The sequence below is a fragment of the Coturnix japonica genome, chromosome 24 (assembly GCF_054131305.1).
Source record: "Coturnix japonica strain WE chromosome 24, WE-NBRP24, whole genome shotgun sequence".
In the NCBI taxonomy this organism is placed as follows: domain Eukaryota; kingdom Metazoa; phylum Chordata; class Aves; order Galliformes; family Phasianidae; genus Coturnix; species Coturnix japonica.
In genome coordinates this window covers 1932318-2001882 of record NC_140686.1, presented here as the reverse complement: position 1 = coordinate 2001882, position 69565 = coordinate 1932318, and the positions used below count along the sequence as shown (strand labels likewise).

Sequence of the window (69565 nt, the reverse complement as noted above, 5' to 3'; positions counted from 1 at the left end):
TTCTCTGGGCTGTGGCACAATCTGGACAGACCGCCATGCATTACATGAAAGCGTTGTGCATGGCCATCGCTGTCATGGGTACACCTCATGAGTTAAAGACTGACAATGACCCAGGATATAGAAGTGCATGTTTTGGACACTAGTGCACAGTTTGGGGCATTAAGCATATCTTCAGCATTCCTGGCAGCAGCACCGGCCAGGTTATTGTGGAGTGTGCACATCAGACCTTGAAGGGGCGTCTTTGTGCACTTAAAGAGGGGGGAGGGCTGGAGGGGCCTGAGCTGTGCCCACACGCTCTCCTCCTGCGTGAGAGAATCGGATGGGAGACCATCAGCTGACCGAATGGACACCAATAGGTCAGGTCCTGAACAGACCTGACACAGGGCCATGGCTCCCAGACCCTACTCCTCGTCATGGGCAGGGGATACGCCTGTGTCGGGACCCCAGGTGGGCCCTGCTGGCTGCCGGAGCGTTGGGTTAAGCCGGCACCAAATGATGAGCCATCCTGTGCACCGTGAGGATCCGAACATCTCAGCACCGGTTTTGGTCAATGTCTCCTTGGTTAATGTCTCCAGTGCAGCCAGTGATTTGACGTCAGCACTGGGCAGCGGCTGCTGGTAACGGCACAGGAGACTGCGTTGCTCCCAATGTGCCTGAAGGTCCGAACTGGGAATCCAGCCTTCATGCCGGACTGATAGTTCGTGAGCGGGGGAGACCTTGTTCCTGGATAGTCCCCCAGTGGTGGACATTCAGAATGATTCGTCACAGCCAATATGTTTATGTCTTCTTATTTGGTTATGGAGTGTGACATTATAATGCACACTGGACAGAACTGGATTGCCACGAAGATTCTGTACAATAGTGTTACATTGAACTTGGAGAAGTTGTAACTCCATTGTGTACTGTGCTGTTATCTTGAACTTGAATGCACTGTTCTCTACAAGTTGACTAAGTGTTGCCATACAGCATTTCACAATTGTTAGGCAGATTGCTGTTGTGTGCTTTCAGGTTTGTAGTCACTGCAGCTGCATCTCTTTGGTATGTTATTATGACAGTTTCATTGTTTTTCGCATATGTTTAATGATTGATTCATTTGCGGAATAGCCTTAAATGTGCAAATCACCTTTGGGGTAACAGGGAGTATGCAGGGGAACCTTTACAGGGGCTGGAGATGATAAAGAGGGGGGAGATGTTGGGTATTGGGCAGGTGGTGCCTGCATGCACCAGCAGTGGAGTCATGGAGGTCATGGGTATCTGATAGGGGTGGTCACCTGTACCACTATATAGGGTTTGTGGCGCGGCATTAAACTGGTACTTTCAGCGTTACACACTGTGTGTTCTGGTTAGCATTTGGGCTGCTGTGCTAACATATGTGTCTGGGGTTATGTTGTTTTAAAATGGAAGGGGTCGTAAGGAGCAGAGGGATGTGAGGTATTTCTAGTCCGCTTCATGCTCCCGATTCCAGAACCCTTCCAATTGTGAGGAGAACAGAAGTGCTGAGCTGTGTGCGTGTTCCACGGTGCAGAGTCCAGTGACAGTTGGTGCCCGGCTTCTGTGCTGAGCAGCATTGAGGTCTTTAGGATCGTAGGAATCTGCCAGAGAGGAATCTGTTGTGAAGGTACTAAAGGTAAAAAGGCAGCATTTCTTTCAGTATTATAGGAGGGAAGGAAACTTTATCCTTAACTGCTGTTTTTGTTCCCTTTGTCATGCAGTCAATCCAGCAACTAACTTGAGAACCCGACTTCTCCTCTCTTTAGTTTAGATTTGGGGAAATTCCCTGGGAAAAAAAAAAAAAAAAAAAAAAAAATTTCCTCGAAAATTCACTAGTGTCTGTGTGAGTAAAAGGTTCCAACCTTTATTGACTATCGGAAATGCTTAGCTCAGAAATGTGCAGCACTTTAATGAAAGAGTTCTGAATCACTTGAATTTGATCTTCTGTCTGGCCTGGTTGCAGGTTTTACTGCATTTGGTACCTTCAAAATAAAAGCAACAAAACAAATCTAAAATACCAAAATATTTGATTTTTACATCAGAAAAGAAAAAAAAAAATGAACCAACCCAAACCCTTGTTGTGGCTGAGCAGAACGTGTTGCAGCTCCATGCAGTGCTGAGTTACAGTATACAGGCACATGTGTGTGGATTTGTGTATTGATACGCACTGTCATGCTTTTGCTGTACAGGTAATAAAGACGGAGGATGGTTTTTGTGGAGTCTTCAAAGGTGAAGAATCCTTGAAGACCAGAAATTCCAACTTACAGAATTTGACATAGGCAAAGTGAGGAGGAAAATTCTTCCTAACCTGTTATAATTAATTAATTCACGGATTCAGTGTTGGTTCGGCCTACAGGAGAAGTGAACTGCAAAGCTTTGAAGATCACTGTATTTGCTGAGGTTGTCCAGGTGGTTGAGCTTGAAGACCTGCAGTGGTCAGACAAATGTGTTGGGGTTACTCACTGCTGTCACTCGTGGTGTTGAAGGAGGGGCTCCATTGGAGGGCTTGCAGCCGTGCAGCCCAGGGACTCCGTGCTGAGTCAGGGTGATGTTACTAGAGTTTGACCAGTGTTGAGGAGGGCAATGTTTTGAAACAACTGCTCCAGAAAGACTGATTGAATGAACAGAAGAAAGCTGGGAAGATGGGTGGGCATTCCTCATTCTTTTCTGCTTGTCGGTGTTTTGCTTAGGGTTCCTTTTCAAAAGAAGATTTCACTGATCAAGACAGTAGAAGACTTTCAGTCCAAGGAAGCACGAGCCAGCTCTTTGAGAAGCACAGGAAGAGCTGCACAGAGATCCCCGAGACCAGAACTGTTTCTGTACGCTCGTCCAGCATTTCGATTAAAGGAAATGATTGCTATTTCTACTTCTATTCCACTTGTAAAAAGGTCTGCTTGGGTTTTTTCCTTCATTTTTTCTTTCTTTCAGTTCTGAAGTTAAGAGGAATGGGTAGAATAAGTAGAAGTATTACTGGTCTTCAGCAAACTTCATAACTAATTGCATTGTACAATAGAGCAACTCGCTAAAAATGAGCTCAAAGCATGGCCAGTTCTCAGGCTGTACTATTTCATTTTCCTCTCTTGGTTTCCATTGGGTTACAGGGAGACAACTGTCCCTTCAGGCACTGTGAAGCCGCTTTGGGCAATGAAACCATCTGCACGCTGTGGAAGGAGGGCCGCTGCTTCAGGAATGTCTGCAGGTTCAGGCACATGGAGATCAGTGTGAGTGTTGGCTCCTCAGAGTTTATCACCAAACCCACTTCTCATTTCTTTAGGTGGGCTGAATGTGCTTTTGCAGATTAGGTTCATTTGCTTTGAAATGATGATGGTTCCTACGGTTAAGAATAGGGGAGGAAGCAGAGGGAAGAGAGCTCAATGGCATTGGTATATCATAGCAGAATATTCTTGTAGTTGATACCAACAGTGTTCTATCAACAGATACTAAAGAACCACATCAATCAGACAAGCATTCTGCAAGGTGTGTTAGTTTAACCCCTTCTAAACTGGTGTCCTCACCCACAGAATGCTAGGAAAGCTCAGTGAGCCTGGTGCTCCCAGCCTGCGCACTCTTCAGAGTGGTGTTTGAGTGCTGCTTTGTGGCAGTCTGCTCACTGGCACCATCTGGAGCTCAGTCTCCCTTTGCAGATCTTAGGTCCACGTTACCATCAGCTCTTCTTCCTTTCTGTCTTCAGAAAAAACGCAGCATGATTTCCTGCTACTGGGAGAACCAGCCAGGAGGCTGCCAGAAATCCAACTGTGCCTTCCATCACACCAAGGGACGTTACCTCAATGGGGTTTTCTTTCCACCAAGCCAAAGTGAGTTTGTCTTTTTTAGGTACGAAAGATTAACTCTATTACTCACAGGTGGGTATAGTGTCATAAAGAACGCCAGGTAACGTTCACTTGTGAGCTGATAGATAGGTTCAGAGCTGAACTTTGTGTGCTTCTGATACCTCAGTTTTATCTTGCATGCTCAGCTTCTCTCTGCTCCTGTGGCCTTTGCCTTGCAGGTTGTTCTCCTGCATTTAAGCTTTTACTGGGTGTCAGGGAGATGAATGTTGTGTAGGGGGGGATTTCTTTGTTCACAGAGAAGCCATTTGGATGGGCAAGTGGAGACTCAGCATTTATCTGTGTGGGTTTTCAGCCTTGCCTGCCATCTTTGTGCAGTGGATAATCTGATTGAATTCCTACCGCATAACTGAAGAGACTGATTTTTTCTTTGCTTGTACAGACCAGCTTTCTAAGGAGGGAGAAGAAACAAAAACACCTGTCCAGCAACCAGCTGAAGAAAACCATCTTGGATTGCAGATAATTTCCACTACAAAATCTGATGCTGATACAAAACAAGGTATTCCAGGATTAATCAGAAGCACTTGCCAATTAACTCCAAAGCAATTCATTGTACAAACACAACAGAACATAGGGTTGCTGAATGGAATCAGCTATTTCCATGATCTTGTTCCTACCTCGTAACTTCATGTGCCTTTCAGATTAGGAAGGTAAACTCCTTTGTTTACATCATTAGAGCAAGACGAGGCCACAGCATGGAGTTTAAGTGCCTGTATGTGCATCTTTCCAACCAGTGGTGAAAGCCACATTTGCTGAGAGAGGAATGTAATGTCATGTGGATGGGTTAAAGTAAAGGATAAAGCCTACTTTTAATATCCAGAAGGATGAAAGGAGGGCAGCAGACAGACATCAGGTCCATGGTGCTCTTAGCTGTGGGGAGAGCTGACAGGGTTTGTTCTGCATGCTTCTGAGCAGGAGGCAGTTTGCAGAGCTGTGGTCCTCAGCGTGTGCCTCTGTCCTTCAGTCTCATTTACTGCTCTGTGTTCCCAGATGACAGTTTGAATGCTGGAATAAAAACACTCGGATCAGAAGGACCTTCAGGAGCTCCTGCTCATCGGCTCAAATCTCAGATTGTTTGTGTGCCTAAGAAGGAGAATGTGCGGACACTGGTCAGAACTGTGACGCTGCCTGCAAAGCAGGGTAATGATGAGTACCTTTGCTTCCATTTGGTGGCTGCTAAGTGGAATGGATAAATTACAATTGGGACTTACCCTGAGTGCATTACAGTTGCAATATTATTTTGTGTCAGGGCTGTCAAAGTGGTGTCTTTTGGTTGTATTTGTTTTGGGTGGGAAATGGGCTCACAAGACAGTAATTCTGTTGGTTTCTGTCAAATAAGCACTTTGTTTTTCTTTGTTTTAGGGGAGGTGCCTGTGATTCAACTGAATACTGCTAATAAACCTGGAAAACGGAAATCCTCTGTAGGTAAGGGCTGCTTGTGAGCTGCTGTTTGGCTGCCTCCACGTAAATGGGAGGGCACTGCTGAAGCAGGAGGGAGGAAAGTGTGTCGTGGGTCTGTGATGACTCCAAGTGGCACACAAGTGTAGCAGCTGAAAGGTGAATTTGAGAACATACACTTGGAGAAACCAAAGTTTGTGGTTGACTTGTAAAAATCTTTCTCCAAAGGAATTATCTTAGGAATGTTGTTGTTTTCTCTCTGTAGCTGATGTCAGTGGCCTTCCGCTGAAGCGTAGCCTCGTAGAAAGGCTGGGGAAGAAGATCGAGGTTGACAGAGCACCAAGGAGAGGTAAATGGTCATTGGTGTTTGCTGCACAGATTCTCTAGGCTTTCTGCTTATTCTTTCTCAGGAGCGTTGTTGTTGGGAACACGTATATTCTGTAATATTATGACAAATCTGGAAACTTGAGCTCTCGTTGGAATTTCCTGTAATCCTTATGCTTCTCCTTTCTTGATGATGACAGAGAAGGGTGCCAAGCCAGCAGGGGAGATCTGGAAGAAGAGACGACTGGGAGAAGAGAAGCAAAAAGTAGAAGAGGTTCTTACTGAGAAGAGATCTAAGGATAAGCGCAAGAAGAAGAGAATTTTCCCTCCACCTGAGCCTGGTAACGTGAAACTGGAAGAGCCACCGCGTAAAATCAAGCAATTGGAAGAAATGCATATTAAAAGCTTGGAAGAAATCAAGCAGGAGAAAGCCCTGCGGATGCAGCAGATCGCAAAGCCAGCAGGTAACGAGGTGTTTCACTGTCTGCTCTGCTGAAGTGCTTCCCCTGTCAAGCAAATGGAGTTTGCTTAGAATTGCCTGGGCTGTTTCTTACCAAATGCAAAGGCAGGAAGTGCCAGATGTCCATCCATGTGTTTTTCCATTGAATCCGTGGTGTCTGCCTGCTTCATTCTGGAAAATTCATTCGCTGTGAGGTTTTGTAATTCAGTTTCTCCTGTACTTTCTTTCTGCCATGTTTTTGGTGTGGCATGTTCTGTGTGTTGACGCCAAGGTTATCTTCATCTTTGGCGTGTTGCTTGTTTTAATATGTAAATGTGTTTGTAAAGCATGGATTGAGTTTTTAACATGGGGGCCAACCTCTGTCAGAAAGGTCAGGGGGGTGAGTTCATTCATTCATTGGGGAGGTGAGAGAGGCTTTGTGAAGAGACAGCATGTGAAGGAGGGAAGAGCTTGGATACTGTATGGACTGCAAGATGTCGCCTCTCTCGTGTTCTTTGTTATTGAATGTGAGGAAATAAGCACATGGAGGAAACACTGGCACTCAGGTTTCTTTCTATGCTTGCTGTTGACCAAGTGATTTTCTTTTTCCTTGTTTTAAAGAACCTGGAAGAGAAGAGGAAAAGACTGTGGAATGGAGCAGGGCTGCTCCCAAAGCTGTCTCTGCACCCGCAGAGGTGAGTCCCTTCTGAAGATGGACCCAGTGACACAATTTCTTCACATGTTCTCATGTCTCACTGCTCACCATGTGCCACCATCATGAGTGCATTCCTACCTTCCTGCCTTTGGTGAAGAGCTGCAGCCATGTTTCACAATCCTGATACTTTCAATGGCTTTCCCAGACAGCTTTGCACTCCTCAAACTCAGAATTGATCTGATTGTATCTGGCAGTGAGGCAGTAACCCTGCTGGCACCAGGTACAACTTGTGAGGTTAAGGTGGGAGCACTGGATACAAAAAAGTCACGATGGCTTCGTGTTCAATGAAATCAGACTGTGGGTGGATGTTGTGTAGGGGAACAGGAATGACTTTCTGTTGCTCAAATAGAATGTGGTATGTAACAGCTCTAGCATAGTTGAACTGCATAGTAGTTATTATAGTATGTTTAAAAAAACAAAAAACAAAAAAAGCAAAAAAAAAACCCTTTAATTTAATAAAAACCTTTTCTTTTTGGTTGGATACCCCAGGGTGATACTTTACTAAAGGAGGCTTCACAATAATGAGTCTTAAAGCACAGCTGAACTGGTAAAAGATTGGCAGACTGCATTCCATTGTCCTGAGTTTTCCTGCTGGTCAGAGTTGAGGCCCTGTGCATCCATTCCCTGATCCTGGTTGGCTCCTTTCAGCAGCAAGAGGACAAAGCAGTTCTGTGACAGCCCAGAAGGACGTCCATCTGTGTGCTGCAGTGCCTGGCAATTGATCTCCTGATTCAGTGACGCTCTGAAGGCTTCAACCTCAAGCTCCTTCCTTCCTCCTCCCTTGGCCATGCTCAACGTTGGGTGCAGCTGGAAGCTTCTTCGGTGCTCCCATTTCTCGGGCAGTCCCCATGTCTAGCCTGGATGTCATGGTTTTGTAATTTTGTAATTTTGCTATCAGTATTCCACATCATAACATCATGTAAAGTATGGATACTTCTGTTGAATGTGCAGTCCACAGAAGAAGACTACATATCCCAGAGAACAACAGGAGTAACAATAAGTCACGGGACCAGGACTCTATATAATCTCGTTCCCAGGCTGGAGTGCCGGCCTTCTTCTCTCGAACTTCTCGGAGAGTGGGAAGCATTCCAGCCGTGTCGCCTAGAGTTCACAGTAGGCCTCTCGGTTTTCGGAGACTCTCTCTCTCTGTTTCGTTCGATTTGTTAGCCTTAATTATATTATATTGTGTTATCTTGTATTTCGATATCATATTTAGTAAAATAAGTTTTTCCTCCTTAGATTGTTGCTGTTTTATCCCACTCCCCTTTTCCCCCTCCTTTCCGGGCCCCGGGGGGGGGGCGTGGGGTGGTTTCCCCTGTCACGGGCATAGGTAAATCTAAGTAACCCGTGACAGATTTTTTGGTGGAGAATGCGGGCATAGAGCTTTTTAGCTTTTAGAACAACTCTCTCTTTGCTCTTAAAGAGCTTTGTTACGGAGTGTTGGGAGTGTTATCTTTCCGTAGCTGCTCACGGAGAACGTGACCTTGAAATACCAGACAAATTGTCAACATTAAGGGCTGCTGCACATTCTCAGCATTGCTATCTAACTTTTGTGTAGAAAACAAAGGGATTTCTTTCTCCCTTAGAGCAAAGCTAGCTAGCTCTGACTTTTACAGAGCCTGCCAGCTATGAATCCACTCTTCATCCCAGTTGCTCTGTTTAAGGGATTGAAAGCAATTATGATCTTCTTAAAGTATTGGTCAACTATTAACACCATAATTTGGTGTTGTGGAATTGTGCAGATATATAGCCTAATAAGGTGGATACTGATGGAGACACCTGCCTGGTACTTTTACGAGATGTGGTATGGTCAGAATTTTGGCATCTACACCCCAGATGGAATTGTGAATCTTACAAACACTTGCATCCCAGATGGAACAGGCAATTTTACAGATACTTGCATCCCAGATGGAACAGGCAATTTTACAAACACCACCATGTTTAATTCATTGTACAGGCTAAAAAAACCCTTTTTATTTAGGTTGTACTCTCAGATTTCCACACGCTTTTCAATAACTGAGATAGGGTTCATATTTGCATTCATGTTATCACTATCAATGCATGCATATATGTTCCTATGCATTCGTTCTATGCGGAAGTCTCCTCCAGAACCAGAGAATGATGACTGGCAGGGAATATGGAAAGGTTTAGGAAAAGTCTTAGAAGCATGGGGACCCGCAGTGTCATGGGATTTCACTCTTGAACACCTAAGGGACCCTAAGAAATTAAGTGAGCATTTGGGTCAGAGATCTAAGGAGGTAAACCTTATGTGGGGTTTGGCTTATGCATACCGTGCTTTGTATCATACTATTCTGGAGAGAGAGAGTTTCCGATCTGAGATTCAAGCCCAAGTTAATTCTGATCAGTCACAGGAGGCATCAGTAGCAATATCAGTTGCCCCTGTGGAAGGCAAGAAATGGAAACGGGTGTCCATGCGTCTAGAACGAAAAGAAGGAGAAGCACAGGGGGGGGCAGCAGAAGACCCAGGTGCCGGGCATGGAGCAGTACCGAAAAAAGCAAAGGCAAAAACCAAGAGGCATGATGAAGAGACTGATGATGAGGAGGAAATCACCTATTGTCGACCTCTGAAGCTGACTGAAATCCAAGGCTCAAGAAAGGAGTTCACACGGCGTCAAGATGAAGGTATCCTTGCTTGGTTGCTTCGCTGCTGGGACAACGGGGCCAACAGCTTGTCTCTAGATGGTAATGAAGCTCGCCAACTAGGAAGCATTGCCCAAGAAGCAGGTATCGACAGAGGGATTAGCAGATGTTCGGATGGAGCTGCCACTCTCTGGTTACGGCTGTTAGAAGCCGTGAGAGAAAGGTACCCCTATAAGGATGCTTTGAAGCCTAAATTTGATAGTTGGAATACCGTCCAAAAAGGTATTCAGCGCCTGAGGGAATTGGCCATGGCGAAAATGTTGTACAGCCCTGATCCAAGCGAACTTGACCCTGAGAGAGTGAGGGCCGATCCTGACATGTGGCAGAAAATCACAAGTACAGCACCAGAGAGAATTGCACAGTCATTGGTATCAGGATCTAAAGGATTCGTGGACAGATGGCCCCGAGTTGTTGAGCTGATTATAATGCTTCAAACCACCGATCAGCAGCTCCCCCAACTGCATGCCGCAGTTTCTGCCATCTCACGGCTAGAAAACCGAGTAGATGAAATGTGCAAGAAATTGTTTCCATCAACTAATTGTAATGATCCCGTAATAGTATCAGAAACAACTGATGAAGGTCAATCCTCGTACGGGCCACCAGGTCTAATGAAGGATCTGATCAAACTAGTCCAGTCCTACTCCCCACCTGCATCATCAAAAGTCTCAGCTGTTAAACGCACACGCTTCCCAGCTCGAGCAAAGAACAACAGTACGATTGCACCGCGTGTTTCCATGTGGCGCTACCTACGTGACCGTGGAGAAGACATGAGGAAGTGGCATGATCAGCCTACTTCTGCACTACGAGCACGGGTGAAAGAACTGCTAGACATACCAACCACCAGTGGAGTTGCTCCAGTCATCACAGGTAACCAATAGAGGGGCCCTGCCCTCAGTCAGGGGAGGGAAAGGGATAATAGAGTTTATTGGACTGTGTGGATTCGATGGCCTGGCACATCAGAACCACAGGAATATAAGGCGCTGGTGGATACCGGTGCACAGTGCACCCTAATGCCCTCCAGTCATGAAGGGACAGAATCAATCCATATTTCTGGAGTGACTGGGGGCTCTCAAGAATTGACTGTGCTGGAGGCTGAAATAAGCCTCACTGGCAAAGACTGGCAAAAACATCCTATTGTGACTGGCCCAGGGGCTCCATGTATACTGGGTATTGATTACCTCAGAAGGGGGCATTTCAAGGATCCTAAGGGGTATCGATGGGCCTTTGGGATAGCTGCTGTAGACATGGACAACATTAAGCAGCTGTCTGTTTTGCCTGGCCTGTCAGAGGACCCGTCTGTTGTGGGGCTGCTACGAGTAAAAGAGCAGCAGGTACCGATTGCTACAAAGACAGTGCACAGACGGCAGTATCGCACCAACAGGGATTCCTTGCTCCCCATTCATGATTTGATTCGCCAGTTGGAGAATCAGGGAGTGATCAGTAAAACTCACTCACCTTTTAACAGTCCCATATGGCCAGTGCGTAAAGCCAGTGGAGAATGGAGGCTGACAGTAGACTACCGTGGCCTGAATGAGGTCACACCCCCATTGAGCGCTGCTGTGCCGGACATGTTGGAACTCCAGTACGAGCTGGAGTCAAAAGCAGCCAAATGGTATGCCACCATTGACATTGCCAATGCCTTCTTCTCTATTTCTTTGGCTGCAGAATGTAAGCCACAGTTTGCCTTCACCTGGAGGGGCATTCAGTATACTTGGAACCGTTTGCCCCAGGGGTGGAAACACAGCCCAACCATTTGCCATGGGTTGGTCCAAACTGTACTGGAACAGGGTGGTGCTCCTGAACACCTGCAGTACATTGATGACATTGTTGTGTGGGGCGATACAGCAGAAGAAGTTTTCACAAAAGGAGAGCAGATAATCCGGATTCTTCTACAAGCTGGCTTTGCTATTAAGCGAAGCAAAGTAAAAGGACCTGCCCAGGAAATTCAGTTCTTAGGTATAAAGTGGCAGGATGGACGTCGTCACATCCCAGCAGATGTGATCGACAAAATCACTGCCATGTCTCCACCAACTAGCAAGAAAGAGACACAATCTTTCCTGGGTGCAGTGGGCTTTTGGAGGATGCACATTCCAAACTACAGCCTCATTGTAAGCCCCCTTTATCAGGTAACGCGGAAGAAGAATGATTTTGCATGGGGCCCAGAGCAGCAGCAGGCTTTTGAACAGATTAAACAAGAGATAGCCCGTGCTGTAGCCCTGGGGCCAGTACGGACTGGACAGGATGTAAAGAACATCCTCTATACTGCTGCTGGAGAGAAAGGCCCCACTTGGAGTTTGTGGCAAAGAGCCTCAGGAGAGACCCGAGGCCGACCCCTGGGATTCTGGAGTCGATCATATAAGGGGTCTGAAGAGTGCTACACTCCAACTGAGAAGGAGATCTTAGCCGCGTACGAGGGGGTTCGGGCTGCTTCCGAAGTAGTCGGGACTGAAACACAGCTCCTTTTGGAACCTCGACTGCCAGTGCTGAACTGGATGTTCAAAGGACAGGTTCCCTCCACCCATCATGCTACTGATGTCACCTGGAGCAAGTGGATTACGCTGATTACACAGCGAGCGCGAATGGGAAACCTCAATCGTCCAGGAATCCTAGAGGTAATCATGGACTGGCCTGAAGATAAAAAGTTTGGAACATCACCAGCAGAAGAGGTATCACGTGCTAAAGAGGCCCCACCATACAACGAATTACCAGAAAATGAAAAGAAATATGCCCTATTCACTGACGGATCATGTCGCATTGTAGGGAAGCATCGCAAATGGAAAGCTGCTGTGTGGAGCCCCACACGACAGGTTGCAGAGGCCACTGAAGGTAAGGGAGAATCAAGTCAGTTTGCAGAGGTAAAAGCTGTCCAGCTGGCCTTAGATGTTGCTGAACGGGAGAGGTGGCCAATGCTGTATCTTTATACTGACTCATGGATGGTGGCAAATGCCTTATGGGGGTGGTTACAGCGGTGGGAACAAAATAACTGGCAACGGAGGGGAAAATCTGTTTGGGCCGCTGAACTATGGAAGGACATTGCTGCCCGAACAAAGAATATGGTTGTAAAGGTGCGTCATGTGGATGCACATGTGCCCAAAATTCGGGCTACTGAAGAACAACAAAACAACCATCAGGTAGATAAAGCTGCTAGAATTGAGGTGGCTCAAATCGACTTGGATTGGCAGAATAAGGGCGAATTATTTCTAGCTCGATGGGCTCATGAGACCTCAGGCCATCAAGGAAGAGACGCAACATATAAGTGGGCCAGAGACCGAGGGGTGGACTTAACCATGGACGCTATTGCGCAGATTATTCATGATTGTGAAACATGTGCCATAATTAAACAAGCCAGAAGGATGAAACCTCTCTGGGAGGAAGGGCGATGGCAAAAGTATAAATATGGGGAGGCGTGGCAGGTTGATTATATCACCTTGCCACGATCTCGCAGTGGTAAGTGTTATGTACTCACTATGGTAGAGGCAACCACTGGGTGGCTTGAAACATACGCAGTACCCCATGCAACTGCTCGAAACACCATATTAGGTCTTGAGAAACAAGTCCTGTGGCGACATGGCACCCCAGAAAGAATTGAATCTGATAATGGGACACATTTCAAAAATTCTCTTATAAATACTTGGGCCAAAGATCATGGCATTGAGTGGATTTATCATATTCCCTACCATGCACCAGCTTCTGGTAAAATTGAACGATATAATGGGTTGTTGAAAACTATGTTGAAAGCAATGGGTGGTGGAACATTTAAGCACTGGGAGAAGAATCTGGCAGAAGCCACTTGGTTGGTCAATACTAGAGGATCTGTCAATCGTGATGGTCCTAGTCAATCTAGCCCCCTACATACTGTAGAAGGAGATAAGGTCCCTGTTATACATGTAAAGAACATGTTGGGAAAAGCTGTTTGGGTCCTTCCAGCTTCTGGAAAGGGCAAACCTATCCGTGGAACTGTCTTTGCCCAGGGACCTGGGTGCACTTGGTGGGTAATGCAGAAGGATGGGGATGTTCAATGTGTGCCACAAGGGAATTTGATGCTGGGGGAGTGCAGTCAATAATTTTATGTATCTATATATATATATATATGTTTGCATGTGTAGTGTATTTTAGTTATTATAGTTGTACATTTAGTTATGTTACATGCAATTCTACTATTTAGCTATCACAATTTTACATACGTGTATATATATGTATATATATGTATATATTAACCATGATGTAATAATGTAGAATAAGGGGTGGAATGTCATGGTTTTGTAATTTTGTAATTTTGCTATCAGTATTCCACATCATAACATCATGTAAAGTATGGATACTTCTGTTGAATGTGCAGTCCACAGAAGAAGACTACATATCCCAGAGAACAACAGGAGTAACAATAAGTCACGGGACCAGGACTCTATATAATCTCGTTCCCAGGCTGGAGTGCCGGCCTTCTTCTCTCGAACTTCTCGGAGAGTGGGAAGCATTCCAGCCGTGTCGCCTAGAGTTCACAGTAGGCCTCTCGGTTTTCAGAGACTCTCTCTCTCTGTTTCGTTCGATTTGTTAGCCTTAATTATATTATATTGTGTTATCTTGTATTTCGATATCATATTTAGTAAAATAAGTTTTTCCTCCTTAGATTGTTGCTGTTTTATCCCACTCCCCTTTTCCCCCTCCTTTCCGGGCCCCGGGGGGGGGGGCGTGGGGTGGTTTCCCCTGTCACGGGCATAGGTAAATCTAAGTAACCCGTGACACTGGAGTTCTGCCAGCTCTTGAGTTTTTTTGGTGTATGCTTTTGTTTATGACTTGAATCCTTTAAGGCAACTTAATGACAATGTGGGGGTGGGAGGGAGCAGAATTATTCTGGTGTTTTGGACCAAATGTGCCACCAAGGCGGGGGGTGCTCCCTGCCTTCCAGTTATCAGCAGTGATGCAGCAGCAGTGTGAGAAGCGGGAGCTGCACGCCACTGCTGCGTTATTCCCTCCTTTCCCTTTTTCTGGATTTCCAGTGCTGTTTGCTGGCAGAGCTTGATGCTGTGCTGATGATTTCTGGAAGCCAACACGTGTGCGCTTCGCTTGTATCAGTTCAGAGTGCAGCCATCCCAGCCCTGCTGTGGGCACAGTGCAGCCCTGGCCCTGCTGGAGGACGCCGTGGTGACTCTGTGCTTCAGCAGGGTATTGAGTGGTTTTCTGCTGACTCTGGGTGGGACTGTGCCCATGTCGTGTCTGCCACTGTTACTGTAAATATTTTATCTTTTCCTTTTGTATTTGCCTTCTATTTAAGATATTGTATGAACGTAGTCAGGCTCCTCTGTTTATGCCGGCGGCTCTCAGCTGTGTTTTGAAATAAACCTGGCACAGGACAGCAGTGCTGTACGTCTGCCTGCAGCTCTTGGAGGGAGCAGGAGGGGAGCCAGGAGTGCTGCTCCAACAACATCCTGGTGCTGCTGCCACCAGGGTTACTGCTGTGCTGCTGTTATGAGCTCCATGGAAGAGATGAGCTCCAGCACGGCCTCCTCACACTTATTTGGCTCTGAACCCTTCAGTTGCTATTGGCCGTGGCACATTCCATGCAGTGTGAATCTCTCTAACAGACATAACTGTATCAGTGGAATTGTGGGGGCTGGGAGGGAGGACACAGTGCTGCTGAGAGCAGGGCCAGGCAGCCCAGCATGCTCAGCACCACAGCCAGGTGAGGCTGGCAGTTCAGTTACAGGTGTGTGTGCAGCTGGTCACCACTCAGCCTCCCCCATTGCAGCTCCCCGTGTCCCACAGTTCCCCCATCCCCGTTCTCCCGCTGTCCCATTGTCACCCTGCCACACCACTGCTGTGTGCACTAAACCTTTATTGCCCCCCGAAGAGGTCCTCATTGTACACCACCTGCGCCCGCTTGTCGCGGTGTGAGCCCTTGGCACTGTTCTTTACGGCTGTTGGGGCACAGGATGGGGGCAGGGACTCAGCACTGCTGGCACCCCCACACCGTCCCTGTGCCCCCCCAGTGCCCCCCAGCTCACCCAGGGATCCCCAGAGCCTGGTCAGCTGATTCCATCTTCTTGTAGGTGACAAAGGCACAGCTGTGGGGGGGTGAGGTCAGCACAGCTTCCACCCCATTCAGCACCACCCCACAACAGATGCACCCATACATCACTGACTCACCCACAGCTTTGCCCACGCCCCCTGCCCCTCTGCCCATCCTGCTCTCGCCTCCCCCGCTCCTCAGCCTCCGGCTCCTGCTCCCAGTCCAAGCGGCTGTTGCGCTCTCCCCTCTCAGGGGGGTCCCCACGTCCCCCACCAGCTTCAGGGTCCCGCAGGTGCTTGCTGGTGCAGACGAAGCTGGTTTGAAAAAATTGCGGGGGCGGAGGGGGGGTGAGCAAAATAAACACAGAGTGAGGGCACAAATATGGGGGAGAGAACAAAATAAAGGGATAGGAACCACAAATAATGAGGTGGGGGCAATAAAGAACTGGGGGGGGGGGGGGGATGGCACTCACCTCTCATCGGGGTACCATCCCGTTCTCTGCCATCCACGATGTTGTGGGAAGCTGTGGAGGAACTGCTCGAATGTATTCTCTCTAAGACAGGGGAGCAGGTATCTCCTAAATGCATATCCGAGCTGGTAAAATGGGCTCATATGAATGGACACCTTCAGGAGGTGGCACTGATGTTCACTGTAGCCGAATGTCGAGAAATAGTCGACCATATGTGGGACTTTGTTATCTCCAAAAATAAGGAATACAAAATAAATACATTGAAGAATATGCAAGCCGAGCGGCAGATTGCTGCTGCTGTGGTACAAGCTCTATCCGGACCTAGTGCTCAGTCAAGGTCAGAACTTGACTCCCTGTTACCAGGAGTTTCGTACTCCGTTTGCTCATCAGCCTCACAAGTCAGGGCTGCCGCAGAAGCCCCGAATAATCCCCCGTCCTCGACCTCTTCAACGTCTCTGGCAGATCCGGTTTTGGCTGGTGAGGAAGGTGCGGTGGGGGGGGGCTGAGGGGTGTGCAGAGCAGCAAGAAGCTCCTGAGAGTGAAAGCGACTCGGATAATGGTGGGAATGAGAAAGCGTTGGAGGAACATAATAAAACATTAACTGAGGAGCTGCAGGACTTAGAACTGCGTACGAAGGAGGCATCAGTCTCTTCGAGCGTTTCACCGATGTCTTTACAGCCCCTGTCTATGCGATTCCCCCCCACACGTAGCGATCCTCCACCTTTGCGTTGGTCTGGAGTCATTAGAGACATGATATTGGAGGGACCGTGTCAAGCTGTGTTTCAGCTCGCTTGCCCGCTGATAGACGATCAGCAGGGAGCTGCTCGGTGGGAAGTGCATCATTGGAAATTGTTACAGCAGGCTGGTAAGACTGTGACTGACTATGGGAAACGATCTGAAGCTTCTTAGCAAATCATTCAATGGATTTTCACTGAGGATACTCATATGACACTAGACACTTCTAGTGGGACGTGGGGTTAAAGGGAAAAGAGGGGGTCACGCACTGTGGCATGGTCATGGTCAAGGACATGGACTGGGTAGCCTTCAACTCTTTTCCCTTCTCTGTCCAGAGAAGGAAAAAGCAAAGCAAACCCCAAGCAAACTCCATGCACTTGATAAGGGAAGTGCTTCACCAACGCAGCTACAACAGCATCTTCTTACTTCTAGCCCAGGATGTACTTCTGGAGCTGGCACACTGCCTCTGCTCTAATGTGGGCTCTGGGCCTTTGCCACACTGCGCTCCACCTTCGCGTGTTTTTTGGCAGGCCACAGCTCTGCTTTTTGCTCCTCTTCCTCCACTCCCTTGCGCTTTCTTGCAGCCACCGTCCTGCAGAAGGAGTAGTTGTCAACTGCAGGGGAAGGTCGTCCCCCTGTCCTGGGACCTGCTGTTCCAGGAAGCCCTCCAGCCTGGAGAGCAGCTTTCACATAGATCTTGCCATTTGGCTCAGCACCTCTCCCTGTTAGAACCAAGAAAGGGGAAGCTGCAAGATTTAATGAGTCCAGCACTACCTTCAGTCTGCAAACTGGCACAGAATCACAGAATTAGAGGTGTTGGAAGGGACATCCAGAGATCATCGAGACCAACCCCCCTCATCAAGACCAAAGGCCCAACTGGGCCACGATACGGAGAAATCTCATCTCCAGTGTTGACTGCAATGGATCTTAGGCTCTTGGGTGAACTGTGGGCTTGATTTTCCAATCCTGGACAGGAAAGGTCACTGTCAACCCCTCCAACTGCAAGACCTCAAGCAACATGCAATGACAACAGTCGCAAGAAAGGACAGACAGCAAGCCTGACTAGAAAGACAGGACCCAGAACCCAGATGCCTGCTGTGTGTCTATAGCTCTCTTCACAGCTGGGCCACACTCCACACCAGTGTCCTGCCTTCCTGCAAGGCCATGCTTCACTGCAAGCCTGTTTGCTTCAGCTTATATTGATTATTAGCTGACCTTATAGCATGTCTTTAGTCATTGTTAGTATCTTACCTACTTAATTTTGTGTTGAAATGTATTTTAGTTGCATTTTGCATCTCTTCATTTCAAATAAAAGCCAACCAAACTTTTTAAAACTGGTGCTGTCTCTTTCAGTAGCTGCTCAAAATGTGCCTGGCTTGGGCTGGCCATCGTAGGGCAATGAAGCGGTCGGCTTCAGGTCCCTCCATGGAAATGTAGCTGCTTTTCCCCCGTTTCCCTGTTGGTGTTCTGCACCTGTGGCCTTTCAGCCCAACTGGAACTGCTAGCAACAGACTGTGAGCATCCCCTTGCTCTGCGAGGGCTGAGAGGAAAGCAAGGGAGAGGAAGCAGGGCGGGAGGAAGAAGGGTGTCCCTGCACTCAGCCTCTTGAGCTTGTCTGTATTTCCGGCTGGCTCTTTCAGCCTTCTGATGCACCGTGTGTTGCTGTTTGCCCCGGGAAGCCCAGCTGCACGCATGGAGGAGGACAGGGCAGCTGGAGGGCTGCAGGTGAACGCGCCTCAGGCACAGAGCTGAGCCGTGAGCCGGGAGGGTCCTGAGCCGCGCGGCGCTGCTTCAGCTCCAATGGCTTCAAGCACGCGATGGGCAGCGCTGCGTGTTTAGTGCCAGGGTGCTGCGAGGGCACGTTGCTGAGCCAGAGCCCAAAGAGGAGAGGCTGGATGCCAGGAGTGTCTGGTGGCCATTTTCAATTGGCGCCTTGGCGTCTTTCTTCTTCCACCAGCCTGCACAGTGGACTCGGTACAATGAGCTACAAGGCACTGCCTCCTGCTGCCTGCATGGCAGCAAGCAGCACTGCCGGAGGTGAAAGAGAGGATTGTTGGGCTGTGTGCAGCAAAGGACCTGGATGTGAAGGAGGGAAGCCAAAGATTGATGAGTGGTCATTGCATCTCAGCTGTGGGTCTGGGCTCAGCCCGTGCAGCAGCACCTCGGGGCTGGGGCCGAGCCCGGTGCCCGGGGCTGTGCTGCCTGCAGGAGGCTGCGGGGCTGTGGGGCTGGGGCAGCCGCTGTGGGTGCAGCACATGGGCATGGGGGAGGGCCGGCAGCAGGGAGGGCGTTGGGTCCGAGCACAAATCGTGTTGGTCACAGCACAGGGGCTGCAGGGGATGCCAGGAGCGCAGAGCAGTGAGGGCTGGGCTGTGTGCAGGACACGGCATGAAATCTTCCCTCGGCAGCTGCTGAGCTTTTCCCCCAAGGCTTCAGACTCAGATGATGAGGCTCTGCAGTAAAGCCAGCCGGGCCATCCTGATCCTGCAGGGTTAGGAAAGGGCACAACAGAGCAGTCAGTGAGGAGCACAAGGCAGTGAAGCGCAGCACGAGCCATTGATTGCCTGCACTGATGATGTTCTGCAGCCACCTCCATTGAGATCTGCGTCCTGAGTGCGGATGGACAGTGAAGGGAAAGGAGGAGCGGGGGATGGAGGGGCAGGAAGCGCTTGGTGCCGGCGGGAGCAGTTCCAGGCCATGGCGGCATGGTGGCGCCGGGAAGGTGATCGGAGCTGAAGGAAGGTGTGTAACATGTCCTTGCTCTGGCTGTCAGTGAGCGGGACGAGTCGGGGCTGCAGTTCTGTGCTGGTGTTTGTTGCTGGGACCGGCTGCCTGAGCAGAATGGGGGCAGCGAGAGGGAGGTTGGACAAGCGGCAGCATCAGGAGCACGGCCCGGTTCTGCTGTGCTGATGGTGCTGTACGGCTGTGGGTCCCCACTGAGGGTCGGTGAGGCAGCGTGGCCCCGTGTGTGTTCCAGCACGGTGTGCGGATGTGGGATGTAATGAGAGTGAGTGGATGCAAATGGAGTCAGAGGTGTTACAAGGAGAGGCTCAGGATTGGAGCATGGAGAGCAGAGCTGGTGTGTCCCACGCCAGTGCCAGCAGTGCCAGCAGTGCGGCCGCCATGTTAGAACCCCGGCCATGTCACCTTGGTCACCTTGGTCACCGTTGCCCCACGCAACGCACTCGCCTCTGAGAGCTCTGGACGTTGACAGCCATGCCGGAAGCCAAGAGAGCAAGGCTGGAGGATTCCCATGATTTAGGTGGGAAGATGGAGCCGGGCACTGCAGGGTCAAAGAGGAGGAGGAGGGGGCCCGCCATGACCATCAGGTGGCAGACAGGCAAGCGAGCCCGTTCCCATCGCGCCTGGACCAGCTGCATGACCACCTCCGTGGAGCCCATGGAGGTGGATCCACCTCCAGATGAGCCCATGGAGGTGGATCCACCTCCAGATGAACCCATGGAGGTGGATCCGCCCGTGGCACAGCTGGCCTGGCACCACACCACCGTGCCAGGCCCCACATCCTTACCATCTCAGCTCCGCCATCACTGGTCCAGGCGCTGGGCTCCTTACCGCCTGCGCGGCCCCCGCCCCCGGCATTAGCCGGGTGGCTTCATTTAACATCAGCTCCTCCTTTGAGACCTCTGCGGGCCCCCAGTTCCGTCCTAACCCTATTTCTATTGTGGATTTTAGTGTTAAGTTTAGTTGTAGTTTTAGGAGTAGGTTATTGTTTGCGTTTTTTAGTTAGGAGTAGGTTATTGTTCACGTTTTAGTGTTAGTAGATGATTGTTCCTGTTTTAGAGCTAGTTGTAGGTTACTGTTCATGTTTTAGTGTTAGGTGTAGGTTTCTGTTCCTGTTTTAGAGTTAGGCATAGGTTACTGTTCGTACTTAGAGTTAGGTGGGGTCCTACCAGCAGATGGCAGCAAACAGCGCTTACTCGGTAAGCACACGTCTGCTTTCTCACCCAATGACATGAGTGCTGCTTCATGAGTGCAGAGGTCTGTGACATCTCCGATGGATGGGATTTGCATCTTGTGACTTCTCTGTTGCAGACTGTCGAGGAGCAGAGTGTGAGTGGCTGTGAAATGCAATTGGGCTTCATGGAAACAGTCCGGAGCTGTGTCTGGAGCTTCCTGCGTGGCCGTTGTAAGGTAGGTGTGCCTTACTGTAAGCGTGTGCTGAAGCAGTGTTGGTTAAGCACAGCTCACTCCTCTGTCTTCAACAGATCAGCTTTCTGCACTCTTTATTTCTGTGGCTGGCGTTGTAGAGCACAGCAGCAGCAAGGCCACGAACACGTCCACAACCAGGTACGTGAACATGGGTAACTTTAATGGCTAGAATAACGTTCCTGTTAGTATCAAGGCAGTGGTCACGTGTGTGTGCTGGAGCTCATGGATAGGTTTATTCTTGCCTGTTAAGCTTTTCCCTTATTGACACCCACCCATCCTCTCTTGTTTCTCTTCCTTTTCAGTTGTTTGAAAGCTCCCTGACTGTTTCCCAATTGATTCTTGCAGGACTCGGAGGGTTTTGAGTATCAGACTTGGGAGACAGTGAAGAAACCCAAGGCAAGTGCTGCTCAGCTGAGCAAGAAAGCCAAGAAGGAAAGCAAAAAGAAACGATAAGGGCTTGAGCAGGAAGGCACAAAGGACAGCAGAATCGCCTGGATTGCGTCCTCACAGGTGCACCAAAGGACACACACTGTGTGGTACGGTTTTCAGGCCTGGCCATGCTTTCCCTTTCATGGACTCCAGAGGGGAACTAAGGAAGCTGTGTCTTTAATCATTACCAGTATCCCGCCTTCTTGGTTTCATATTGAAATGTATTTTGGATGCATTTGGCTTCTCTTTGTTGTAAATAAAAGCGAAACAAACATTTGATAAGTGTTGCTGCCTCTTTCAGTAGCTGCTCAATACAGTGCCTGGCTCGGGCTGGCAATTGCAGGGCCATGAAGTGGTCGGCTTCACGTCCCTCCCAGAATCACAGAATCACAGAATTGTAGGGGCTAGAAGGGACCTCTAGAGATCATCGAGTCCAACCCCTCTGCCAAAGCAGGCTCCATATACCACATCACACAGCTCGGCGTCCAGGCGGGTCTTGAATATCTCCAGAGAAGGAGACTCCACCACCTCCCTGGGCAGCCTGTTCCAGTGCTTCGTGACCCTCACTCCCCCCCACCTGCAAGTGCAGCAGTACTGAAGGCTGAGGGCTCTTTTCATAGGCAGGCGGGCAAAGGCAACTGAAATGCAAGTTTGCTGTCCCTCTTTGTTCTCGCATCAGTAGGCCCTGGATATCTTCCCAGCACCTCTCTTAATCAGCCTGGAAATGTTTGCTAGCAGGAAGTAACCCCATCACATTGCCTGAGACTAATGATGCCTTTTTCCCCACTCACTGCAGGCAGCCTCTGTGAGAGCAGTGGAGCAGCAGCTGTCTGTGCTATGGCTGTTGAACTGCATTTCTCACCACCTGAGATCCCTGAGCCCACGATACTGGAGAACATGCTGCGCTACGGACTCTTGTTTGGAGACCTTTTCCAGCTCCTGTGTGTGCTGGCCATCATCCTGCCAGTTTCCAAGTCCCCAGAGGCAGTAAGTAGCGCTGTGTGAGACTGATAGGAATGCTCAGGCAGTCGGCTGGGAGGGAACCGTCTGTAGCTGTTGCCTACGGCAGTGTGCCCCAGCACTGCTGAGAGTGCCGCACTTGGTTCTGTCCTTCCTTCCGCACGCCAGCAGCCTTGAGCTGCCAGCTCATCCTATCCTTCAGCTGCTGCTGCGCCCTATGAGCTGCCAGGCAGAGGGTCCACCCTCCCAGCACGGACCGCCTTGCTAGAGAGGACTTTAGGCTCTGGTTTGCATGGGATTTTTGGGAACTAGACAGAGGTGGAGTTTCTAATGTGCCTTGAGGTCAGGAAGGCGGTTTCCAGTGCTGGCCCCCAAAGCTGCTCGGTCAGGTGACTTTTTCTCCCAAAGCAGCTGTCAGCCAGTTGTAAGAAAGCTCCCTGACTGTTTCCCAATTGCTTCTTGCAGGACTCGGAGGGTTTTGAGTCTCAGACTTGGGAGACAGTGAAGAAACCCAAGGCAAGTGCTGCTCAGCTGAGCAAGAAAGCCAAGAAGGAAAGCAAAAAGAAACGATAAGGGCTTGAGCAGGAAGGCACAAAGGACAGCAGAATCGCCTGGATTGCATCCTCAGAGGTGCACCAAAGGACACACACTGCGTGGTCTGGTTTTCAGGCCTGGCCATGCTTTCCCTTTCGTGGACTGCGGAGAGGAACTAAGGAAGTTTTAGTCACTACCAGTATCCCTCCTATTTGATTTCATATTGAAATGTATTTTGGATGCATTTAGCTTCTCTTTGTTGCAAATAAAAGCGAAACAAACATTTGAATAGTGGTGCTGCCTCTTTCAATAGCTGCTCAAAACATGCCTGGCTCGGGCTGGTAATCGCAGGGTCATGAACTGGTTGGCTTCACATCCCTCCTGGAAATGGAGCTGCTTGTCCCACGTTTCCGTTTTGGTGTTCCCAACTGGTGGCCTTTCAGCCCATCTGGAACTGCTGGCGACGGACTGTGAGCATCCCCTGCTCTGTGAGGGCTGAGAGAAACAAAAGCAGCGTGGAAGGAAGAAAGGTGTCCCTGCGCCTTGAGTTTGTCTCAAGCCCTTTGGCTTTTTCTGGGTTCTGATGCACTGTCTGTTGCTGTTTGTACTGGGAAGCCCAGCTGCATGTTGGACTCGGAGGGTTTTGTGTTTACTGGCTGTTTCCAGTACTGGCTTCCACACTTGCTCTTTGAGGTTGTACAGCTGAAGCTTTAGGTGAAGTTTTCATGTGAGACAGGAGACTATGATGCCACCTTCCCTTTAGTTAAAATTGGACCTCAGTGATGTGGTCTGCAGTGAGGCAGAGCCTGCAATTGCTGGTGCTGATTCTCCGTTACTCCTCTGTTCTCTTTGCAGCCATCACTACCCATCATTTCCCTCAATGAATTTAGTTGAGATACTGTATATCTTGTGCTTGTTCTTTGGGAATGATGACCGCTTTGTTTGATGTGGGGTTTCTGGCCCTCATTCCTCCAATTAATGCGATGGAACTGACAAACTTGTTTGTGTTCAGGTTGTTTGTATGCTCTATTTCTTATTTTCTCTGTATATGCACTGTCCCCATGATTCCCTGTGCATGTGATGAATTCACATGACAATAAACAAAAGAGACAATCTCCATTTCTTAGGAATGATGCTTAGGTTCAGGTACAGATGAGCTTCGTTTTAGAGGCTTCAGGCTTTGGAGACTACCTTGGTTCGAACAGCAGAAGGAAGCAGTGTTCACTTCTCAGCAGCACCAATCTACAAACCTGAGTAATAGCTGCTTGTTGCTCTGTTTCTGCAGAGCCTCGCAGCTCCCCGTGCACTGATTACAGCCTTTGGAAAGGCAGCCAACTCGCTTTCCTTGGAAAGCCACACAGATGTGAACCGTAATAGCCCATTGACTTTAGAGATGATTGAACAGGACTCTTTGACTAAAGGATACTGTCAGATGCGTGTCTGCCCCTCTATTATCTGGTGCTCTGTGTTGGAAGCTTGAAGCTAGCACATCTTGCTCTGCTGTTTTCTGTGTGTCCTTTTCCAGTTGGCAAGCTCTGACTGCTAGAACCCAAGATGCTAAAGCAATATTTAGACTCAAATGCATTTAATGAAAGGAGGCAATCTGTGTGTGTGCGCTTTCTCCAATGAGACTGGCACTGTTCCCTCGTATCTTTACCAGATAACTAGACTTTATTTCCTGTAGAGAGTTTTATTTACAGCTGGTTAGCTGAGAAGGGTCGTAAACACGGTGCAGTTAATCAAGGAGCCATAACACCTGCAAGGACAGTGAGAACAACAGGATGCCCTGGGATGGTGAGAAACTAGCCATGGTTCTGTGAACTCAGCAAGGGAGTAGCTTTCAGGATGATAACAAGAAGCTGCAAAGATACTTGGGGATGGTATGTAATTGGGAACCAATGATGAGCTCCACTTTTGCAATATGTATGAGCTAATTATCCGTATTATAAATGTACACGCAGCCAAGGAATAAACGAGATTAGCTGATCATATGTCAATGACAGGTGTGATCGTTTGCTTTTCTCCCGCCGTTCTGCAACAGGTGCTGTTCTTTAGAAAGCTCTGCCTGATTATGCACATCTCTCTGCATAGAGTTGGGCTTCTTTTGACAGAGGGCCCTATTACAATCTTGAAAAAAAACACAGAACATGATAACTGGAAAACTCACGTTGTAAAGCTAGATAACACCAATTTTTAACAAAGCTTGCAGCTGCACTTCCCCACAGAGAGCATGGCAAAGCTTTGATGACAGGGCTTAACAGACTTAGGAAAACTCACTGCAAGAGACTGAATGTGTCTCACTTTGTCCATTCTTCATAGGTGCCCTGCCCGCAGCAGGAGCAGAGCAAGAGTCTCCCCAGTACTCTGAGGTACTTTCTCTGAAGGATGTGCAGGGACCCCTGTTGGCTTGCTTACTTCTTGGCTTGCTTACTTCTAGGCTTGTCACCTCTGGACCCACCTCCCTCTGCTGCTGCCTCTGCCTTATGCTTCTGAACAATGAGATCTTGAAATACTTAAGCTCTAGGCCAGCTGTTCAAGGTACATAATGCTGCTAGCAGGCCTGGGTGCTTTTCACAAGCTGGAGGGGCAAAGCAGTGTGTTAGAAACAGCCTTCTAGTGGATACACAGAAACACTTTGCTCCCCCTGCAGGTTTCTGCACTGAAGCTGACATGAACCTAACAGTGGATGAGCAATGGGTATTTCTGAATTCTCCCCATCCCTGATTCTAGGAGGAGCCCAAGCTCCTGCCTTCAATGCCCAACTGTGAATTGGCCCTTTTGCTAAGCTTGTGCCACATGAAAGACTGCAGCCATATTGGGGATGTTTAATGTAAACAGGCACCAAATTACACGACAACACAAGCCATATACTCACATCAAAGCTCTGGACTCTGAGGTTTCTCCATGTCCGTCCTAAGTTTCCACGTAGTTCCCAGAGAGTGGTGCTCAGGTCTTTGCTGTAACAACCCAGAGTGGAGAGCTGATTCCTTCTCTGGGACATTTCTGTAGCTCAGGATGCTTCAGCGTGCACTCAGCTATGACAGTGACTGGGAAGGAATGGGGCTGCTGCATTCCGTGTCTGCTCCTATGAGCAGCTTAAGGTTACAGTGGGGGCATGAGCTCAGGTTGCTGTAGCACACTGAGCATCGTTTCAGCAGGGTAGATTCAGTGATATGAAAGTTGGTTGCCTTGTTTTACTAACCTGTAATTAGGAGGGCTGCCAATCAAGAAGTTGCTTTTTCCATGCTGGGAGAATTGTGTGCATGTTCCTTTCAAAAAGCTATTTTTTGAATTCTAATAGAAGGGAATGCAATTAAGTAACGTGAGTTTTTGAAAGTAGAAGTTGTCAGTTTCCCTCCATAAAGTCTGCTCTTTCAGAAGTTGTGCTCTTGTGAATGTCCACAGCAAGGCCTGTCTCTCTTTCAGGCTCAAGGCTGGAAGTGACAGACTGGAAACCACAGCTCAGCAACAAAGCAAAACGAATGAAGCCCCTCAGGACAACCTTCAAGCCTTTGCTTCAGTAAGCTAGTTAAAAACCTCTGTGGGTTTTGCAAGCTCCTGAGACTAGTTAAGTAATTCTGTGAGGAAAATGCATGATGACATTTTCCTGGAGGGCCTAGGAGAGCTGAATTCCCAAGCTGTGCTGACCATAGGCTACTCTGAAAATCCTGCCATTCGTTATTTCCCCACGTTTGTGGTTTTGAGACTTGCCACGATGCTATGGCAAGCCGTAGTTAACACTAGAGAAGGTAAGGGTTTACACTAACATGCTGGTGTAAGTATTTTCAGGTTTAGATCTGCTTTAGTTGTGGTATCGAAGACCTCAGGCTGCACGTTAGACATTCCTCCTGCATTAGAGGTATTTGCCAAGTTTGTAGAACTGCACAGCACTGACTTGAAGTGTCTCACTGTCCTTAACGTGGTTAGAGTTGTTATAAAATAGTATTTTCATCTGAGGCCTATGAGAAGCAAATGATTCATGGATTTGGTCTGGGGAGGTAGGGAGGTGACTGCAGGCCCTGCGCTGTACTGATACTGGCAAGAGTGGCAATAAGGTGTGAACTTCAGGAAGAAACACTGCATATACAAAATAACAAAACTTAATTTTTAGTCTTTATTATTAAAGCATGTAAAAAAGAGACCAAAAAACCCACAAAACTAGTGGGATATGTGATCTTGTTTCTGTGAAACAACCACATGAGGCTGCTTTAATGGCAGTGATTGCCATTCTCAGTGAGAACTCCAGGTTTTGATCACAGTTTTGATGAAATTTTACTCTTCCTGTGCTTCAGCCTTGAAAAACAGTCACTCACAAATGTATTTACTGCCAGAAGCGGTGACACAAGTAAGAAGGAGGATATTTCTCTCTGGTAAAATGAGACTTGTAGAGGTCTGGTAGAGAGACATGATCAAACTTTTAGTTGCAACTCCATATATTCCATTTGAAAATCTGCAAGTCATGTATTTATGTCAACTGAAAATGGAGTCATAAAGAAAGCAAATAAATGATATATTTTTTTTTTCAATCTTGAAACCTATTCTTAATTTTCATTGTTAAAATGGGAAGCATAGCTGCATCTTTTTCATTTAGAGTAAGCCAAAAGGAATTCTTTCAGCATTATCAATAGAAACTAGCTGTTAATCCAGCTGAGGATTAACAGACCATGTGCATGAGATACAGTGTGAGAGCTTCAGACTGGACCAGGAACAAGCAAAACTGTATTTAAGCATACACATTGGCTGCATAGGAAAGCAAGAGTGTAACATCAAAAGCACCACCTCAGCTCTAGCTCTCCAACCTAGACAGAGCTGGAGCTGCTATAGTCTCTACCTGCAACTGCCCAGTTCTCTTCAAAGCCCTGGAGCAAGCAATGCAGAAACATGCTATCTGCCCAGCCAGATTTCCCAGCTTGTAAACACATCAGCTGCAAATCAGGCGTAGTAAATCACCTGTGGATACTGATAGGACAAGGGGAATGGTTTGAAACTAAGGCAGGGGAGGTTTAGGTTAGATATTAGGAGGAAGTTTTTCACACAGAGGGTGGTAACTCACTGAAACAGGTTGCCCAAGGGGGTTGAGGATGCCCCATCCCTGGAGACATTCAAGGCCAGGCTGGATGTGGCTATATCCAGGGGGGTTGAAACTAGATGGTCATTGTGGGCCTTTTCAATCCAGGCCATTCCATTCTATGATTAAAAGATTCTATGACCAGACAACACGCAGCACACAAGCCTTTACTGCCATTGTTACTCTTCAATAAGCAAAATACACACAGTGATTTAATAGGGGAAAAATAAAGACTGCAAAAAGAGAGCTTCAGACTGCCATTTTGTACCTCAGAGCTGCAAGGATTGTGAGCTAAATTATCCAGCCGTATTGTTATGTCAAAGGAAAGGTGAGTCTTTAGCAGACTAACCCAAATGCCAATGCTTACACAACACTTAAGCCACACTTAAGCCCTTACTTGAAAATCTTACTGTGCTACGTGGATCTAGTACTGGGTAAAAGAAGAGGAATCACCTCACGCAGACAGCAACAGGAATAGCAATTGCTCAGTGGTTCTTAGAGAAAGCTCCAGATTACCAAAGAGAACACACTGAGAATATGAGGAACTGTGACAGGAAATACCAATTTCTGAAGAAAAATAAAAATTAAATGGAACTATTTGTTTTTAACAGGAATGAATTTAAAATATTATTCAAAATCACCCATATTAAAGATTTAATAAACAGTATGAACAAAGGTGGAGGGGGGGAGGGGAAGATGGGAAAACTGAAGACAGAAAGCTGACAACTGGTTTAGTAACAGGTTAAAAACGTGTGCTTTGAGATCCCTATTAAATAATACCCACAAGTAGGGCAAGAAATAACCCTGCAGACGGTTATCCCCGTGACTATTCCAAAGGCAACGGCCCCAGGACACACCGTTGCCAACCGCTTTCTGAGGCAGCCGAGCCTACAGACGCGCACACTCCTGCTCTCCGCGGGTGTGTATCCTCTTCATATCGCTTACTATCGCTTCATATCGCTTAATATCGCACGTATAACGCATACGTGGGGCTCCCGGCTCCGGCTGGGAGCCTGAGGCTGCCCTGCAGCCTGTGGGTTGGGCCGCGGCTTCCTGAGCGTGCGCCGTGTTTCCGCGTCCTGCTCGGGGCTCGGCCCGGCAGAGTTTTGAGACAATATGAAGAAGATGCTCAGCTTCGTAAAGAAGAAAAAACGGGATCCGCCGCCCGGCAGCGCCGCCTCGGCGTGCTCCGCCGGTGTGTACGAGATCCGCCGGAAGGAGCTGACCAAGCTGCACCGAGGGGCCGCCGCCGGAGACCTGGCCCTGGTGCAGCAAGGACTGAAGAAGCACGACATCGACGAGCGCGACAAGGCGCAGCGGTAAGGGCGGCGGGCCGGGCCGGGATCCCCGCTGCATGACCTGGGCACAGAGGGCTGCTGTTAACGGGGGCCGCGTGTGGCTGGGACGGCCGGTAGAGGCCGCTCCGATGTGCCCTCCCGGCCTGGATCCCTCGTAGGGCTGCTCGGCATTCCTCCGAGCTGGGAGCTCTGTTGGGGGCTGGTGAGAAAAGGCAGCGATAAGGCTGCTGGCTTCATGAAGGCTTTCTTGCTTGCGAAGCTGATGGTGGTTCCTTTAGGTTGTCATATTCCCCAGTGCTTGGTAACGGCTGCTTTTGGGTGAGGAGGGGCTCCTGCACAAAGTTGTGTTTGTTACAGTTAAATTACTCATTCGAGCTCTTTGCGGTACACTGTGCTAAATAAATAATAAATACAGTGCTCAGATCAATATTGTCAGGCTTCTGTTCGGAGGTGAAGGATCTTGTATACTTATTTGGGAATTTCTCAGTGGGGACAGTCACCCTCGAGTTGTTCCATGTCTGTGACAAGGCATGATGAGTTATTTGACGTTCTGCCTGTTATTTCGTCCTCATCTTCTCTGCCTTGGAGGAAGCTGGTCTTATGGAGGGTACTCATCAGCCTGCCCGTGATGGGAGCTGTTAGGACAAGAGGGAACAGCCTCAGCTTGCACCAGGGGAGGTTCACGTTGGATGCTAGGATAAGCCTCTCCAGAGAGTGGTTGTGCACTGGAATGGGCTGCCCAGGTTGGTGGTAAAGTCACCGTCCCTGGAGGTGTTCAAGAAACATGTAGATGTTGTACTAAGGGACATGGTTTGGTGCACGCTGGTAATGGAATAAGCTTGTTTTTATTTTATTTTGTTTATTTTGGGAGGTAATTGGGATAAAGAAATGCAATTTGCCCTGTTCATGTACCACAGAGTGAAAATATTTATTTAGCTGTCTGTTTCAATTTACACGTTTCACTTTTAGGACACCACTGCATCTTGCTTGTGCAAATGGACGTGAGGATGTCGTTACGTTTCTAGTAGAAAACAAGTGTAAGCTAAATCTTTTTGACAGTGATAACAGATCTCCACTGATGAAGGTAAGTAGAACATACTATGTTGCTGCAAGTAGGAATTATTGATTATGTATTAAATGATGTCTTTCCAGATTTTTTAAGTAAGTCTGTGTAGAAGCATGCATGCTGTAATCAGTGTGGCTTTGGCATGTGCTAGCTAATCTTGGCAGATGCTTTTATATTCCAGGAATGGGAAGTTGTAGTAGTAGTGACACAGTGAAATATGACTGCTGGAAATTTTACCTTTTTTTTTTGTGTGTGTGTGTGTGTGTGTGTGTGTTGTTTCCAGGCAGTACAATGCCAGAAAGAAAGATGTGCAGTGATCCTGCTAGAGCATGGTGCTGATCCGAACCTGGCAGATGCTGGTGGCAACACTGCCCTTCACTTGGCTGCTGTAACTCCTAACACATTTCTAGCAGGGATGTTAATTGAGCACAGTGCCCGTATCAATGCTCAGAATAAGGTACATTTCGATATTCAATAGAGAAGTTCAAAAAGTTGCATTGATATTTTTATTGTAGATTTTTTGTTTGTTTCTTTTGATTTTTAACTTGAATTATTTCTGTTCTTTCAGGACGGATGTACTCCTCTTACTCTTGCTATCTCTGAAAATCACAAAGAAATGGTAGAGCTCCTTCTTAAAAAAGGAGCTGATGTTCACACTCGAGATCCGTGTGAAAGGTGAGGAGATGGTCTAAACTCTGCAGGTCACCTTAGTTGTCTTCAGGTTGGACTGATGGGAGGGATGGGAATGAGCATTGAAGTAGAAAGACACAGAGAAAGAGCTCGTTGAGTGACTGGCGAAAGCAGGTCTCAGCTTGGCAGGTGACATGCATTATTGCATGTTTTCTGCATTGAAAACTGCAAGAAAACATTGTTTCTGGTAGCCGCTGTGGCAGGAAAATTGCTATTGTGCCAGCAACATTGCTGTTATGCCAGAGAGAGTTTTTCAAATTGATGCCAAGTTTGTATGCAAGTGTTGTTAATATAGAAGCTTTTTTTTCTGTTCATAAAGTGATTTTATTTTTCTTTGAGATTGAGCAAATGGGAATTAAAATAATTACAATGTCTGACTAAATTGTATGGTTTGTCTTGTATTTTGGATGCTGTAGAACCCCACTTATGACTGCAGCGGCCGGTGGGGAGCTTAAGTTGGTAGAAATGCTTCTTCGCTATGGTGCTGAAATTTTCCATAAAGACGTTAATGGATGGACAGCTGAGGACTATGCTATCCTTCATGGAAATGCTAGGTAAACTTTTAAATTTATTGCTAGGTTTTTAGTTATCAGTGTTGAGTTTGAACCTTTTTGGTAACAGCACCAAGTTTAACGGTGCTATTTTGAAGATGTGTTCATTGACATCTTCTCACGTATACTGTTCATGTGTCTGGTGTTAATTTGAAAGTTGAGAAAAGGGCTTCTGCTCAAAATTCTCTGTAAGATTTCAAGTGTTTGTTTCTAAGCTGATGTCTGCCTGCTATACACTATTAAAATGTGTCTGTAGCCCACAGACGCAGAAGTTCAACTTGAAAAACTGAAATGTTTGTAAATTCTTCTCAAAACAGAACCCTTGTTATTACTGTCTTCAGTTCCACTGAGCAGGAACCACCTGTTTTGTTTCAGAGGAGATCTAGCTGTTATTTCTTTTGTTAAATTACTAAGCAGTTTAACTCCTCCTACACATAAGTATTTTACCCATGGGTGTTCATTCATAAGAGTGGTTGTATTTGTAAAAACTGGACTGCAAAGGGTACCGAGCAGAAGTAAATAACTTCATAGATCTGGATGTGCATCTATAAAATAGATGTGTCCATTATATTTGAGTATGTTACGGTTTGCAAAAAGTAGAGTATGTTACACTTACTGAATATGAAAATTGTTTTGGCTATGGTTAAAGCTCCCTGACTGTTTCCCAATTGATTCTTGCATGACTCGGAGGGTTTTGAGTATCAGACTTGGGAGACAGTGAAGAAACCCAAGGCAAGTGCTGCTCAGCTGAGCAAGAAAGCCAAGAAGGAAAGCAAAAAGAAACGATAAGGGCTTGAGCAGAAAGGCACAAAGGACAGCAGAATCGCCTGGATTGCGTCCTCACAGGTGCACCAAAGGACACACACTGTGTGGTGCGGTTTTCAGGCCTGGCTGTGCTTTCCCTTTCATGGACTCCAGAGGGGAACTAAGGAAGCTGTGTCTTTAATCATTACCAGTATTCCGCCTTTTTGATTTCATATTGAAATGTATTTTGGATGCATTTGGCTTCTCTTTGTTGTAAATAAAAGCGAAACAAACATTTGATAAGTGTTGCTGCCTCTTTCAGTAGCTGCTCAATACAGTGCCTGGCTCGGGCTGGCAATTGCAGGGCCATGAAGTGGTCGGCTTCACGTCCCTCCCGGAATCACAGAATCACAGAATTGTAGGGGCTAGAAGGGACCTCTAGATATCGTCGAGTCCAACCCCCCTGCCAAAGCAGGCTCCATATACCACATCACACAGCTCGGCGTCCGGGCGGGTCTTGAATATCTCCAGAGAAGGAGACTCCACCACCTCCCTGGGCAGCCTGTTCCAGTGCTTCGTGACCCTCACTCCCCCCCACCTGCAAGTGCAGCAGTACTGAAGGCTGAGGGCTCTTTTCGTAGGCAGGCGGGCAAAGGCAACTGAAATGCAAGTTTGCTGTCCCTCTTTGTTCTCGCGTCAGTAGGCCCTGGATATCTTCCCAGCACCTCTCTTAATCAGCCTGGAAATGTTTGCTAGCAGGAAGTAACCCCATCACATTGCCTGAGACTAATGATGCCTTTTTCCCCACTCACTGCAGGCAGCCTCTGTGATCATTTTAGACAAAAGTGCACGCTAATAGAACTAAATTTGATAGTTTATTCTGTTTTCCAAGCAGGTGTTGCACTTGGGCTCTGTATCACGTACTGGCCACGCAGATATGGTGTACAACTGGAAGAAATCCTTCAGACCCTGAATGCAGGAGAGAATCTGTGATGGGTGAGAGAGGAAATGTGCACCTTGAAGCAGGGGACGCCCTGCTGGCACCGCCTGTTACATCCAACACCAACATGGCTTGCTGTTTCTCAAGGGTCAGTAAGTAATAATGCCCCTAGTGATACTCTAGTACATTTTTCCTCTAAAATTGGTTCTATTTGACATGCTATTCCATTAAATTGCGCGATCATTAATCAATTATTAGCCCGGATAACTCAGTCAGTAGAGCATGGTTATGAGCATCTTAAAAGCATTTATTGCACAAATTTTAGTGGTCATTAAAAAATCAATGTATCAGAGTATATGAAAATTGAAGACTTTTCCAAATCAGTTACAGATTAACACAATGGGACCCTCACAGATTTATTTTCAGGTTGCAGAAACTTAGGTTGCAGTACAAACATATTTGTTCTTTTTAGTGGGTTTAACAGTAATGTTGTTATGTTGTATTTGACTTGTCTCTTTTTTCACTTTCAGAGTATTGTCAATCAAGGCCTTGATTGAGTTATCATAGTTATGTTATTAATATAAGTAGTGTTGTTATTCTATAGGCAGTATCTTGAAATTGTTGTAATACAAGAAGAATTTATGGAGCAGCAGCCATGGATCAAGATAAGGAGTTCACAGAGCAGCAGCTACGGGGCAGGATAAAACTACATGAGAACTAATTGAACAAATGAACTGAATTGCTTGTTAAATATGGTTAGTCGGTCGGTAAACTGAGCCTTTTCAGCCTAAAGGAAAACGGGGGAAATGTAGAGAGTGTTTTTTACAGCTAGTTAGCTGAGAAGGGTCGTAAACACGGTGCAGTTAATCAAGCAGCCATACCACCTGCAAGGACAGTGAGAACAACAGGATGCCCTGGGATGGTGAGAAACTAGCCATGGTTCTGTGAACTCAGCAAGGGAGTAGCTTTCAGGATGATAACAAGAAGCTGCAAAGATACTTGGGGATGGTATGTAATTGGGAACCAATGATGAGCTCCACTTTTGCAATATGTATGAGCTAATTATCCGTATTATAAATGTACACGCAGCCAAGGAATAAACGAGATTAGCTGATCATATGTCAATGACAGGTGTGATCGTTTGCTTTTCTCCTGCCGTTCTGCAACAGGTGCTGTTCTTTAGAAAGCTCTGCCTGATTATGCACATCTCTCTGCATAGAGTTGGGCTTCTTTTGACAGAGGGCCCTATTACAATCTTGAAAAAAAACACAGAACATGATAACTGGAAAACTCACGTTGTAAAGCTAGATAACACCAATTTTTAACAAAGCTTGCAGCTGCACTTCCCCACAGAGAGCATGGCAAAGCTTTGATGACAGGGCTTAACAGACTTAGGAAAACTCACTGCAAGAGACTGAATGTGTCTCACTTTGTCCATTCTTCATAGGTGCCCTGCCCGCAGCAGGAGCAGAGCAAGAGGAAGACTGAATCTCCCCAGTACTCTGAGGTACTTTCTCTGAAGGATGTGCAGGGACCCCTGTTGGCTTGCTTACTTCTTGGCTTGCTTACTTCTAGGCTTGTCACCTCTGGACCCACCTCCCTCTGCTGCTGCCTCTGCCTTATGCTTCTGAACAATGAGACCTTGAAATACTTAAGCTCTAGGCCAGCTGTTCAAGGTACATAATGCTGCTAGCAGGCCTGGGTGCTTTTCACAAGCTGGAGGGGCAAAGCAGTGTGTTAGAAACAGCCTTCTAGTGGATACACAGAAACACTTTGCTCCCCCTGCAGGTTTCTGCACTGAAGCTGACATGAACCTAACAGTGGATGAGCAATGGGTATTTCTGAATTCTCCCCATCCCTGATTCTAGGAGGAGCCCAAGCTCCTGCCTTCAATGCCCAACTGTGAATTGGCCCTTTTGCTAAGCTTGTGCCACATGAAAGACTGCAGCCATATTGGGGATGTTTAATGTAAACAGGCACCAAATTACACGACAACACAAGCCATATACTCACATCAAAGCTCTGGACTCTGAGGTTTCTCCATGTCCGTCCTAAGTTTCCACGTAGTTCCCAGAGAGTGGTGCTCAGGTCTTTGCTGTAACAACCCAGAGTGGAGAGCTGATTCCTTCTCTGGGACATTTCTGTAGCTCAGGATGCTTCAGCGTGCACTCAGCTATGACAGTGACTGGGAAGGAATGGGGCTGCTGCATTCCGTGTCTGCTCCTATGAGCAGCTTAAGGTTACAGTGGGGGCATGAGCTCAGGTTGCTGTAGCACACTGAGCATCGTTTCAGCAGGGTAGATTCAGTGATATGAAAGTTGGTTGCCTTGTTTTACTAACCTGTAATTAGGAGGGCTGCCAATCAAGAAGTTGCTTTTTCCATGCTGGGAGAATTGTGTGCATGTTCCTTTCAAAAAGCTATTTTTTGAATTCTAATAGAAGGGAATGCAATTAAGTAACGTGAGTTTTTGAAAGTAGAAGTTGTCAGTTTCCCTCCATAAAGACTGCTCTTTCAGAAGTTGTGCTCTTGTGAATGTCCACAGCAAGGCCTGTCTCTCTTTCAGGCTCAAGGCTGGAAGTGACAGACTGGAAACCACAGCTCAGCAACAAAGCAAAACGAATGAAGCCCCTCAGGACAACCTTCAAGCCTTTGCTTCAGTAAGCTAGTTAAAAACCTCTGTGGGTTTTGCAAGCTCCTGAGACTAGTTAAGTAATTCTGTGAGGAAAATGCATGATGACATTTTCCTGGAGGGCCTAGGAGAGCTGAATTCCCAAGCTGTGCTGACCATAGGCTACTCTGAAAATCCTGCCATTCGTTATTTCCCCACGTTTGTGGTTTTGAGACTTGCCACGATGCTATGGCAAGCCGTAGTTAACACTAGAGAAGGTAAGGGTTTACACTAACATGCTGGTGTAAGTATTTTCAGGTTTAGATCTGCTTTAGTTGTGGTATCGAAGACCTCAGGCTGCACGTTAGACATTCCTCCTCATTAGAGGTATTTGCCAAGTTTGTAGAACTGCACAGCACTGACTTAAAGTGTCTCACTGTCCTTAACGTGGTTAGAGTTGTTATAAAATAGTATTTTCATCTGAGGCCTATGAGAAGCAAATGATTCATGGATTTGGTCTGGGGAGGTAGGGAGGTGACTGCAGGCCCTGCGCTGTACTGATACTGGCAAGAGTGGCAATAAGGTGTGAACTTCAGGAAGAAACACTGCATATACAAAATAACAAAACTTAATTTTTAGTCTTTATTATTAAAGCATGTAAAAAAGAGACCAAAAAACCCACAAAACTAGTGGGATATGTGATCTTGTTTCTGTGAAACAACCACATGAGGCTGCTTTAATGGCAGTGATTGCCATTCTCAGTGAGAACTCCAGGTTTTGATCACAGTTTTGATGAAATTTTACTCTTCCTGTGCTTCAGCCTTGAAAAACAGTCACTCACAAATGTATTTACTGCCAGAAGCGGTGACACAAGTAAGAAGGAGGATATTTCTCTCTGGTAAAATGAGACTTGTAGAGGTCTGGTAGAGAGACATGATCAAACTTTTAGTTGCAACTCCATATATTCCATTTGAAAATCTGCAAGTCATGTATTTATGTCAACTGAAAATGGAGTCATAAAGAAAGCAAATAAATGATATATTTTTTTTTTCAATCTTGAAACCTATTCTTAATTTTCATTGTTAAAATGGGAAGCATAGCTGCATCTTTTTCATTTAGAGTAAGCCAAAAGGAATTCTTTCAGCATTATCAATAGAAACTAGCTGTTAATCCAGCTGAGGATTAACAGACCATGTGCATGAGATACAGTGTGAGAGCTTCAGACTGGACCAGGAACAAGCAAAACTGTATTTAAGCATACACATTGGCTGCATAGGAAAGCAAGAGTGTAACATCAAAAGCACCACCTCAGCTCTAGCTCTCCAACCTAGACAGAGCTGGAGCTGCTATAGTCTCTACCTGCAACTGCCCAGTTCTCTTCAAAGCCCTGGAGCAAGCAATGCAGAAACATGCTATCTGCCCAGCCAGATTTCCCAGCTTGTAAACACATCAGCTGCAAATCAGGCGTAGTAAATCACCTGTGGATACTGATAGGACAAGGGGAATGGTTTGAAACTAAGGCAGGGGAGGTTTAGGTTAGATATTAGGAGGAAGTTTTTCACACAGAGGGTGGTAACTCACTGAAACAGGTTGCCCAAGGGGGTTGAGGATGCCCCATCCCTGGAGACATTCAAGGCCAGGCTGGATGTGGCTATATCCAGGGGGGTTGAAACTAGATGGTCATTGTGGGCCTTTTCAATCCAGGCCATTCCATTCTATGATTAAAAGATTCTATGACCAGACAACACGCAGCACACAAGCCTTTACTGCCATTGTTACTCTTCAATAAGCAAAATACACACAGTGATTTAATAGGGGAAAAATAAAGACTGCAAAAAGAGAGCTTCAGACTGCCATTTTGTACCTCAGAGCTGCAAGGATTGTGAGCTAAATTATCCAGCCGTATTGTTATGTCAAAGGAAAGGTGAGTCTTTAGCAGACTAACCCAAATGCCAATGCTTACGCAACACTTAAGCCACACTTAAGCCCTTACTTGAAAATCTTACTGTGCTACGTGGATCTAGTACTGGGTAAAAGAAGAGGAATCACCTCACGCAGACAGCAACAGGAATAGCAATTGCTCAATGGTTCTTAGAGAAAGCTCCAGATTACCAAAGAGAACACACTGAGAATATGAGGAACTGTGACAGGAAATACCAATTTCTGAAGAAAAATAAAAATTAAATGGAACTATTTGTTTTTAACAGGAATGAATTTAAAATATTATTCAAAATCACCCATATTAAAGATTTAATAAACAGTATGAACAAAGGTGGAGGGGGGGAGGGGAAGATGGGAAAACTGAAGACAGAAAGCTGACAACTGGTTTAGTAACAGGTTAAAAACGTGTGCTTTGAGATCCCTATTAAATAATACCCACAAGTAGGGCAAGAAATAACCCTGCAGACGGTTATCCCCGTGACTATTCCAAAGGCAACGGCCCCAGGACACACCGTTGCCAACCGCTTTCTGAGGCAGCCGAGCCTACAGACGCGCACACTCCTGCTCTCCGCGGGTGTGTATCCTCTTCATATCGCTTACTATCGCTTCATATCGCTTAATATCGCACGTATAACGGATACGTGGGGCTCCCGGCTCCGGCTGGGAGCCTGAGGCTGCCCTGCAGCCTGTGGGTTGGGCCGCGGCTTCCTGAGCGTGCGCCGTGTTTCCGCGTCCTGCTCGGGGCTCGGCCCGGCAGAGTTTTGAGACAATATGAAGAAGATGCTCAGCTTCGTAAAGAAGAAAAAACGGGATCCGCCGCCCGGCAGCGCCGCCTCGGCGTGCTCCGCCGGTGCGTACGAGATCCGCCGGAAGGAGCTGACCAAGCTGCACCGAGGGGCCGCCGCCGGAGACCTGGCCCTGGTGCAGCAAGGACTGAAGAAGCACGACATCGACGAGCGCGACAAGGCGCAGCGGTAAGGGCGGCGGGCCGGGCCGGGATCCCCGCTGCATGACCTGGGCACAGAGGGCTGCTGTTAACGGGGGCCGCGTGTGGCTGGGACGGCCGGTAGAGGCCGCTCCGATGTGCCCTCCCGGCCTGGATCCCTCGTAGGGCTGCTCGGCATTCCTCCGAGCTGGGAGCTCTGTTGGGGGCTGGTGAGAAAAGGCAGCGATAAGGCTGCTGGCTTCATGAAGGCTTTCTTGCTTGCGAAGCTGATGGTGGTTCCTTTAGGTTGTCATATTCCCCAGTGCTTGGTAACGGCTGCTTTTGGGTGAGGAGGGGCTCCTGCACAAAGTTGTGTTTGTTACAGTTAAATTACTCATTCGAGCTCTTTGCGGTACACTGTGCTAAATAAATAATAAATACAGTGCTCAGATCAATATTGTCAGGCTTCTGTTCGGAGGTGAAGGATCTTGTATACTTATTTGGGAATTTCTCAGTGGGGACAGTCACCCTCGAGTTGTTCCATGTCTGTGACAAGGCATGATGAGTTATTTGACGTTCTGCCTGTTATTTCGTCCTCATCTTCTTTGCCTTGGAGGAAGCTGGTCTTATGGAGGGTACTCATCAGCCTGCCCGTGATGGGAGCTGTTAGGACAAGAGGGAACAGCCTCAGCTTGCACCAGGGGAGGTTCACGTTGGATGCTAGGATAAGCCTCTCCAGAGAGTGGTTGTGCACTGGAATGGGCTGCCCAGGTTGGTGGTAAAGTCACCGTCCCTGGAGGTGTTCAAGAAACATGTAGATGTTGTACTAAGGGACATGGTTTGGTGCACGCTGGTAATGGAATAAGCTTGTTTTTATTTTATTTTGTTTATTTTGGGAGGTAATTGGGATAAAGAAATGCAATTTGCCCTGTTCATGTACCACAGAGTGAAAATATTTATTTAGCTGTCTGTTTCAATTTACACGTTTCACTTTTAGGACACCACTGCATCTTGCTTGTGCAAATGGACGTGAGGATGTCGTTACGTTTCTAGTAGAAAACAAGTGTAAGCTAAATCTTTTTGACAGTGATAACAGATCTCCACTGATGAAGGTAAGTAGAACATACTATGTTGCTGCAAGTAGGAATTATTGATTATGTATTAAATGATGTCTTTCCAGATTTTTTAAGTAAGTCTGTGTAGAAGCATGCATGCTGTAATCAGTGTGGCTTTGGCATGTGCTAGCTAATCTTGGCAGATGCTTTTATATTCCAGGAATGGGAAGTTGTAGTAGTAGTGACACAGTGAAATATGACTGCTGGAAATTTTACCTTTTTTTTTTGTGTGTGTGTGTGTGTGTGTGTGTGTTGTTTCCAGGCAGTACAATGCCAGAAAGAAAGATGTGCAGTGATCCTGCTAGAGCATGGTGCTGATCCGAACCTGGCAGATGCTGGTGGCAACACTGCCCTTCACTTGGCTGCTGTAACTCCTAACACATTTCTAGCAGGGATGTTAATTGAGCACAGTGCCCGTATCAATGCTCAGAATAAGGTACATTTCGATATTCAATAGAGAAGTTCAAAAAGTTGCATTGATATTTTTATTGTAGATTTTTTGTTTGTTTCTTTTGATTTTTAACTTGAATTATTTCTGTTCTTTCAGGACGGATGTACTCCTCTTACTCTTGCTATCTCTGAAAATCACAAAGAAATGGTAGAGCTCCTTCTTAAAAAAGGAGCTGATGTTCACACTCGAGATCCGTGTGAAAGGTGAGGAGATGGTCTAAACTCTGCAGGTCACCTTAGTTGTCTTCAGGTTGGACTGATGGGAGGGATGGGAATGAGCATTGAAGTAGAAAGACACAGAGAAAGAGCTCGTTGAGTGACTGGCGAAAGCAGGTCTCAGCTTGGCAGGTGACATGCATTATTGCATGTTTTCTGCGTTGAAAACTGCAAGAAAACATTGTTTCTGGTAGCCGCTGTGGCAGGAAAATTGCTATTGTGCCAGCAACATTGCTGTTATGCCAGAGAGAGTTTTTCAAATTGATGCCAAGTTTGTATGCAAGTGTTGTTAATATAGAAGCTTTTTTTTCTGTTCATAAAGTGATTTTATTTTTCTTTGAGATTGAGCAAATGGGAATTAAAATAATTACAATGTCTGACTAAATTGTATGGTTTGTCTTGTATTTTGGATGCTGTAGAACCCCACTTATGACTGCAGCGGCCGGTGGGGAGCTTAAGTTGGTAGAAATGCTTCTTCGCTATGGTGCTGAAATTTTCCATAAAGACGTTAATGGATGGACAGCTGAGGACTATGCTATCCTTCATGGAAATGCTAGGTAAACTTTTAAATTTATTGCTAGGTTTTTAGTTATCAGTGTTGAGTTTGAACCTTTTTGGTAACAGCACCAAGTTTAACGGTGCTATTTTGAAGATGTGTTCATTGACATCTTCTCACGTATACTGTTCATGTGTCTGGTGTTAATTTGAAAGTTGAGAAAAGGGCTTCTGCTCAAAATTCTCTGTAAGATTTCAAGTGTTTGTTTCTAAGCTGATGTCTGCCTGCTATACACTATTAAAATGTGTCTGTAGCCCACAGACGCAGAAGTTCAACTTGAAAAACTGAAATGTTTGTAAATTCTTCTCAAAACAGAACCCTTGTTATTACTGTCTTCAGTTCCACTGAGCAGGAACCACCTGTTTTGTTTCAGAGGAGATCTAGCTGTTATTTCTTTTGTTAAATTACTAAGCAGTTTAACTCCTCCTACACATAAGTATTTTACCCATGGGTGTTCATTCATAAGAGTGGTTGTATTTGTAAAAACTGGACTGCAAAGGGTACCGAGCAGAAGTAAATAACTTCATAGATCTGGATGTGCATCTATAAAATAGATGTGTCCATTATATTTGAGTATGTTACGGTTTGCAAAAAGTAGAGTATGTTACACTTACTGAATATGAAAATTGTTTTGGCTATGGTTAAAGCTCCCTGACTGTTTCCCAATTGATTCTTGCATGACTCGGAGGGTTTTGAGTATCAGACTTGGGAGACAGTGAAGAAACCCAAGGCAAGTGCTGCTCAGCTGAGCAAGAAAGCCAAGAAGGAAAGCAAAAAGAAACGATAAGGGCTTGAGCAGAAAGGCACAAAGGACAGCAGAATCGCCTGGATTGCGTCCTCACAGGTGCACCAAAGGACACACACTGTGTGGTGCGGTTTTCAGGCCTGGCTGTGCTTTCCCTTTCATGGACTCCAGAGGGGAACTAAGGAAGCTGTGTCTTTAATCATTACCAGTATTCCGCCTTTTTGATTTCATATTGAAATGTATTTTGGATGCATTTGGCTTCTCTTTGTTGTAAATAAAAGCGAAACAAACATTTGATAAGTGTTGCTGCCTCTTTCAGTAGCTGCTCAATACAGTGCCTGGCTCGGGCTGGCAATTGCAGGGCCATGAAGTGGTCGGCTTCACGTCCCTCCCGGAATCACAGAATCACAGAATTGTAGGGGCTAGAAGGGACCTCTAGATATCGTCGAGTCCAACCCCCCTGCCAAAGCAGGCTCCATATACCACATCACACAGCTCGGCGTCCGGGCGGGTCTTGAATATCTCCAGAGAAGGAGACTCCACCACCTCCCTGGGCAGCCTGTTCCAGTGCTTCGTGACCCTCACTCCCCCCCACCTGCAAGTGCAGCAGTACTGAAGGCTGAGGGCTCTTTTCGTAGGCAGGCGGGCAAAGGCAACTGAAATGCAAGTTTGCTGTCCCTCTTTGTTCTCGCGTCAGTAGGCCCTGGATATCTTCCCAGCACCTCTCTTAATCAGCCTGGAAATGTTTGCTAGCAGGAAGTAACCCCATCACATTGCCTGAGACTAATGATGCCTTTTTCCCCACTCACTGCAGGCAGCCTCTGTGATCATTTTAGACAAAAGTGCACGCTAATAGAACTAAATTTGATAGTTTATTCTGTTTTCCAAGCAGGTGTTGCACTTGGGCTCTGTATCACGTACTGGCCACGCAGATATGGTGTACAACTGGAAGAAATCCTTCAGACCCTGAATGCAGGAGAGAATCTGTGATGGGTGAGAGAGGAAATGTGCACCTTGAAGCAGGGGACGCCCTGCTGGCACCGCCTGTTACATCCAACACCAACATGGCTTGCTGTTTCTCAAGGGTCAGTAAGTAATAATGCCCCTAGTGATACTCTAGTACATTTTTCCTCTAAAATTGGTTCTATTTGACATGCTATTCCATTAAATTGCGCGATCATTAATCAATTATTAGCCCGGATAACTCAGTCAGTAGAGCATGGTTATGAGCATCTTAAAAGCATTTATTGCACAAATTTTAGTGGTCATTAAAAAATCAATGTATCAGAGTATATGAAAATTGAAGACTTTTCCAAATCAGTTACAGATTAACACAATGGGACCCTCACAGATTTATTTTCAGGTTGCAGAAACTTAGGTTGCAGTACAAACATATTTGTTCTTTTTAGTGGGTTTAACAGTAATGTTGTTATGTTGTATTTGACTTGTCTCTTTTTTCACTTTCAGAGTATTGTCAATCAAGGCCTTGATTGAGTTATCATAGTTATGTTATTAATATAAGTAGTGTTGTTATTCTATAGGCAGTATCTTGAAATTGTTGTAATACAAGAAGAATTTATGGAGCAGCAGCCATGGATCAAGATAAGGAGTTCACAGAGCAGCAGCTACGGGGCAGGATAAAACTACATGAGAACTAATTGAACAAATGAACTGAATTGCTTGTTAAATATGGTTAGTCGGTCGGTAAACTGAGCCTTTTCAGCCTAAAGGAAAACGGGGGAAATGTAGAGAGTGTTTTTTACAGCTAGTTAGCTGAGAAGGGTCGTAAACACGGTGCAGTTAATCAAGCAGCCATACCACCTGCAAGGACAGTGAGAACAACAGGATGCCCTGGGATGGTGAGAAACTAGCCATGGTTCTGTGAACTCAGCAAGGGAGTAGCTTTCAGGATGATAACAAGAAGCTGCAAAGATACTTGGGGATGGTATGTAATTGGGAACCAATGATGAGCTCCACTTTTGCAATATGTATGAGCTAATTATCCGTATTATAAATGTACACGCAGCCAAGGAATAAACGAGATTAGCTGATCATATGTCAATGACAGGTGTGATCGTTTGCTTTTCTCCTGCCGTTCTGCAACAGGTGCTGTTCTTTAGAAAGCTCTGCCTGATTATGCACATCTCTCTGCATAGAGTTGGGCTTCTTTTGACAGAGGGCCCTATTACAATCTTGAAAAAAAACACAGAACATGATAACTGGAAAACTCACGTTGTAAAGCTAGATAACACCAATTTTTAACAAAGCTTGCAGCTGCACTTCCCCACAGAGAGCATGGCAAAGCTTTGATGACAGGGCTTAACAGACTTAGGAAAACTCACTGCAAGAGACTGAATGTGTCTCACTTTGTCCATTCTTCATAGGTGCCCTGCCCGCAGCAGGAGCAGAGCAAGAGGAAGACTGAATCTCCCCAGTACTCTGAGGTACTTTCTCTGAAGGATGTGCAGGGACCCCTGTTGGCTTGCTTACTTCTTGGCTTGCTTACTTCTAGGCTTGTCACCTCTGGACCCACCTCCCTCTGCTGCTGCCTCTGCCTTATGCTTCTGAACAATGAGACCTTGAAATACTTAAGCTCTAGGCCAGCTGTTCAAGGTACATAATGCTGCTAGCAGGCCTGGGTGCTTTTCACAAGCTGGAGGGGCAAAGCAGTGTGTTAGAAACAGCCTTCTAGTGGATACACAGAAACACTTTGCTCCCCCTGCAGGTTTCTGCACTGAAGCTGACATGAACCTAACAGTGGATGAGCAATGGGTATTTCTGAATTCTCCCCATCCCTGATTCTAGGAGGAGCCCAAGCTCCTGCCTTCAATGCCCAACTGTGAATTGGCCCTTTTGCTAAGCTTGTGCCACATGAAAGACTGCAGCCATATTGGGGATGTTTAATGTAAACAGGCACCAAATTACACGACAACACAAGCCATATACTCACATCAAAGCTCTGGACTCTGAGGTTTCTCCATGTCCGTCCTAAGTTTCCACGTAGTTCCCAGAGAGTGGTGCTCAGGTCTTTGCTGTAACAACCCAGAGTGGAGAGCTGATTCCTTCTCTGGGACATTTCTGTAGCTCAGGATGCTTCAGCGTGCACTCAGCTATGACAGTGACTGGGAAGGAATGGGGCTGCTGCATTCCGTGTCTGCTCCTATGAGCAGCTTAAGGTTACAGTGGGGGCATGAGCTCAGGTTGCTGTAGCACACTGAGCATCGTTTCAGCAGGGTAGATTCAGTGATATGAAAGTTGGTTGCCTTGTTTTACTAACCTGTAATTAGGAGGGCTGCCAATCAAGAAGTTGCTTTTTCCATGCTGGGAGAATTGTGTGCATGTTCCTTTCAAAAAGCTATTTTTTGAATTCTAATAGAAGGGAATGCAATTAAGTAACGTGAGTTTTTGAAAGTAGAAGTTGTCAGTTTCCCTCCATAAAGACTGCTCTTTCAGAAGTTGTGCTCTTGTGAATGTCCACAGCAAGGCCTGTCTCTCTTTCAGGCTCAAGGCTGGAAGTGACAGACTGGAAACCACAGCTCAGCAACAAAGCAAAACGAATGAAGCCCCTCAGGACAACCTTCAAGCCTTTGCTTCAGTAAGCTAGTTAAAAACCTCTGTGGGTTTTGCAAGCTCCTGAGACTAGTTAAGTAATTCTGTGAGGAAAATGCATGATGACATTTTCCTGGAGGGCCTAGGAGAGCTGAATTCCCAAGCTGTGCTGACCATAGGCTACTCTGAAAATCCTGCCATTCGTTATTTCCCCACGTTTGTGGTTTTGAGACTTGCCACGATGCTATGGCAAGCCGTAGTTAACACTAGAGAAGGTAAGGGTTTACACTAACATGCTGGTGTAAGTATTTTCAGGTTTAGATCTGCTTTAGTTGTGGTATCGAAGACCTCAGGCTGCACGTTAGACATTCCTCCTCATTAGAGGTATTTGCCAAGTTTGTAGAACTGCACAGCACTGACTTAAAGTGTCTCACTGTCCTTAACGTGGTTAGAGTTGTTATAAAATAGTATTTTCATCTGAGGCCTATGAGAAGCAAATGATTCATGGATTTGGTCTGGGGAGGTAGGGAGGTGACTGCAGGCCCTGCGCTGTACTGATACTGGCAAGAGTGGCAATAAGGTGTGAACTTCAGGAAGAAACACTGCATATACAAAATAACAAAACTTAATTTTTAGTCTTTATTATTAAAGCATGTAAAAAAGAGACCAAAAAACCCACAAAACTAGTGGGATATGTGATCTTGTTTCTGTGAAACAACCACATGAGGCTGCTTTAATGGCAGTGATTGCCATTCTCAGTGAGAACTCCAGGTTTTGATCACAGTTTTGATGAAATTTTACTCTTCCTGTGCTTCAGCCTTGAAAAACAGTCACTCACAAATGTATTTACTGCCAGAAGCGGTGACACAAGTAAGAAGGAGGATATTTCTCTCTGGTAAAATGAGACTTGTAGAGGTCTGGTAGAGAGACATGATCAAACTTTTAGTTGCAACTCCATATATTCCATTTGAAAATCTGCAAGTCATGTATTTATGTCAACTGAAAATGGAGTCATAAAGAAAGCAAATAAATGATATATTTTTTTTTTCAATCTTGAAACCTATTCTTAATTTTCATTGTTAAAATGGGAAGCATAGCTGCATCTTTTTCATTTAGAGTAAGCCAAAAGGAATTCTTTCAGCATTATCAATAGAAACTAGCTGTTAATCCAGCTGAGGATTAACAGACCATGTGCATGAGATACAGTGTGAGAGCTTCAGACTGGACCAGGAACAAGCAAAACTGTATTTAAGCATACACATTGGCTGCATAGGGAAGCAAGAGTGTAACATCAAAAGCACCACCTCAGCTCCAGCTCTCCAACCTAGACAGAGCTGGAGCTGCTATAGTCTCTACCTGCAACTGCCCAGTTCTCTTCAAAGCCCTGGAGCAAGCAATGCAGAAACATGCTATCTGCCCAGCCAGATTTCCCAGCTTGTAAACACATCAGCTGCAAATCAGGCGTAGTAAATCACCTGTGGATACTGATAGGACAAGGGGAATGGTTTGAAACTAAGGCAGGGGAGGTTTAGGTTAGATATTAGGAGGAAGTTTTTCACACAGAGGGTGGTAACTCACTGAAACAGGTTGCCCAAGGGGGTTGAGGATGCCCCATCCCTGGAGACATTCAAGGCCAGGCTGGATGTGGCTATATCCAGGGGGGTTGAAACTAGATGGTCATTGTGGGCCTTTTCAATCCAGGCCATTCCATTCTATGATTAAAAGATTCTATGACCAGACAACACGCAGCACACAAGCCTTTACTGCCATTGTTACTCTTCAATAAGCAAAATACACACAGTGATTTAATAGGGGAAAAATAAAGACTGCAAAAAGAGAGCTTCAGACTGCCATTTTGTACCTCAGAGCTGCAAGGATTGTGAGCTAAATTATCCAGCCGTATTGTTATGTCAAAGGAAAGGTGAGTCTTTAGCAGACTAACCCAAATGCCAATGCTTACGCAACACTTAAGCCACACTTAAGCCCTTACTTGAAAATCTTACTGTGCTACGTGGATCTAGTACTGGGTAAAAGAAGAGGAATCACCTCACGCAGACAGCAACAGGAATAGCAATTGCTCAATGGTTCTTAGAGAAAGCTCCAGATTACCAAAGAGAACACACTGAGAATATGAGGAACTGTGACAGGAAATACCAATTTCTGAAGAAAAATAAAAATTAAATGGAACTATTTGTTTTTAACAGGAATGAATTTAAAATATTATTCAAAATCACCCATATTAAAGATTTAATAAACAGTATGAACAAAGGTGGAGGGGGGGAGGGGAAGATGGGAAAACTGAAGACAGAAAGCTGACAACTGGTTTAGTAACAGGTTAAAAACGTGTGCTTTGAGATCCCTATTAAATAATACCCACAAGTAGGGCAAGAAATAACCCTGCAGACGGTTATCCCCGTGACTATTCCAAAGGCAACGGCCCCAGGACACACCGTTGCCAACCGCTTTCTGAGGCAGCCGAGCCTACAGACGCGCACACTCCTGCTCTCCGCGGGTGTGTATCCTCTTCATATCGCTTACTATCGCTTCATATCGCTTAATATCGCACGTATAACGGATACGTGGGGCTCCCGGCTCCGGCTGGGAGCCTGAGGCTGCCCTGCAGCCTGTGGGTTGGGCCGCGGCTTCCTGAGCGTGCGCCGTGTTTCCGCGTCCTGCTCGGGACTCGGCCCGGCAGAGTTTTGAGACAATATGAAGAAGATGCTCAGCTTCGTAAAGAAGAAAATACGGGATCCGCCGCCCGGCAGCGCCGCCTCGGCGTGCTCCGCCGGTGCGTACGAGATCCGCCGGAAGGAGCTGACCAAGCTGCACCGAGGGGCCGCCGCCGGAGACCTGGCCCTGGTGCAGCAAGGACTGAAGAAGCACGACATCGACGAGCGCGACAAGGCGCAGCGGTAAGGGCGGCGGGCCGGGCCGGGATCCCCGCTGCATGACCTGGGCACAGAGGGCTGCTGTTAACGGGGGCCGCGTGTGGCTGGGACGGCCGGTAGAGGCCGCTCCGATGTGCCCTCCCGGCCTGGATCCCTCGTAGGGCTGCTCGGCATTCCTCCGAGCTGGGAGCTCTGTTGGGGGCTGGTGAGAAAAGGCAGCGATAAGGCTGCTGGCTTCATGAAGGCTTTCTTGCTTGCGAAGCTGATGGTGGTTCCTTTAGGTTGTCATATTCCCCAGTGCTTGGTAACGGCTGCTTTTGGGTGAGGAGGGGCTCCTGCACAAAGTTGTGTTTGTTACAGTTAAATTACTCATTCGAGCTCTTTGCGGTACACTGTGCTAAATAAATAATAAATACAGTGCTCAGATCAATATTGTCAGGCTTCTGTTCGGAGGTGAAGGATCTTGTATACTTATTTGGGAATTTCTCAGTGGGGACAGTCACCCTCGAGTTGTTCCATGTCTGTGACAAGGCATGATGAGTTATTTGACGTTCTGCCTGTTATTTCGTCCTCATCTTCTCTGCCTTGGAGGAAGCTGGTCTTATGGAGGGTACTCATCAGCCTGCCCGTGATGGGAGCTGTTAGGACAAGAGGGAACAGCCTCAGCTTGCACCAGGGGAGGTTCACGTTGGATGCTAGGATAAGCCTCTCCAGAGAGTGGTTGTGCACTGGAATGGGCTGCCCAGGTTGGTGGTAAAGTCACCGTCCCTGGAGGTGTTCAAGAAACATGTAGATGTTGTACTAAGGGACATGGTTTGGTGCACGCTGGTAATGGAATAAGCTTGTTTTTATTTTATTTTGTTTATTTTGGGAGGTAATTGGGATAAAGAAATGCAATTTGCCCTGTTCATGTACCACAGAGTGAAAATATTTATTTAGCTGTCTGTTTCAATTTACACGTTTCACTTTTAGGACACCACTGCATCTTGCTTGTGCAAATGGACGTGAGGATGTCGTTACGTTTCTAGTAGAAAACAAGTGTAAGCTAAATCTTTTTGACAGTGATAACAGATCTCCACTGATGAAGGTAAGTAGAACATACTATGTTGCTGCAAGTAGGAATTATTGATTATGTATTAAATGATGTCTTTCCAGATTCTTTAAGTAAGTCTGTGTAGAAGCATGCATGCTGTAATCAGTGTGGCTTTGGCATGTGCTAGCTAATCTTGGCAGATGCTTTTATATTCCAGGAATGGGAAGTTGTAGTAGTAGTGACACAGTGAAATATGACTGCTGGAAATTTTGCCTTTTTTGTGTGTGTGTGTGTGTGTGTGTGTGTGTTGTTTCCAGGCAGTACAATGCCAGAAAGAAAGATGTGCAGTGATCCTGCTAGAGCATGGTGCTGATCCGAACCTGGCAGATGCTGGTGGCAACACTGCCCTTCACTTGGCTGCTGTAACTCCTAACACATTTCTAGCAGGGATGTTAATTGAGCACAGTGCCCGTATCAATGCTCAGAATAAGGTACATTTCGATATTCAATAGAGAAGTTCAAAAAGTTGCATTGATATTTTTATTGTAGATTTTTTGTTTGTTTCTTTTGATTTTTAACTTGAATTATTTCTGTTCTTTCAGGACGGATGTACTCCTCTTACTCTTGCTATCTCTGAAAATCACAAAGAAATGGTAGAGCTCCTTCTTAAAAAAGGAGCTGATGTTCACACTCGAGATCCGTGTGAAAGGTGAGGAGATGGTCTAAACTCTGCAGGTCACCTTAGTTGTCTTCAGGTTGGGCTGATGGGAGGGATGGGAATGAGCATTGAAGTAGAAAGACACAGAGAAAGAGCTCGTTGAGTGACTGGCGAAAGCAGGTCTCAGCTTGGCAGGTGACATGCATTATTGCATGTTTTCTGCATTGAAAACTGCAAGAAAACATTGTTTCTGGTAGCCGCTGTGGCAGGAAAATTGCTATTGTGCCAGCAACATTGCTGTTATGCCAGAGAGAGTTTTTCAAATTGATGCCAAGTTTGTATGCAAGTGTTGTTAATATAGAAGCTTTTTTTTCTGTTCATAAAGTGATTTTATTTTTCTTTGAGATTGAGCAAATGGGAATTAAAATAATTACAATGTCTGACTAAATTGTATGGTTTGTCTTGTATTTTGGATGCTGTAGAACCCCACTTATGACTGCAGCGGCCGGTGGGGAGCTTAAGTTGGTAGAAATGCTTCTTCGCTATGGTGCTGAAATTTTCCATAAAGACGTTAATGGATGGACAGCTGAGGACTATGCTATCCTTCATGGAAATGCTAGGTAAACTTTTAAATTTATTGCTAGGTTTTTAGTTATCAGTGTTGAGTTTGAACCTTTTTGGTAACAGCACCAAGTTTAACGGTGCTATTTTGAAGATGTGTTCATTGACATCTTCTCACGTATACTGTTCATGTGTCTGGTGTTAATTTGAAAGTTGAGAAAAGGGCTTCTGCTCAAAATTCTCTGTAAGATTTCAAGTGTTTGTTTCTAAGCTGATGTCTGCCTGCTATACACTATTAAAATGTGTCTGTAGCCCACAGACGCAGAAGTTCAACTTGAAAAACTGAAATGTTTGTAAATTCTTCTCAAAACAGAACCCTTGTTATTACTGTCTTCAGTTCCACTGAGCAGGAACCACCTGTTTTGTTTCAGAGGAGATCTAGCTGTTATTTCTTTTGTTAAATTACTAAGCAGTTTAACTCCTCCTACACATAAGTATTTTACCCATGGGTGTTCATTCATAAGAGTGGTTGTATTTGTAAAAACTGGACTGCAAAGGGTACCGAGCAGAAGTAAATAACTTCATAGATCTGGATGTGCATCTATAAAATAGATGTGTCCATTATATTTGAGTATGTTACGGTTTGCAAAAAGTAGAGTATGTTACACTTACTGAATATGAAAATTGTTTTGGCTATGGTTAAAGCTCCCTGACTGTTTCCCAATTGATTCTTGCAGGACTCGGAGGGTTTTGAGTATCAGACTTGGGAGACAGTGAAGAAACCCAAGGCAAGTGCTGCTCAGCTGAGCAAGAAAGCCAAGAAGGAAAGCAAAAAGAAACGATAAGGGCTTGAGCAGAAAGGCACAAAGGACAGCAGAATCGCCTGGATTGCGTCCTCACAGGTGCACCAAAGGACACACACTGTGTGGTGCGGTTTTCAGGCCTGGCTGTGCTTTCCCTTTCATGGACTCCAGAGGGGAACTAAGGAAGCTGTGTCTTTAATCATTACCAGTATTCCGCCTTTTTGATTTCATATTGAAATGTATTTTGGATGCATTTGGCTTCTCTTTGTTGTAAATAAAAGCGAAACAAACATTTGATAAGTGTTGCTGCCTCTTTCAGTAGCTGCTCAATACAGTGCCTGGCTCGGGCTGGCAATTGCAGGGCCATGAAGTGGTCGGCTTCACGTCCCTCCCGGAATCACAGAATCACAGAATTGTAGGGGCTAGAAGGGACCTCTAGAGATCGTCGAGTCCAACCCCCCTGCCAAAGCAGGCTCCATATACCACATCACACAGCTCGGCGTCCGGGCGGGTCTTGAATATCTCCAGAGAAGGAGACTCCACCACCTCCCTGGGCAGCCTGTTCCAGTGCTTCGTGACCCTCACTCCCCCCCACCTGCAAGTGCAGCAGTACTGAAGGCTGAGGGCTCTTTTCGTAGGCAGGCGGGCAAAGGCAACTGAAATGCAAGTTTGCTGTCCCTCTTTGTTCTCGCGTCAGTAGGCCCTGGATATCTTCCCAGCACCTCTCTTAATCAGCCTGGAAATGTTTGCTAGCAGGAAGTAACCCCATCACATTGCCTGAGACTAATGATGCCTTTTTCCCCACTCACTGCAGGCAGCCTCTGTGATCATTTTAGACAAAAGTGCACGCTAATAGAACTAAATTTGATAGTTTATTCTGTTTTCCAAGCAGGTGTTGCACTTGGGCTCTGTATCACGTACTGGCCACGCAGATATGGTGTACAACTGGAAGAAATCCTTCAGACCCTGAATGCAGGAGAGAATCTGTGATGGGTGAGAGAGGAAATGTGCACCTTGAAGCAGGGGACGCCCTGCTGGCACCGCCTGTTACATCCAACACCAACATGGCTTGCTGTTTCTCAAGGGTCAGTAAGTAATAATGCCCCTAGTGATACTCTAGTACATTTTTCCTCTAAAATTGGTTCTATTTGACATGCTATTCCATTAAATTGCGCGATCATTAATCAATTATTAGCCCGGATAACTCAGTCAGTAGAGCATGGTTATGAGCATCTTAAAAGCATTTATTGCACAAATTTTAGTGGTCATTAAAAAATCAATGTATCAGAGTATATGAAAATTGAAGACTTTTCCAAATCAGTTACAGATTAACACAATGGGACCCTCACAGATTTATTTTCAGGTTGCAGAAACTTAGGTTGCAGTACAAACATATTTGTTCTTTTTAGTGGGTTTAACAGTAATGTTGTTATGTTGTATTTGACTTGTCTCTTTTTTCACTTTCAGAGTATTGTCAATCAAGGCCTTGATTGAGTTATCATAGTTATGTTATTAATATAAGTAGTGTTGTTATTCTATAGGCAGTATCTTGAAATTGTTGTAATACAAGAAGAATTTATGGAGCAGCAGCCATGGATCAAGATAAGGAGTTCACAGAGCAGCAGCTACGGGGCAGGATAAAACTACATGAGAACTAATTGAACAAATGAACTGAATTGCTTGTTAAATATGGTTAGTCGGTCGGTAAACTGAGCCTTTTCAGCCTAAAAGAAAACGGGGGAAATGTAGAGAGTGTTTTTTACAGCTAGTTAGCTGAGAAGGGTCATAAACACGGTGCAGTTAATCAAGCAGCCATACCACCTGCAAGGACAGTGAGAACAACAGGATGCCCTGGGATGGTGAGAAACTAGCCATGGTTCTGTGAACTCAGCAAGGGAGTAGCTTTCAGGTTGATAACAAGAAGTTGCAAAGATACTTGGGGATGGTATGTAATTGGGAACCAATGATGAGCTCCACTTTTGCAATATGTATGAGCTAATTATCCGTATTATAAATGTACACGCAGCCAAGGAATAAACGAGATTAGCTGATCATATGTCAATGACAGGTGTGATCGTTTGCTTTTCTCCTGCCGTTCTGCAACAGGTGCTGTTCTTTAGAAAGCTCTGCCTGATTATGCACATCTCTCTGCATAGAGTTGGGCTTCTTTTGACAGAGGGCCCTATTACAATCTTGAAAAAAAACACAGAACATGATAACTGGAAAACTCACGTTGTAAAGCTAGATAACACCAATTTTTAACAAAGCTTGCAGCTGCACTTCCCCACAGAGAGCATGGCAAAGCTTTGATGACAGGGCTTAACAGACTTAGGAAAACTCACTGCAAGAGACTGAATGTGTCTCACTTTGTCCATTCTTCATAGGTGCCCTGCCCGCAGCAGGAGCAGAGCAAGAGGAAGACTGAATCTCCCCAGTACTCTGAGGTACTTTCTCTGAAGGATGTGCAGGGACCCCTGTTGGCTTGCTTACTTCTTGGCTTGCTTACTTCTAGGCTTGTCACCTCTGGACCCACCTCCCTCTGCTGCTGCCTCTGCCTTATGCTTCTGAACAATGAGACCTTGAAATACTTAAGCTCTAGGCCAGCTGTTCAAGGTACATAATGCTGCTAGCAGGCCTGGGTGCTTTTCACAAGCTGGAGGGGCAAAGCAGTGTGTTAGAAACAGCCTTCTAGTGGATACACAGAAACACTTTGCTCCCCCTGCAGGTTTCTGCACTGAAGCTGACATGAACATAACAGTGGATGAGCAATGGGTATTTCTGAATTCTCCCCATCCCTGATTCTAGGAGGAGCCCAAGCTCCTGCCTTCAATGCCCAACTGTGAATTGGCCCTTTTGCTAAGCTTGTGCCACATGAAAGACTGCAGCCATATTGGGGATGTTTAATGTAAACAGGCACCAAATTACACGACAACACAAGCCATATACTCACATCAAAGCTCTGGACTCTGAGGTTTCTCCATGTCCGTCCTAAGTTTCCACGTAGTTCCCAGAGAGTGGTGCTCAGGTCTTTGCTGTAACAACCCAGAGTGGAGAGCTGATTCCTTCTCTGGGACATTTCTGTAGCTCAGGATGCTTCAGCGTGCACTCAGCTATGACAGTGACTGGGAAGGAATGGGGCTGCTGCATTCCGTGTCTGCTCCTATGAGCAGCTTAAGGTTACAGTGGGGGCATGAGCTCAGGTTGCTGTAGCACACTGAGCATCGTTTCAGCAGGGTAGATTCAGTGATATGAAAGTTGGTTGCCTTGTTTTACTAACCTGTAATTAGGAGGGCTGCCAATCAAGAAGTTGCTTTTTCCATGCTGGGAGAATTGTGTGCATGTTCCTTTCAAAAAGCTATTTTTTGAATTCTAATAGAAGGGAATGCAATTAAGTAACGTGAGTTTTTGAAAGTAGAAGTTGTCAGTTTCCCTCCATAAAGACTGCTCTTTCAGAAGTTGTGCTCTTGTGAATGTCCACAGCAAGGCCTGTCTCTCTTTCAGGCTCAAGGCTGGAAGTGACAGACTGGAAACCACAGCTCAGCAACAAAGCAAAACGAATGAAGCCCCTCAGGACAACCTTCAAGCCTTTGCTTCAGTAAGCTAGTTAAAAACCTCTGTGGGTTTTGCAAGCTCCTGAGACTAGTTAAGTAATTCTGTGAGGAAAATGCATGATGACATTTTCCTGGAGGGCCTAGGAGAGCTGAATTCCCAAGCTGTGCTGACCATAGGCTACTCTGAAAATCCTGCCATTCGTTATTTCCCCATGTTTGTGGTTTTGAGACTTGCCACGATGCTATGGCAAGCCGTAGTTAACACTAGAGAAGGTAAGGGTTTACACTAACATGCTGGTGTAAGTATTTTCAGGTTTAGATCTGCTTTAGTTGTGGTATCGAAGACCTCAGGCTGCACGTTAGACATTCCTCCTCATTAGAGGTATTTGCCAAGTTTGTAGAACTGCACAGCACTGACTTAAAGTGTCTCACTGTCCTTAACGTGGTTAGAGTTGTTATAAAATAGTATTTTCATCTGAGGCCTATGAGAAGCAAATGATTCATGGATTTGGTCTGGGGAGGTAGGGAGGTGACTGCAGGCCCTGCGCTGTACTGATACTGGCAAGAGTGGCAATAAGGTGTGAACTTCAGGAAGAAACACTGCATATACAAAATAACAAAACTTAATTTTTAGTCTTTATTATTAAAGCATGTAAAAAAGAGACCAAAAAACCCACAAAACTAGTGGGATATGTGATCTTGTTTCTGTGAAACAACCACATGAGGCTGCTTTAATGGCAGTGATTGCCATTCTCAGTGAGAACTCCAGGTTTTGATCACAGTTTTGATGAAATTTTACTCTTCCTGTGCTTCAGCCTTGAAAAACAGTCACTCACAAATGTATTTACTGCCAGAAGCGGTGACACAAGTAAGAAGGAGGATATTTCTCTCTGGTAAAATGAGACTTGTAGAGGTCTGGTAGAGAGACATGATCAAACTTTTAGTTGCAACTCCATATATTCCATTTGAAAATCTGCAAGTCATGTATTTATGTCAACTGAAAATGGAGTCATAAAGAAAGCAAATAAATGATATATTTTTTTTTTCAATCTTGAAACCTATTCTTAATTTTCATTGTTAAAATGGGAAGCATAGCTGCATCTTTTTCATTTAGAGTAAGCCAAAAGGAATTCTTTCAGCATTATCAATAGAAACTAGCTGTTAATCCAGCTGAGGATTAACAGACCATGTGCATGAGATACAGTGTGAGAGCTTCAGACTGGACCAGGAACAAGCAAAACTGTATTTAAGCATACACATTGGCTGCATAGGGAAGCAAGAGTGTAACATCAAAAGCACCACCTCAGCTCCAGCTCTCCAACCTAGACAGAGCTGGAGCTGCTATAGTCTCTACCTGCAACTGCCCAGTTCTCTTCAAAGCCCTGGAGCAAGCAATGCAGAAACATGCTATCTGCCCAGCCAGATTTCCCAGCTTGTAAACACATCAGCTGCAAATCAGGCGTAGTAAATCACCTGTGGATACTGATAGGACAAGGGGAATGGTTTGAAACTAAGGCAGGGGAGGTTTAGGTTAGATATTAGGAGGAAGTTTTTCACACAGAGGGTGGTAACTCACTGAAACAGGTTGCCCAAGGGGGTTGAGGATGCCCCATCCCTGGAGACATTCAAGGCCAGGCTGGATGTGGCTATATCCAGGGGGGTTGAAACTAGATGGTCATTGTGGGCCTTTTCAATCCAGGCCATTCCATTCTATGATTAAAAGATTCTATGACCAGACAACACGCAGCACACAAGCCTTTACTGCCATTGTTACTCTTCAATAAGCAAAATACACACAGTGATTTAATAGGGGAAAAATAAAGACTGCAAAAAGAGAGCTTCAGACTGCCATTTTGTACCTCAGAGCTGCAAGGATTGTGAGCTAAATTATCCAGCCGTATTGTTATGTCAAAGGAAAGGTGAGTCTTTAGCAGACTAACCCAAATGCCAATGCTTACGCAACACTTAAGCCACACTTAAGCCCTTACTTGAAAATCTTACTGTGCTACGTGGATCTAGTACTGGGTAAAAGAAGAGGAATCACCTCACGCAGACAGCAACAGGAATAGCAATTGCTCAGTGGTTCTTAGAGAAAGCTCCAGATTACCAAAGAGAACACACTGAGAATATGAGGAACTGTGACAGGAAATACCAATTTCTGAAGAAAAATAAAAATTAAATGGAACTATTTGTTTTTAACAGGAATGAATTTAAAATATTATTCAAAATCACCCATATTAAAGATTTAATAAACAGTATGAACAAAGGTGGAGGGGGGGAGGGGAAGATGGGAAAACTGAAGACAGAAAGCTGACAACTGGTTTAGTAACAGGTTAAAAACGTGTGCTTTGAGATCCCTATTAAATAATACCCACAAGTAGGGCAAGAAATAACCCTGCAGACGGTTATCCCCGTGACTATTCCAAAGGCAACGGCCCCAGGACACACCGTTGCCAACCGCTTTCTGAGGCAGCCGAGCCTACAGACGCGCACACTCCTGCTCTCCGCGGGTGTGTATCCTCTTCATATCGCTTACTATCGCTTCATATCGCTTAATATCGCACGTATAACGCATACGTGGGGCTCCCGGCTCCGGCTGGGAGCCTGAGGCTGCCCTGCAGCCTGTGGGTTGGGCCGCGGCTTCCTGAGCGTGCGCCGTGTTTCCGCGTCCTGCTCGGGGCTCGGCCCGGCAGAGTTTTGAGACAATATGAAGAAGATGCTCAGCTTCGTAAAGAAGAAAAAACGGGATCCGCCGCCCGGCAGCGCCGCCTCGGCGTGCTCCGCCGGTGCGTACGAGATCCGCCGGAAGGAGCTGACCAAGCTGCACCGAGGGGCCGCCGCCGGAGACCTGGCCCTGGTGCAGCAAGGACTGAAGAAGCACGACATCGACGAGCGCGACAAGGCGCAGCGGTAAGGGCGGCGGGCCGGGCCGGGATCCCCGCTGCATGACCTGGGCACAGAGGGCTGCTGTTAACGGGGGCCGCGCGTGGCTGGGACGGCCGGTAGAGGCCGCTCCGATGTGCCCTCCCGGCCTGGATCCCTCGTAGGGCTGCTCGGCATTCCTCCGAGCTGGGAGCTCTGTTGGGGGCTGGTGAGAAAAGGCAGCGATAAGGCTGCTGGCTTCATGAAGGCTTTCTTGCTTGCGAAGCTGATGGTGGTTCCTTTAGGTTGTCATATTCCCCAGTGCTTGGTAACGGCTGCTTTTGGGTGAGGAGGGGCTCCTGCACAAAGTTGTGTTTGTTACAGTTAAATTACTCATTCGAGCTCTTTGCGGTACACTGTGCTAAATAAATAATAAATACAGTGCTCAGATCAATATTGTCAGGCTTCTGTTCGGAGGTGAAGGATCTTGTATACTTATTTGGGAATTTCTCAGTGGGGACAGTCACCCTCGAGTTGTTCCATGTCTGTGACAAGGCATGATGAGTTATTTGACGTTCTGCCTGTTATTTCGTCCTCATCTTCTTTGCCTTGGAGGAAGCTGGTCTTATGGAGGGTACTCATCAGCCTGCCCGTGATGGGAGCTGTTAGGACAAGAGGGAACAGCCTCAGCTTGCACCAGGGGAGGTTCACGTTGGATGCTAGGATAAGCCTCTCCAGAGAGTGGTTGTGCACTGGAATGGGCTGCCCAGGTTGGTGGTAAAGTCACCGTCCCTGGAGGTGTTCAAGAAACATGTAGATGTTGTACTAAGGGACATGGTTTGGTGCACGCTGGTAATGGAATAAGCTTGTTTTTATTTTATTTTGTTTATTTTGGGAGGTAATTGGGATAAAGAAATGCAATTTGCCCTGTTCATGTACCACAGAGTGAAAATATTTATTTAGCTGTCTGTTTCAATTTACACGTTTCACTTTTAGGACACCACTGCATCTTGCTTGTGCAAATGGACGTGAGGATGTCGTTACGTTTCTAGTAGAAAACAAGTGTAAGCTAAATCTTTTTGACAGTGATAACAGATCTCCACTGATGAAGGTAAGTAGAACATACTATGTTGCTGCAAGTAGGAATTATTGATTATGTATTAAATGATGTCTTTCCAGATTTTTTAAGTAAGTCTGTGTAGAAGCATGCATGCTGTAATCAGTGTGGCTTTGGCATGTGCTAGCTAATCTTGGCAGATGCTTTTATATTCCAGGAATGGGAAGTTGTAGTAGTAGTGACACAGTGAAATATGACTGCTGGAAATTTTACCTTTTTTTTTTGTGTGTGTGTGTGTGTGTGTGTGTGTTGTTTCCAGGCAGTACAATGCCAGAAAGAAAGATGTGCAGTGATCCTGCTAGAGCATGGTGCTGATCCGAACCTGGCAGATGCTGGTGGCAACACTGCCCTTCACTTGGCTGCTGTAACTCCTAACACATTTCTAGCAGGGATGTTAATTGAGCACAGTGCCCGTATCAATGCTCAGAATAAGGTACATTTCGATATTCAATAGAGAAGTTCAAAAAGTTGCATTGATATTTTTATTGTAGATTTTTTGTTTGTTTCTTTTGATTTTTAACTTGAATTATTTCTGTTCTTTCAGGACGGATGTACTCCTCTTACTCTTGCTATCTCTGAAAATCACAAAGAAATGGTAGAGCTCCTTCTTAAAAAAGGAGCTGATGTTCACACTCGAGATCCGTGTGAAAGGTGAGGAGATGGTCTAAACTCTGCAGGTCACCTTAGTTGTCTTCAGGTTGGACTGATGGGAGGGATGGGAATGAGCATTGAAGTAGAAAGACACAGAGAAAGAGCTCGTTGAGTGACTGGCGAAAGCAGGTCTCAGCTTGGCAGGTGACATGCATTATTGCATGTTTTCTGCATTGAAAACTGCAAGAAAACATTGTTTCTGGTAGCCGCTGTGGCAGGAAAATTGCTATTGTGCCAGCAACATTGCTGTTATGCCAGAGAGAGTTTTTCAAATTGATGCCAAGTTTGTATGCAAGTGTTGTTAATATAGAAGCTTTTTTTTCTGTTCATAAAGTGATTTTATTTTTCTTTGAGATTGAGCAAATGGGAATTAAAATAATTACAATGTCTGACTAAATTGTATGGTTTGTCTTGTATTTTGGATGCTGTAGAACCCCACTTATGACTGCAGCGGCCGGTGGGGAGCTTAAGTTGGTAGAAATGCTTCTTCGCTATGGTGCTGAAATTTTCCATAAAGACGTTAATGGATGGACAGCTGAGGACTATGCTATCCTTCATGGAAATGCTAGGTAAACTTTTAAATTTATTGCTAGGTTTTTAGTTATCAGTGTTGAGTTTGAACCTTTTTGGTAACAGCACCAAGTTTAACGGTGCTATTTTGAAGATGTGTTCATTGACATCTTCTCACGTATACTGTTCATGTGTCTGGTGTTAATTTGAAAGTTGAGAAAAGGGCTTCTGCTCAAAATTCTCTGTAAGATTTCAAGTGTTTGTTTCTAAGCTGATGTCTGCCTGCTATACACTATTAAAATGTGTCTGTAGCCCACAGACGCAGAAGTTCAACTTGAAAAACTGAAATGTTTGTAAATTCTTCTCAAAACAGAACCCTTGTTATTACTGTCTTCAGTTCCACTGAGCAGGAACCACCTGTTTTGTTTCAGAGGAGATCTAGCTGTTATTTCTTTTGTTAAATTACTAAGCAGTTTAACTCCTCCTACACATAAGTATTTTACCCATGGGTGTTCATTCATAAGAGTGGTTGTATTTGTAAAAACTGGACTGCAAAGGGTACCGAGCAGAAGTAAATAACTTCATAGATCTGGATGTGCATCTATAAAATAGATGTGTCCATTATATTTGAGTATGTTACGGTTTGCAAAAAGTAGAGTATGTTACACTTACTGAATATGAAAATTGTTTTGGCTATGGTTAAAGCTCCCTGACTGTTTCCCAATTGATTCTTGCAGGACTCGGAGGGTTTTGAGTATCAGACTTGGGAGACAGTGAAGAAACCCAAGGCAAGTGCTGCTCAGCTGAGCAAGAAAGCCAAGAAGGAAAGCAAAAAGAAACGATAAGGGCTTGAGCAGAAAGGCACAAAGGACAGCAGAATCGCCTGGATTGCGTCCTCACAGGTGCACCAAAGGACACACACTGTGTGGTGCGGTTTTCAGGCCTGGCTGTGCTTTCCCTTTCATGGACTCCAGAGGGGAACTAAGGAAGCTGTGTCTTTAATCATTACCAGTATTCCGCCTTTTTGATTTCATATTGAAATGTATTTTGGATGCATTTGGCTTCTCTTTGTTGTAAATAAAAGCGAAACAAACATTTGATAAGTGTTGCTGCCTCTTTCAGTAGCTGCTCAATACAGTGCCTGGCTCGGGCTGGCAATTGCAGGGCCATGAAGTGGTCGGCTTCACGTCCCTCCCGGAATCACAGAATCACAGAATTGTAGGGGCTAGAAGGGACCTCTAGAGATCGTCGAGTCCAACCCCCCTGCCAAAGCAGGCTCCATATACCACATCACACAGCTCGGCGTCCGGGCGGGTCTTGAATATCTCCAGAGAAGGAGACTCCACCACCTCCCTGGGCAGCCTGTTCCAGTGCTTCGTGACCCTCACTCCCCCCCACCTGCAAGTGCAGCAGTACTGAAGGCTGAGGGCTCTTTTCGTAGGCAGGCGGGCAAAGGCAACTGAAATGCAAGTTTGCTGTCCCTCTTTGTTCTCGCGTCAGTAGGCCCTGGATATCTTCCCAGCACCTCTCTTAATCAGCCTGGAAATGTTTGCTAGCAGGAAGTAACCCCATCACATTGCCTGAGACTAATGATGCCTTTTTCCCCACTCACTGCAGGCAGCCTCTGTGATCATTTTAGACAAAAGTGCACGCTAATAGAACTAAATTTGATAGTTTATTCTGTTTTCCAAGCAGGTGTTGCACTTGGGCTCTGTATCACGTACTGGCCACGCAGATATGGTGTACAACTGGAAGAAATCCTTCAGACCCTGAATGCAGGAGAGAATCTGTGATGGGTGAGAGAGGAAATGTGCACCTTGAAGCAGGGGACGCCCTGCTGGCACCGCCTGTTACATCCAACACCAACATGGCTTGCTGTTTCTCAAGGGTCAGTAAGTAATAATGCCCCTAGTGATACTCTAGTACATTTTTCCTCTAAAATTGGTTCTATTTGACATGCTATTCCATTAAATTGCGCGATCATTAATCAATTATTAGCCCGGATAACTCAGTCAGTAGAGCATGGTTATGAGCATCTTAAAAGCATTTATTGCACAAATTTTAGTGGTCATTAAAAAATCAATGTATCAGAGTATATGAAAATTGAAGACTTTTCCAAATCAGTTACAGATTAACACAATGGGACCCTCACAGATTTATTTTCAGGTTGCAGAAACTTAGGTTGCAGTACAAACATATTTGTTCTTTTTAGTGGGTTTAACAGTAATGTTGTTATGTTGTATTTGACTTGTCTCTTTTTTCACTTTCAGAGTATTGTCAATCAAGGCCTTGATTGAGTTATCATAGTTATGTTATTAATATAAGTAGTGTTGTTATTCTATAGGCAGTATCTTGAAATTGTTGTAATACAAGAAGAATTTATGGAGCAGCAGCCATGGATCAAGATAAGGAGTTCACAGAGCAGCAGCTACGGGGCAGGATAAAACTACATGAGAACTAATTGAACAAATGAACTGAATTGCTTGTTAAATATGGTTAGTCGGTCGGTAAACTGAGCCTTTTCAGCCTAAAAGAAAACGGGGGAAATGTAGAGAGTGTTTTTTACAGCTAGTTAGCTGAGAAGGGTCATAAACACGGTGCAGTTAATCAAGCAGCCATACCACCTGCAAGGACAGTGAGAACAACAGGATGCCCTGGGATGGTGAGAAACTAGCCATGGTTCTGTGAACTCAGCAAGGGAGTAGCTTTCAGGTTGATAACAAGAAGTTGCAAAGATACTTGGGGATGGTATGTAATTGGGAACCAATGATGAGCTCCACTTTTGCAATATGTATGAGCTAATTATCCGTATTATAAATGTACACGCAGCCAAGGAATAAACGAGATTAGCTGATCATATGTCAATGACAGGTGTGATCGTTTGCTTTTCTCCTGCCGTTCTGCAACAGGTGCTGTTCTTTAGAAAGCTCTGCCTGATTATGCACATCTCTCTGCATAGAGTTGGGCTTCTTTTGACAGAGGGCCCTATTACAATCTTGAAAAAAAACACAGAACATGATAACTGGAAAACTCACGTTGTAAAGCTAGATAACACCAATTTTTAACAAAGCTTGCAGCTGCACTTCCCCACAGAGAGCATGGCAAAGCTTTGATGACAGGGCTTAACAGACTTAGGAAAACTCACTGCAAGAGACTGAATGTGTCTCACTTTGTCCATTCTTCATAGGTGCCCTGCCCGCAGCAGGAGCAGAGCAAGAGGAAGACTGAATCTCCCCAGTACTCTGAGGTACTTTCTCTGAAGGATGTGCAGGGACCCCTGTTGGCTTGCTTACTTCTTGGCTTGCTTACTTCTAGGCTTGTCACCTCTGGACCCACCTCCCTCTGCTGCTGCCTCTGCCTTATGCTTCTGAACAATGAGACCTTGAAATACTTAAGCTCTAGGCCAGCTGTTCAAGGTACATAATGCTGCTAGCAGGCCTGGGTGCTTTTCACAAGCTGGAGGGGCAAAGCAGTGTGTTAGAAACAGCCTTCTAGTGGATACACAGAAACACTTTGCTCCCCCTGCAGGTTTCTGCACTGAAGCTGACATGAACCTAACAGTGGATGAGCAATGGGTATTTCTGAATTCTCCCCATCCCTGATTCTAGGAGGAGCCCAAGCTCCTGCCTTCAATGCCCAACTGTGAATTGGCCCTTTTGCTAAGCTTGTGCCACATGAAAGACTGCAGCCATATTGGGGATGTTTAATGTAAACAGGCACCAAATTACACGACAACACAAGCCATATACTCACATCAAAGCTCTGGACTCTGAGGTTTCTCCATGTCCGTCCTAAGTTTCCACGTAGTTCCCAGAGAGTGGTGCTCAGGTCTTTGCTGTAACAACCCAGAGTGGAGAGCTGATTCCTTCTCTGGGACATTTCTGTAGCTCAGGATGCTTCAGCGTGCACTCAGCTATGACAGTGACTGGGAAGGAATGGGGCTGCTGCATTCCGTGTCTGCTCCTATGAGCAGCTTAAGGTTACAGTGGGGGCATGAGCTCAGGTTGCTGTAGCACACTGAGCATCGTTTCAGCAGGGTAGATTCAGTGATATGAAAGTTGGTTGCCTTGTTTTACTAACCTGTAATTAGGAGGGCTTCCAATCAAGAAGTTGCTTTTTCCATGCTGGGAGAATTGTGTGCATGTTCCTTTCAAAAAGCTATTTTTTGAATTCTAATAGAAGGGAATGCAATTAAGTAACGTGAGTTTTTGAAAGTAGAAGTTGTCAGTTTCCCTCCATAAAGACTGCTCTTTCAGAAGTTGTGCTCTTGTGAATGTCCACAGCAAGGCCTGTCTCTCTTTCAGGCTCAAGGCTGGAAGTGACAGACTGGAAACCACAGCTCAGCAACAAAGCAAAACGAATGAAGCCCCTCAGGACAACCTTCAAGCCTTTGCTTCAGTAAGCTAGTTAAAAACCTCTGTGGGTTTTGCAAGCTCCTGAGACTAGTTAAGTAATTCTGTGAGGAAAATGCATGATGACATTTTCCTGGAGGGCCTAGGAGAGCTGAATTCCCAAGCTGTGCTGACCATAGGCTACTCTGAAAATCCTGCCATTCGTTATTTCCCCATGTTTGTGGTTTTGAGACTTGCCACGATGCTATGGCAAGCCGTAGTTAACACTAGAGAAGGTAAGGGTTTACACTAACATGCTGGTGTAAGTATTTTCAGGTTTAGATCTGCTTTAGTTGTGGTATCGAAGACCTCAGGCTGCACGTTAGACATTCCTCCTCATTAGAGGTATTTGCCAAGTTTGTAGAACTGCACAGCACTGACTTGAAGTGTCTCACTGTCCTTAACGTGGTTAGAGTTGTTATAAAATAGTATTTTCATCTGAGGCCTATGAGAAGCAAATGATTCATGGATTTGGTCTGGGGAGGTAGGGAGGTGACTGCAGGCCCTGTGCTGTACTGATACTGGCAAGAGTGGCAATAAGGTGTGAACTTCAGGAAGAAACACTGCATATACAAAATAACAAAACTTAATTTTTAGTCTTTATTATTAAAGCATGTAAAAAAGAGACCAAAAAACCCACAAAACTAGTGGGATATGTGATCTTGTTTCTGTGAAACAACCACATGAGGCTGCTTTAATGGCAGTGATTGCCATTCTCAGTGAGAACTCCAGGTTTTGATCACAGTTTTGATGAAATTTTACTCTTCCTGTGCTTCAGCCTTGAAAAACAGTCACTCACAAATGTATTTACTGCCAGAAGCGGTGACACAAGTAAGAAGGAGGATATTTCTCTCTGGTAAAATGAGACTTGTAGAGGTCTGGTAGAGAGACATGATCAAACTTTTAGTTGCAACTCCATATATTCCATTTGAAAATCTGCAAGTCATGTATTTATGTCAACTGAAAATGGAGTCATAAAGAAAGCAAATAAATGATATATTTTTTTTTTCAATCTTGAAACCTATTCTTAATTTTCATTGTTAAAATGGGAAGCATAGCTGCATCTTTTTCATTTAGAGTAAGCCAAAAGGAATTCTTTCAGCATTATCAATAGAAACTAGCTGTTAATCCAGCTGAGGATTAACAGACCATGTGCATGAGATACAGTGTGAGAGCTTCAGACTGGACCAGGAACAAGCAAAACTGTATTTAAGCATACACATTGGCTGCATAGGGAAGCAAGAGTGTAACATCAAAAGCACCACCTCAGCTCCAGCTCTCCAACCTAGACAGAGCTGGAGCTGCTATAGTCTCTACCTGCAACTGCCCAGTTCTCTTCAAAGCCCTGGAGCAAGCAATGCAGAAACATGCTATCTGCCCAGCCAGATTTCCCAGCTTGTAAACACATCAGCTGCAAATCAGGCGTAGTAAATCACCTGTGGATACTGATAGGACAAGGGGAATGGTTTGAAACTAAGGCAGGGGAGGTTTAGGTTAGATATTAGGAGGAAGTTTTTCACACAGAGGGTGGTAACTCACTGAAACAGGTTGCCCAAGGGGGTTGAGGATGCCCCATCCCTGGAGACATTCAAGGCCAGGCTGGATGTGGCTATATCCAGGGGGGTTGAAACTAGATGGTCATTGTGGGCCTTTTCAATCCAGGCCATTCCATTCTATGATTAAAAGATTCTATGACCAGACAACACGCAGCACACAAGCCTTTACTGCCATTGTTACTCTTCAATAAGCAAAATACACACAGTGATTTAATAGGGGAAAAATAAAGACTGCAAAAAGAGAGCTTCAGACTGCCATTTTGTACCTCAGAGCTGCAAGGATTGTGAGCTAAATTATCCAGCCGTATTGTTATGTCAAAGGAAAGGTGAGTCTTTAGCAGACTAACCCAAATGCCAATGCTTACGCAACACTTAAGCCACACTTAAGCCCTTACTTGAAAATCTTACTGTGCTACGTGGATCTAGTACTGGGTAAAAGAAGAGGAATCACCTCACGCAGACAGCAACAGGAATAGCAATTGCTCAATGGTTCTTAGAGAAAGCTCCAGATTACCAAAGAGAACACACTGAGAATATGAGGAACTGTGACAGGAAATACCAATTTCTGAAGAAAAATAAAAATTAAATGGAACTATTTGTTTTTAACAGGAATGAATTTAAAATATTATTCAAAATCACCCATATTAAAGATTTAATAAACAGTATGAACAAAGGTGGAGGGGGGGAGGGGAAGATGGGAAAACTGAAGACAGAAAGCTGACAACTGGTTTAGTAACAGGTTAAAAACGTGTGCTTTGAGATCCCTATTAAATAATACCCACAAGTAGGGCAAGAAATAACCCTGCAGACGGTTATCCCCGTGACTATTCCAAAGGCAACGGCCCCAGGACACACCGTTGCCAACCGCTTTCTGAGGCAGCCGAGCCTACAGACGCGCACACTCCTGCTCTCCGCGGGTGTGTATCCTCTTCATATCGCTTACTATCGCTTCATATCGCTTAATATCGCACGTATAACGCATACGTGGGGCTCCCGGCTCCGGCTGGGAGCCTGAGGCTGCCCTGCAGCCTGTGGGTTGGGCCGCGGCTTCCTGAGCGTGCGCCGTGTTTCCGCGTCCTGCTCGGGACTCGGCCCGGCAGAGTTTTGAGACAATATGAAGAAGATGCTCAGCTTCGTAAAGAAGAAAATACGGGATCCGCCGTTCGGCAGCGCCGCCTCGGCGTGCTCCGCCGGTGCGTACGAGATCCGCCGGAAGGAGCTGACCAAGCTGCACCGAGGGGCCGCCGCCGGAGACCTGGCCCTGGTGCAGCAAGGACTGAAGAAGCACGACATCGACGAGCGCGACAAGGCGCAGCGGTAAGGGCGGCGGGCCGGGCCGGGATCCCCGCTGCATGACCTGGGCACAGAGGGCTGCTGTTAACGGGGGCCGCGTGTGGCTGGGACGGCCGGTAGAGGCCGCTCCGATGTGCCCTCCCGGCCTGGATCCCTCGTAGGGCTGCTCGGCATTCCTCCGAGCTGGGAGCTCTGTTGGGGGCTGGTGAGAAAAGGCAGCGATAAGGCTGCTGGCTTCATGAAGGCTTTCTTGCTTGCGAAGCTGATGGTGGTTCCTTTAGGTTGTCATATTCCCCAGTGCTTGGTAACGGCTGCTTTTGGGTGAGGAGGGGCTCCTGCACAAAGTTGTGTTTGTTACAGTTAAATTACTCATTCGAGCTCTTTGCGGTACACTGTGCTAAATAAATAATAAATACAGTGCTCAGATCAATATTGTCAGGCTTCTGTTCGGAGGTGAAGGATCTTGTATACTTATTTGGGAATTTCTCAGTGGGGACAGTCACCCTCGAGTTGTTCCATGTCTGTGACAAGGCATGATGAGTTATTTGACGTTCTGCCTGTTATTTCGTCCTCATCTTCTCTGCCTTGGAGGAAGCTGGTCTTATGGAGGGTACTCATCAGCCTGCCCGTGATGGGAGCTGTTAGGACAAGAGGGAACAGCCTCAGCTTGCACCAGGGGAGGTTCACGTTGGATGCTAGGATAAGCCTCTCCAGAGAGTGGTTGTGCACTGGAATGGGCTGCCCAGGTTGGTGGTAAAGTCACCGTCCCTGGAGGTGTTCAAGAAACATGTAGATGTTGTACTAAGGGACATGGTTTGGTGCACGCTGGTAATGGAATAAGCTTGTTTTTATTTTATTTTGTTTATTTTGGGAGGTAATTGGGATAAAGAAATGCAATTTGCCCTGTTCATGTACCACAGAGTGAAAATATTTATTTAGCTGTCTGTTTCAATTTACACGTTTCACTTTTAGGACACCACTGCATCTTGCTTGTGCAAATGGACGTGAGGATGTCGTTACGTTTCTAGTAGAAAACAAGTGTAAGCTAAATCTTTTTGACAGTGATAACAGATCTCCACTGATGAAGGTAAGTAGAACATACTATGTTGCTGCAAGTAGGAATTATTGATTATGTATTAAATGATGTCTTTCCAGATTCTTTAAGTAAGTCTGTGTAGAAGCATGCATGCTGTAATCAGTGTGGCTTTGGCATGTGCTAGCTAATCTTGGCAGATGCTTTTATATTCCAGGAATGGGAAGTTGTAGTAGTAGTGACACAGTGAAATATGACTGCTGGAAATTTTACCTTTTTTTTTTTGTGTGTGTGTGTGTGTGTTGTTTCCAGGCAGTACAATGCCAGAAAGAAAGATGTGCAGTGATCCTGCTAGAGCATGGTGCTGATCCGAACCTGGCAGATGCTGGTGGCAACACTGCCCTTCACTTGGCTGCTGTAACTCCTAACACATTTCTAGCAGGGATGTTAATTGAGCACAGTGCCCGTATCAATGCTCAGAATAAGGTACATTTCGATATTCAATAGAGAAGTTCAAAAAGTTGCATTGATATTTTTATTGTAGATTTTTTGTTTGTTTCTTTTGATTTTTAACTTGAATTATTTCTGTTCTTTCAGGACGGATGTACTCCTCTTACTCTTGCTATCTCTGAAAATCACAAAGAAATGGTAGAGCTCCTTCTTAAAAAAGGAGCTGATGTTCACACTCGAGATCCGTGTGAAAGGTGAGGAGATGGTCTAAACTCTGCAGGTCACCTTAGTTGTCTTCAGGTTGGACTGATGGGAGGGATGGGAATGAGCATTGAAGTAGAAAGACACAGAGAAAGAGCTCGTTGAGTGACTGGCGAAAGCAGGTCTCAGCTTGGCAGGTGACATGCATTATTGCATGTTTTCTGCATTGAAAACTGCAAGAAAACATTGTTTCTGGTAGCCGCTGTGGCAGGAAAATTGCTATTGTGCCAGCAACATTGCTGTTATGCCAGAGAGAGTTTTTCAAATTGATGCCAAGTTTGTATGCAAGTGTTGTTAATATGGAAGCTTTTTTTTCTGTTCATAAAGTGATTTTATTTTTCTTTGAGATTGAGCAAATGGGAATTAAAATAATTACAATGTCTGACTAAATTGTATGGTTTGTCTTGTATTTTGGATGCTGTAGAACCCCACTTATGACTGCAGCGGCCGGTGGGGAGCTTAAGTTGGTAGAAATGCTTCTTCGCTATGGTGCTGAAATTTTCCATAAAGACGTTAATGGATGGACAGCTGAGGACTATGCTATTCTTCATGGAAATGCTAGGTAAACTTTTAAATTTATTGCTAGGTTTTTAGTTATCAGTGTTGAGTTTGAACCTTTTTGGTAACAGCACCAAGTTTAACGGTGCTATTTTGAAGATGTGTTCATTGACATCTTCTCACGTATACTGTTCATGTGTCTGGTGTTAATTTGAAAGTTGAGAAAAGGGCTTCTGCTCAAAATTCTCTGTAAGATTTCAAGTGTTTGTTTCTAAGCTGATGTCTGCCTGCTATACACTATTAAAA

At 45.8% G+C, this 69565-nt stretch overlaps 5 protein-coding genes across 5 annotated transcripts in view; all 5 read left to right on the top strand.

Annotated features, from left to right (window-relative positions):
• The first annotated feature begins 21797 nt into the window (after positions 1–21797).
• Positions 21798–22969, top strand: LOC146756970 (protein MANBAL-like). The gene is made up of 2 exons (XM_085523414.1): positions 21798–22173; positions 22612–22969. The coding sequence occupies exons 1-2, from the start codon at positions 21955–21957 to the stop codon at positions 22717–22719; spliced, it is 327 nt and encodes a 108-aa protein (XP_085379540.1). The 5' UTR covers positions 21798–21954; the 3' UTR covers positions 22720–22969.
• Positions 22970–28184: 5215 nt separating this feature from the next.
• On the top strand, positions 28185–35704 carry LOC146756969 (uncharacterized). Its single transcript, XM_085523288.1, has 6 exons — positions 28185–29067; positions 30016–30130; positions 30396–30569; positions 30681–30787; positions 31219–31356; positions 35602–35704. The coding sequence occupies exons 1-6, from the start codon at positions 28865–28867 to the stop codon at positions 35702–35704; spliced, it is 840 nt and encodes a 279-aa protein (XP_085379414.1). The 5' UTR covers positions 28185–28864.
• Positions 35705–38208: 2504 nt separating this feature from the next.
• On the top strand, positions 38209–45198 carry LOC146756968 (uncharacterized). The gene is made up of 6 exons (XM_085523287.1): positions 38209–38561; positions 39510–39624; positions 39890–40063; positions 40175–40281; positions 40713–40850; positions 45096–45198. Exons 1-6 carry the CDS (start codon positions 38359–38361, stop codon positions 45196–45198), a joined length of 840 nt encoding a protein of 279 aa, XP_085379413.1. The 5' UTR covers positions 38209–38358.
• A 2497-nt stretch (positions 45199–47695) lies between these two features.
• On the top strand, positions 47696–54690 carry LOC146756967 (uncharacterized). The gene is made up of 6 exons (XM_085523286.1): positions 47696–48055; positions 49004–49118; positions 49382–49555; positions 49667–49773; positions 50205–50342; positions 54588–54690. The coding sequence occupies exons 1-6, from the start codon at positions 47853–47855 to the stop codon at positions 54688–54690; spliced, it is 840 nt and encodes a 279-aa protein (XP_085379412.1). The 5' UTR covers positions 47696–47852.
• Positions 54691–66838: 12148 nt separating this feature from the next.
• LOC146756966 (uncharacterized) overlaps positions 66839–69565 on the top strand; it is a 13347-nt gene continuing 10620 nt past the window's right edge. Inside the window, exons 1-4 of the mRNA XM_085523285.1 lie at positions 66839–67041; positions 67990–68104; positions 68363–68536; positions 68648–68754. Coding sequence (XP_085379411.1) covers positions 66839–67041; positions 67990–68104; positions 68363–68536; positions 68648–68754 — 599 coding nt within the window. The remainder of the gene's footprint in view (positions 67042–67989; positions 68105–68362; positions 68537–68647; positions 68755–69565) is intronic.

Bases quoted from the DNA above. Each gene is read 5' to 3' on its own strand.
- LOC146756970 (XM_085523414.1), top strand. From the start codon at position 21,955: ATGATGCCTTTTTCCCCACTCACTGCAGGCAGCCTCTGTGAGAGCAGT. The intron at 22,174-22,611 runs GTAAGTAGCGCT...TGCTTCTTGCAG, and splicing joins TTTCCAAGTCCCCAGAGGCA to GACTCGGAGGGTTTTGAGTC.
- LOC146756967 (XM_085523286.1), top strand. From the start codon at position 47,853: ATGAAGAAGATGCTCAGCTTCGTAAAGAAGAAAATACGGGATCCGCCG. The intron at 49,119-49,381 runs GTAAGTAGAACA...TGTTGTTTCCAG, and splicing joins ACAGATCTCCACTGATGAAG to GCAGTACAATGCCAGAAAGA. The intron at 50,343-54,587 runs GTAAACTTTTAA...TCTCTCTTTCAG, and splicing joins ATCCTTCATGGAAATGCTAG to GCTCAAGGCTGGAAGTGACA.
- LOC146756969 (XM_085523288.1), top strand. From the start codon at position 28,865: ATGAAGAAGATGCTCAGCTTCGTAAAGAAGAAAAAACGGGATCCGCCG. The intron at 29,068-30,015 runs GTAAGGGCGGCG...TTTCACTTTTAG, and splicing joins GAGCGCGACAAGGCGCAGCG to GACACCACTGCATCTTGCTT. The intron at 30,131-30,395 runs GTAAGTAGAACA...TGTTGTTTCCAG, and splicing joins ACAGATCTCCACTGATGAAG to GCAGTACAATGCCAGAAAGA.
- LOC146756968 (XM_085523287.1), top strand. From the start codon at position 38,359: ATGAAGAAGATGCTCAGCTTCGTAAAGAAGAAAAAACGGGATCCGCCG. The intron at 38,562-39,509 runs GTAAGGGCGGCG...TTTCACTTTTAG, and splicing joins GAGCGCGACAAGGCGCAGCG to GACACCACTGCATCTTGCTT. The intron at 39,625-39,889 runs GTAAGTAGAACA...TGTTGTTTCCAG, and splicing joins ACAGATCTCCACTGATGAAG to GCAGTACAATGCCAGAAAGA.